Source organism: Sebastes fasciatus, chromosome 12 (genome assembly GCF_043250625.1).
Source record: "Sebastes fasciatus isolate fSebFas1 chromosome 12, fSebFas1.pri, whole genome shotgun sequence".
Classification (NCBI taxonomy): Eukaryota; Metazoa; Chordata; class Actinopteri; order Perciformes; family Sebastidae; genus Sebastes; species Sebastes fasciatus.
This window is the reverse complement of record NC_133806.1, coordinates 12,454,783-12,516,255: the sequence shown is the minus strand read 5'-3', so window position 1 is coordinate 12,516,255 and position 61,473 is coordinate 12,454,783. Positions and strand designations below refer to the sequence as shown.

The 61,473-nt window shown below is 39.7% G+C and overlaps 6 protein-coding genes across 8 annotated transcripts in view; 5 read left to right on the top strand and 1 right to left on the bottom strand.

The window, feature by feature from the left end:
- Nucleotides 1-3,378: 3,378 nt before the first annotated feature.
- apoc1 (apolipoprotein C-I) lies at nucleotides 3,379-4,610 on the top strand. Its single transcript, XM_074654944.1, has 4 exons — nucleotides 3,379-3,470; nucleotides 3,854-3,923; nucleotides 4,022-4,163; nucleotides 4,266-4,610. The coding sequence occupies exons 2-4, from the start codon at nucleotides 3,869-3,871 to the stop codon at nucleotides 4,324-4,326; spliced, it is 258 nt and encodes an 85-aa protein (XP_074511045.1). The 5' UTR covers nucleotides 3,379-3,470; nucleotides 3,854-3,868; the 3' UTR covers nucleotides 4,327-4,610.
- Nucleotides 4,611-7,947: 3,337 nt separating this feature from the next.
- apoc4 (apolipoprotein C-IV) lies at nucleotides 7,948-8,919 on the top strand. The gene is made up of 4 exons (XM_074654943.1): nucleotides 7,948-8,054; nucleotides 8,238-8,283; nucleotides 8,393-8,477; nucleotides 8,630-8,919. Exons 2-4 carry the CDS (start codon nucleotides 8,238-8,240, stop codon nucleotides 8,838-8,840), a joined length of 342 nt encoding a protein of 113 aa, XP_074511044.1. The 5' UTR covers nucleotides 7,948-8,054; the 3' UTR covers nucleotides 8,841-8,919.
- Nucleotides 8,920-10,206: 1,287 nt separating this feature from the next.
- apoa2 (apolipoprotein A-II) lies at nucleotides 10,207-12,002 on the top strand. The gene is made up of 4 exons (XM_074654942.1): nucleotides 10,207-10,348; nucleotides 10,558-10,602; nucleotides 11,097-11,319; nucleotides 11,559-12,002. The coding sequence occupies exons 2-4, from the start codon at nucleotides 10,560-10,562 to the stop codon at nucleotides 11,713-11,715; spliced, it is 423 nt and encodes a 140-aa protein (XP_074511043.1). The 5' UTR covers nucleotides 10,207-10,348; nucleotides 10,558-10,559; the 3' UTR covers nucleotides 11,716-12,002.
- Nucleotides 12,003-16,119: 4,117 nt separating this feature from the next.
- Nucleotides 16,120-17,387, top strand: apoc2 (apolipoprotein C-II). Its single transcript, XM_074654941.1, has 4 exons — nucleotides 16,120-16,213; nucleotides 16,450-16,512; nucleotides 16,619-16,778; nucleotides 16,863-17,387. The coding sequence occupies exons 2-4, from the start codon at nucleotides 16,464-16,466 to the stop codon at nucleotides 16,948-16,950; spliced, it is 297 nt and encodes a 98-aa protein (XP_074511042.1). The 5' UTR covers nucleotides 16,120-16,213; nucleotides 16,450-16,463; the 3' UTR covers nucleotides 16,951-17,387.
- A 150-nt stretch (nucleotides 17,388-17,537) lies between these two features.
- Nucleotides 17,538-26,926, top strand: LOC141779885 (trypsinogen-like protein 3). The gene is made up of 6 exons (XM_074654932.1): nucleotides 17,538-17,707; nucleotides 21,198-21,325; nucleotides 21,416-21,557; nucleotides 22,624-22,880; nucleotides 25,436-25,572; nucleotides 25,729-26,926. Exons 2-6 carry the CDS (start codon nucleotides 21,286-21,288, stop codon nucleotides 25,909-25,911), a joined length of 759 nt encoding a protein of 252 aa, XP_074511033.1. The 5' UTR covers nucleotides 17,538-17,707; nucleotides 21,198-21,285; the 3' UTR covers nucleotides 25,912-26,926.
- An 18,061-nt stretch (nucleotides 26,927-44,987) lies between these two features.
- The window catches only part of bcam (basal cell adhesion molecule (Lutheran blood group)), a 58,569-nt gene continuing 42,083 nt past the window's right edge, over nucleotides 44,988-61,473 (bottom strand). The window contains exons 8-17 of one of the 3 annotated variants that reach the window (XM_074654906.1): nucleotides 60,400-60,541; nucleotides 59,804-59,919; nucleotides 57,180-57,321; nucleotides 55,699-55,823; nucleotides 54,820-54,961; nucleotides 53,368-53,391; nucleotides 52,734-52,766; nucleotides 50,841-50,982; nucleotides 49,598-49,697; nucleotides 44,988-47,071 (exon numbers count right to left, since the gene is read on the bottom strand). In XM_074654906.1, the coding sequence (XP_074511007.1) occupies nucleotides 47,069-47,071; nucleotides 49,598-49,697; nucleotides 50,841-50,982; nucleotides 52,734-52,766; nucleotides 53,368-53,391; nucleotides 54,820-54,961; nucleotides 55,699-55,823; nucleotides 57,180-57,321; nucleotides 59,804-59,919; nucleotides 60,400-60,541 (969 nt within the window). In that variant the 3' untranslated portion in view covers nucleotides 44,988-47,068. The remainder of the gene's footprint in view (nucleotides 47,072-49,597; nucleotides 49,698-50,840; nucleotides 50,983-52,733; nucleotides 52,767-53,367; nucleotides 53,392-54,819; nucleotides 54,962-55,698; nucleotides 55,824-57,179; nucleotides 57,322-59,803; nucleotides 59,920-60,399; nucleotides 60,542-61,473) is intronic. The other 2 variants (XM_074654904.1, XM_074654905.1) reach the window with 2 other exon arrangements.

Below are 61,473 nucleotides of genomic sequence, written 5' to 3'. Positions count from 1 at the left end.
CTCATTTAACTCAATTGTAGGCTATTCATCATAGCGATAGCACCTCATAGGCAAAGTCATCAGCAACAAATGGACATTTGGCCCCTTTGCGACAGACTGCTCGGTGTGAAAACAGATATGTTAAGCAGGGATGAAGCCTTCAAACCATCAGACACAGACTTCCTGGCTCTAACTCAGGTCACAGTTGTAATGAGGGGTTACTGCAGTTCAAACGACTGTACTGTTACAAGATGGACCACATAAGGCTTTGTCTGACTCGTTTCCCTTTTCAGAAAGGGAAGGTCTGGATAAAAGATACGTCAAATGAAGCAATGGAGTTCTTAGTAGAGAAGTAAATGTAAAAATGCACCAAAACAGAACAGGACGTCGCAGAAAAGCAGTGTGCTTGAGGGTGAAAGCTGAAATCAGTGACTTCTGCCCAGTAAACTTAATACCATGTAGGAAATGTAGGTCTTTGGATATCAGGGATAATACTCAATCAGCAGAGTTGGCCAGAACGAATAAGGAATTCATACACATTATGAAACTGTAACTGAGGGACAGTGGTGGAAAGTAACAACTTATGTTTCGAGGTACTTGTACTTTACTTGAGAATTTACATTTTGTGCTAATTTATACATTAATCCCACTACATATCAGAGGGAAATATTTAACTTTTTACTCCACTCTACATTTATTTGACAGCCGCAGTCCTTTTCAAACGATACATACTGAAAATATGATCATCTTAATGCAGATAGATTCAACTACCCAGCTGTAAATAAAGCAGTTTAAATCAGCTCCACTTCGACCAAATACAATATTACCCTTACATATTAATGCAGCCACAATAATGATTGAATAATTCAATGGTGAAGCTTGCCATTCTGCATAATGACTATTTTTACTTTTAATATTTGAAATACATTTAGTTGCTAATACTTTTACTTTTGAATGCAGGACTTTTATTTGTATTGGAGTACTTTTATAGTGTGGCTTTCCTACTTTAAAGGTGCTAACTTCGAGATCGGGAGCATTTCTATACACAAATTCGGGGAAATACCGGAAGTACACAAGGTTCCATTACTGCGGTGGCGTCTCCCTACAATACGCGCACGTTTGAATGCAATCTGTCCCAAAAGAAGTGCACGATTTTCTACTTTTACCTTTACTTTCTATGCAACGTTACTTTTGACAATGATGTCTAGGAGTTCGGGAAGAACCTGAGCAGTTCTCAGCTGCCTAACGTTACCCTAACATCATGAAACAAGTAACCTCAGATAACACTGCTTAGCTCGCGTAGCTAACATTAGTGGGCTGAGACAATGTCTAGGGGATGCGGTGGTCCCACAGAGTAAATTAACTCAATCAACTAACTGTGGCTATTGTGAAATATAACGTTAGTTGCTCTAACTAAGGCAACCTAATGACCACAAAGTACATATCATCCTGTCGCCATCACAAACAGAACATGTACAAAGTGTCTGCTAACGGTATTAACTGGTGACTTTCAGCCAAATGCATTGTGTTTGCTCGTAGTGACGGCAGCTGTGTCCTCGTAAAAGCCTTCAATTTTACTCTTTACATGAGTTACTACAAGCAACCATGGACGCATTCGGCTGAAAGTCCCCGGTTAAAGCGGTTAGCAGACAGTATTGTAGTACTGTTATAGTAGGGGGAGATAGCAGGTCAATAGTAGATGTCACATAGATGTACATCATCTGAAAGCTGAGAACCTGAAGATTCATTTGAGATGCAACTCAGCACTGTGTGTCAAGTTGTTCTAGTCATAAATCAGAAATAAACAGGAATTAATTACCTAATTAAAATAAATTGTGAAAGTGTATAAGGGTTGATACCATTTGTTAAACAGATTTGGTGCTAAATTTAACCATTTTATATGAGAATTGATAAAAATGATAAATAATCCCTCCAAAATACCACATTAAGACACCAAGACCTTGAGGAACGCCATAGAAAAAGCCATGCTGTATGCTTGGTATTAAAAACGTTTAACATTTTTAGCATTTCTGCAGGAATTGCACTTTTCAGCAATTAGATGGCAAGCACTTCTGTTCTGGAAACTACTCAGAAACCCCCTTATTGTCAATATAACTAGGAAGGCCATCCATCCTCTGAATGCCCGAGGTCTCTAGTTTGTAGTTGTATGTTTCATGAGGCTGTGATTATCCTAGAGGTCACCACAGGTCATTCTATACAGTGAGGTCAAGTTTCAGAAAATGGTCTCAATACAATAAAATGGCTACTATGGAGACTAACATCGTCACACATGAATACAATTGGGCTCACTGGATCCACAAGAGTCTCAGCTTTACAGTGATACCCAATTTATGCAATTTCAGGACTGTTAAGGGACCCCAGTATGCAGAAATATTCAAACACACCATTTTAGAATAGGAGAAAATAACACTTTTATACTGCATGCAAAAATCTGCATGGTTTTTGTCCCAAACTGCATTTGATTATCATAAAGCATGTCTGTAAAGGGGAGACTCGTGGGTACCCATAGAACCCATTTTCATTCGCATATCTTGAGGTCAGAGGTCAAGGAACCCCTTTGAAAATGGCCATGCCAGATTTTCCTTGCCAAAATTTAGCCCAACTTTGGAGCGTTATTTACCCTTCTTCCCGACGAGCTAGCACTAATGGATTCCTTAGATTTTCTAGTTTCATATGATATCTGTACTAGCCCTAGCTCTAAAACTGAACCTGCTAGAGCCTCTGAAAGACAGTAAAGTCGGTCGGGATCGTGGGTCTCAGAGGGTTAAATAATATCAGTATCAATACATAACAAATAGGGATATGGAAGTGGAAAAAAACAAACAAATCTAATTTTATGGAAAATCAACATGATGTGAAGAATGTGCATCATTCTCAAAAATCTGAATTTTCATTCTGACAGTCAGCCCTATACAGTTAAATCTGATCCTGAAGCAGTCCGGTTGCTTGATATCAAACATCTTGATTAGCTATTACCAATAAACATAAGGCCATCTGGACACCGAGTACTTGGCCAACACTTCAGGTCCAAAGGAGCTTCCAAATAGCTCAGGTCTATTGGGAATAACACTATCAATGCTGAACTATGTTCCTACTGCATCACATCTCACCTTATCTGACACTCGCTGAGGGATAAACTCTGACCACTACATCATTTTGTTTTACTCTAAATGTGCAACAGGGACATGTTGTAAATGGTGATTAGATACTGCACACAGTGGTGGATAATTCACCTCATCAGTGTGCTACATATATTACAGCCTTTATTATAATCAGTATAATTTAATGCATTACATCGGTGCTGGTCAATAAAGGGGGCAGAGACACCACAAGGTCTCCACGTGTACATGTTGACTGAAGTCTGGTGTCACGCGTCACCCTCCTAGAACTGAGCTGGCTTATAAAGAGGAACACACATAGACTCTCTAACACACTCAATTTCTTTTTTCATCCTCTGAGACGGACAACAGGTATGTTTGACATTTCATTTGCATCACTACTGGAACTTTAAAAAATATAATTTGTTACTTTAAAAGGACACTTTATCCAAAAGTTTAGCTCTAAACTGAGAGGGCTTATTTTCTTAATATTAATGTCATGGTGACAGCTGTGAGTAAATATGGTAAAAACACAATTGAGAAACCACAAAGATAGTTGGATATTAAGCTTTTAGTTGTTAATCATTAAATTGTAAGGAACGGAGTGGGCACAAAGGGAGCTGTCTAGTCGCTGTGGTGCTACTTTTAAAGACTTTACACTGTTATTGTTTCTCTCTTTTAATCCTTGTGCCATGAAAAAGTGTTTGAGCGCAACACAAATAAACTTGTAACTTGTCTCTGTCCTCCCTCCTCAGAGAGTCACAGCCAAGATGAGGCTGTACCTTGCAGTTGCCATGCTGATGCTGGCTTTTGTCGCATACACAGGTAAGTCTCGTGTTAGTTAAAACAACAGCTACGTTTTTGTTCTTCTTCTTCCATGTTGTGTAACTTTCTCTGTCTCTATCCATCGCTCTCTCCTACAGAGGCTCAGGATGCGGAGCCGACCGTGGAGGAGAGGTTCAGTCAGTTTGGCCAACAGATGACTGAGATGGGCCAGACAGTGGCTGAAAAGGCCAGGGCTGCCATGGACACCGTGCAAAACAGCGAATTTGCAAAAAAAACAAAGTAAGAGCGCACACACACGGGAAACCAGTTGACCTACATACAGATATTCACATGCACACTTTTACTCTGTGTAACATACTGTGTCTGTCCTCTCCTCCTCAGTGACTGGTTCACAGAGCAGTTTAACAGAATGAAGGCCAAGATGGAGGAAATCAGCCAATAGACAGGTCCCCGTCTCCTGCCTACAACCCGCCCTCTGACCGCTGACCTCTTCACAACACACATTGCTCTGCTGCCTCTCTGTAAAGAGATGTTTTTTATAATTTGAATGTAATCTTTTTGAAGAAGCAATATGCAAAAGTGCAATAAAGACATACAAAAATGAGAATGTTTTTTTTAATATATATACATCCCGTGTTAGCATCAGTATTTCTCAATGGAAAGAGAATAAGAAGTTCTGAGTGTGCTGAATTAATTCAATAAATGAACAGTTCTGGTCTATGACGATATGGCCTCCTTGTGTTATATAAATCACTGAAATTAATTTTATTCCTAATTGTTTTTAAATCTTTACAGAGTTACAATTCATAAGTGAAAAAAACGAAATTGATGGGTTAAGATTATTATCAAATTACCTCACTTACTTTGTGTCAGTTTTCTTATCAGATATATACATTTAAAAAAAATAAAATATCCTTAGACAAGGGACACTAGAAAAAAAGTGGGATGAACACACCCAATTGACAGATTTATTTATTATTGATTTATCATTATTTTTTACATTAAATACCTATTTACCTGAGTTAATAAATCCCTATTTACAAGATACATATCTTAGGGGGAAAAAATCGAATCTAAGGCCGACATGAAAAATGTCAGAGTTGGACTATTAACAGATTAAAAGAGTCCTTTGCTCGACTTGGACATAAACACACTTTCCAGGCTTGCGTTTTATCATTTAAACACGTCCTCTCATGCAATCAGAGGACAATCAGGGTTATATTAAACCCAGGTGCATCTGTGTTTCATCACACTATAAACCTGATCATGATAATCAATTCCCAGTTTAAATGAGATTTTTTTGAGATAAGTACTTAACAGCAGACCTGTAAGAGATATTACTGTCCTGTTGAAAAACTAAGCAATGCTGTGAATAGATGTGGAAAATGCAGGGGCCGTTGCATATAAGCTAAAGTTCTGTTGGTGCCGTATTTCTTCGTAACATCTAGAGACACATTAAATTAAAAAAACACTATCATTCCTGAAAAACAAGTTTGCCTTGATGAGTTTATCTAACAACCAACCACTGACTGATCACAATATGATTTAATGGATTTAAAGTACCACATGATTAATTTATACGAGGGTCAACATGATATGAATGGGCACTAAATATGATCACTTAACCAGAGAACAGCCCGCAGCATCTGGTAGATAATAGTTTATTTGTGTCAATAGCTGGTACCAAAGGGCAACTGCCAACATGGCTGCTTTTCTGGCGTTTCACAATTCCCGGGCTAAAGTCACTGTTTATGCTGGGTTAATAATCCACCGGCTGTCCCAGTTCAGTGAAATCTGTTCTCGCAAAGAGAACAGAGTGACAGAGGTCAGCAGCTGGTGAGCAAAGGTCACAGATTATGATCATGTTGCATCAGCTGTGTGGGCTGAAATTAACTTTAAATCAATTTCACTTCCGTTAGTTTAAGATGTCAAGTAAACAGCTATTTCTTGGTTAGTCGTTGAGTGCATCAATTTCTGTCATTTCACTAATTAGAGAATCAAGTCAATTATATTTATATAGCTAAATATCACAAATCACAAATTTGCCTTAAGGGGCTTTACAATCTGTATAGAATCCGACACCCTCTGTCCTCAGACCCTCGCTTCGGATAAGGAAAAACTCCCCTTATACTGTACATGTTTAGAAAAGTTTGTGCTTCAACTGCTGGATTTTGTGGAAAATGTACTTCCTGATGTAGCTAAATGATCAAATTGTTAAGTTTTGTATCATCTGCGACCACTCCTGGCTAAAAGCCAACACAAAGCTGCTAAATGACAACCAAGAAGGGGCACTATCAATATAACTTTAAGATTTATACAGTATATGCAAACATACTTTATACACTATACTGTTGACCTTTAGCACAATTGTATTCATACATAACACCTAAACACTCAAATATGGCTTTAAAATAAGTTTTAAATGGTGCATATTTTGATTTGTATTTATTAACCCTCTTCTTTGACCTAAGGAATCCATTGGGAACAACCATGTCATGCTAGCTTGTCAGGAAGGAGGCTGAATAACGCTCCAGAGTTAGGCTAAAATGTTGGCTTGGAAAAACTGGCATGGCCAATTTCACAGGTGTGCCTTGACCTCAAGATATCTGACAGTTACCCAAAAGTCTCCCCTTTACAGGCATGCCCACTTTATGATAATCACATGCAGTTTGGGGCAAAAACCATGCCGTTTTTTGAATACAGTATAAATGTGTTATTTTAGCCTATTCTAAAAAGTATGTGTTTGAATATTTCTGCATACTGGGATCCCTAAACTTTCTTGAAATTACGTAAATGGGGTATCACTGTAAAGATGAGACTCTTGTGGATCCAATGAGCCCAACTGTATTCATGTGTGCCATGTTGGCCATCACGTACTTCTACCATAATGTTCTAAGCCCTTATGTAATTTCTCAATTTATTTAAATTAATTAATTAAAAATTAATGAATCCATGTTTATTTCTGATTTATTACTAGAATAACTTGACACACGGTGCTGAGCAGCATCTCAAATTGATCTTTAAGTTCCCAGCTTTCAGATGATGTACACCACTTCTATGTGACATCTACTGCTGACCTGCTATCTCCCCCTAAAGACCCCCTGTATCCCCTAAAAAAAAGACAAAAATGTGTCTATTGTGGGTCTCAGAGTGTTAAATGTATATATTTTATAATAAATATAACTTTTCTAATGCATTTATGCAGTCATGTCAGGGACACACACACACACACACACACACACATCTTTAACACACTCCTATAGCACAGTACAGATGTTTAACACACAATTTAAAAACAAGGACAAATCTTGATCCCATTTGTTTAGACAGCTGTGAGATGTAATTGCGACGTAGTTATGAACTCTATAATCTCAACCTAAGTGTGGATTTGTTCCTATTCAGAACATGCAGCAAGCACAGAGCGTAAGTACTGACATGATTAAATTGATTTAGTGGTGGACTCTGCCCACAGAAATGCTTCGCTTGACTGAACCCGTTTATCTATTTGACTCCCCCACCCCCCTCCAGTCTTCACTAAAACCCGTAGCTCTCCTACCAGAACAGAGACTTTGACTGGCCTGTATACATATCAGCCCCCGCATGAGGTATCTGATCCAAAGGGCGCTCGAACAGTTAGTGAACTCAGCTAATGTTGATCTTGAAAAGATATCAAGAGTTCAGGATCTGCAGATCTAATATTAACATTGTGATACAGATAACATTTAACACGAAGAAGAAAAACGAATCACATAACTATGACCAGTAGCTTCAGTAGATTTTTTTTGAAAATTTCAGTGACTCAAAAAAATCTGTGTTCTGTGTCTTTGAAATCTTATAAAAGTTTACAGAAACCCTAAATCTAATCTCTCTAAATGTATTTTCTATGTATGCACACATCTATGTCTAAGTGTTTTGTGAGAATGTCACAACAGTATAAAGAGAGTAAGAGAGAAAGTAGATCCCTACTTTGTTTGTAACACTTGTTACAAACTCTTACTCTTGGTTGTTTTGCCGTCTCTTGGATATTTGTCAATAAAATGATGAAAAAACAACACGTTGGATCATTCGATCTGGACCAATGTTCACGATGTTGAGGTCACCTAACACAAATAAAATGGCTTGATAACACTTGTTTGACTCAACTTCTGTTGACTAGAGCCAGAGGAAAAGGTAAAAACACCCTCTGCATATGTCTGTGGTGTTGTTAATGAACACATTCTATTTTGAAATCAAAGATTTTATTTGATATTGTGATGATTTTATTACTGAAAAGGGACATAAAATATTTTTAACATAATGTGCTATTTTAGCGATATAAAAATAATATCATGCCGGTTGTGTTTCTCATGGCAGATGCATATGAATGCAGCTGTTTTCGGTGTCATCTTGCTAATGCAAGGTATATGGCTTTAAAACATAACTATTCTAAATCTTTGGCCTCACTTCCCTTTATTTCTGAGCTTGTCGCATCTTTGCTCTTCCTGACTGACAAACATCCTCCTCCGCAGCATGCGGCCCACTTTTGGCCCAGACCCTTGCCCCACTACAACCCGACTCTCCAGGAATGCTCCAGAGGCTGGCGGAGAAAACCAGGTATCATTATCAGCATTATCAGCATTAATGCACGTTGGACATCTCTGTAAATGATTGCCAGTTATCAGAGTTGTTCAAATATTTTCTTTGTGCGCACATCGATGTGTGTGTATGTTATATATGACTCATTTGTGTATTTGTACATCTTGTAGGGAAGTCAAAGCTAAAGTCCAAGATTTGGGGGAACCAGTGCTGGGCTATATTGGCGCTTACTATGAAGACCACATCCAGCCAGTGACTGAGATCTATTTTGAATGGGCCGCTAACGTCAAAAGCTTTGTGTGGGAGAAGATCCAGACAACCATTGACAACTACATGCCGCTGAGAGCAACCAACCCAACTGATCAACCCCCCCAAAACTAAAGAAAAGATGACAATAACTGAAATGATCATGTCTTGAGGTTTCACCGGGTTTTGTGTCAAATAAAGAATATGTGATAAACCTCTGTAGTATATGTGTATTTGGCCCAGCTTGACCTGCAAGAAAGGCAAAGAGAGAAAGTTAAACATCATGAGAGGGAATATTTAAAGGCAGCGATACATACTATTATGTAATTAGAAGGTAGATTCACCAACATAATATACATGGTATGATTCGCATCGTCTGTAGTTTCTTGTATAAATATGCACTTTTGTTGTAGGTGACAATTTCTGAGTGAGACTTACATTCAGTATTATAGTATTTTTATCGGCTGCTGTCATTAAGTGTTACTATTTGCAAAAAACTAGAAGTTTGGACAGAAAAAAATTGCACTGGAAAAAAAAGCCACTTTAATAATAAGTACAAAAACAATGAATTCAAGTTTTTTTTTGCTTGTAATAAGTAAAATAAAATCTGCCAAAGGAACAAAAAAATGGAAAATTTGCCTGGTAATATTTCTTGAAATAAGATGTCATATTTAGGCTTTTTCAAGATAAAAAGAGATCTTGAAATCAGCTGAGAAAAACTCATTTTGAGCTATATTTCACTAGTATTAGGAAAGGTCGTGTGTCATAACAAGCCTGTAATGCTCAAAAGTAGTATTTTTTCACTTAAGATATTTACTGTCTAAAAACAAGTTCCTGTATCTCACTGAAATGTTACTTGTTAGGTGATTTTCTCTTATATAAGTGTTATGAGATATTCTGACTAGTAATTGGACAAATATACTTTTTGCATTTTTGCAGTGAGAAGAAAAAGGAAAACCTCTAAATCATTATAAAAAAACGTCTTTTATAACCCTGCATGGAGTTTGTCTCAGTGTATGAGGGTGAAAGGTGAAATCCCAGCATGCATTGCTCTGAGTGTAGTACAATGTGTCTAGACACATCCTGGTTGATTGACCTGCTGACCATTTGACTCTGATCTATCTCTGAGCAGACATCATAAAGTTATAAAGTTATTCTGACTTGCTGTCAAAGAAAATGTTAATCTACTCAAAAATATCCATTATTGAAGCAGCAGGCAAAAACACATGAGCTGCTTCACAAGTTTTTTTTTTGCCATGTGAGACGGTTTGACATACGTGCACTATGGCATTTTGCACACACACCACTTTTGCAGCATTATCAGGAGGGCTCCAAGTGCGTCGCCATATGAATACAGATAAACTTGCATTTGAGGAACATTGCATAAGCCATATTTCAACACACGATATTTAAAGTGAATATCATGTACACTGGACTTTGTTTAGGGCGAGTATGTGTGTGTGTGTGTGTGAGTGTGCATGAGCACGCACGTGTGTGTGTAGGTGTGTGTATGCTCATCAGATGACGTTTGTTTGCAGTCCCCCCCTATATCATCCTGTCCAGATGTGAGCACCGAGTTACAGACAACTCGCTATCAGAGAACACTGTCACTTCTTGGATCTGTACATCCAACACAACAGCAGGTAATGGCTCTTCTTACTGCAGCAGCGCTCGGATAGATTTCACTAAAACATCTATTTTCTAAAACATTTTGGTATTTGATTTTTTTGCATTCAGTGTTTGCAGTTTCATCAACTTGTTTATCGTGTCCTGAGGTTGAAATGTCAAATGTGGAAAAGAATATTGATTCACCAAATGGAGAGTTCAATTTTCTTCTTTTCTTTTGTTTCAGACATGAATGCAAAATACGTCTTGGCACTGATCCTGTCTCTGCAGGGTAAGGCAACATACCAATGCAATCTCAGCAATTGCAGTTTACGGGTTGGATTTTTAACTAAAAGTTAATTTGTGACTATGTGAAAAATAGAAAATATACAAAACACAGAGAGCCATTTGAAGCAACTTTCTTAAAATGTAAATGCTTTTCATTTTTATAATACATGTTTTTATGTCATTCACATGTGTTGCAGTAATGTTGCATGGCTGGCTCCTACTCTGATTTATTTGTGGTTGGCATGCAAGATAACGGCTGATTTTTAAATAACACGTTGCATACAGGTCAAAGAAATCTGAGTTTGGATACAATTACCATGAGAAATCAGGATATGCAAAGCAGCTTTTTGTTGGTTCTTTGATTATTCTTCCAAAGCAATAATTCACATTGACAAAATTACAATTTAACATCTCTTGATGCTCTTTTGATCTGTCTTTTTAATTATTAATTAACACTAGTTCCATCATAACAATCCTACGATTCTGATTTCATTCCAGTCTCCATGAGCCTGTGCGAGGTACCCGAACCATCGGCTGAACTGGTCGCCAAGTATGATGAGATGAAATCTGTGTTCTACAAGAGGCTCCTGAATGCTTTCGCCAAGGTGCAGGCCGCCGTTGCTCCTATGATGGAGGATCCCGCTAGGGGAGCGGAGGCCAAAACCTATGTTGAAGGTGTGATGGCCAAACCAGAGTTCCAAGCCATGGTCAAGGTTGTCGGGTGAGTGTTCACCGGGAACTATCCTTCCTGTCGAGACCCTGTTTTATTAACCCTGAAACTGACAGAAAACTTTTCTCAACTGCTAATGTTAAAAAATGTGTCCACATCAACTGCAAATTTGCTATGAAATCACAATTTCTAATGAGAATACAACATACACATAGGTTTCTCCAGGCAGTGGATGAATCTTTTTATTATGGAGATTTCTTTAAATAATCTGTCTTCTCTGATTTGTGCAGCGGCATTGGCGAGGAGGCAGTTCCCTTGGTGGACAAGGCCCGTACAGCAGTGCTGGGTTTGTACGAACAATACGCTCGCGCCCACATCGGCACATTTCTGGACGATCGCATCAACAACATCAAGTTCGCCCTGGACAGAATCCTGCCAGTTGAATAAAGAAGATCAACTGGAGCGAAGGCACATGTCAGTAGCCTGTAATAGATGATAGATCATAGAAACTACACCAGTTTAGGCTGAGAAGAGCGATGCACAATGCAAATACAATCCTTTGCCTCTTTTCAAATCAATATCTTTGCCAAATCATGCAGAATTAAAAGCAGGGCGAACACCACCTATGCAAATTATGCATGTACAGTATTTTGTGTTTGATACACTAACCAAAGTCTCTGTGTGATTGTGTATGTATATGTCTGAGTGTGTTCATTAAAATGAATTGGAAACTACTATGTGCTTCTTCATCAAGAGATTCAAGGTTTACTTTGACATGTTGCTATCATAAAGCTTCATTTTGTGACCTAAGTTATCCTGTCATATTATTTTATAAGCAGAACAAAAGTTCTTCCAGACTCGTCTAATCCCTCATAGCTCAATCATAGCTGTACATTTTAATCAAGTTAAAAAAGGCAAAGAAAAACATCTTAATTTGTTGCCACATACATGAAGATATTTCAATCACACTTTATTAAGCTGTTTGGTTTATAAGACCAGCTGCCACTTTGATACAATTCAATTATAATTTTAAATGGATGGTTTACACTAGTAAACACACAGACGCTACTGATAAGACATTAAGTTGTCTCATGTTTTAAACAAAAGTTTGTCATCTTTCTTCTAACCAGAGCTGTTGGAGCTCAGGCTCAGTTTGGGCCCAGAAACCAAACCACATGGATTATTCCTCCAAGAGTAATATTTACTTGAAATGAAGGTGTTGAATACAACTTTTCAGCTTTGTTACGGTGATCTCAATGAATCACAACTTTCTTTTATTTAGTTAATATATGTTACCAGTTGGCCAAGCCTGCAGTCATCTTGAATGATGGCATGTTATGTGAGAGCAGCAGGGTGTGCTAATCCTTCATTTCTGCCTCATTTCAGACATTGTGGTAATTATAACTTCTTTAGCATTTCGATTAAATATACAAACCTCCCTACTGTGTAATTATAGAGTTCAAGACATGACAACAGAACTGATAGATATATCTGTGTCATTGTCTCTGTAAGCATCGACAGTTCCATGATGCAGCTTAACGTCGTCTCTAGCAGAGCCGAGTCATCACAGCACTGAATCAGCTGGATTCAATCAAAACCACAAGCTGTCTGACAGTTTGAATCCCACCGCTGCCCACAGCTGTCCTCAAATTTACCCGAGCCCTCGGGTCACAAGCAACATGACATGTGAGGCTGAATCACGTTTACTTAGGACTCGATCATCATTTAGCCATTACGGAGAAAATGACTTCTAAAACCCAAAAGCATGAGATCAAAACTGAGAATTCACTGTCACTGTTTGTAATCAGAACACAGGTAGTTCAAGTTCTTGTGCTGAAGTTTGATGAAGATAAAAGATAAAAAATGTGATGTTAATTTATAGAAAAAGAAGATCCAGTAAACTATCGTGAACGCCTGTGTTCTGAATGTTATGATGTTCTCTGTGATTTTTACAAAGAATGTGTCACAAATACAACTTAAAAAACTAACACGTGAGATGCATTCAATTGAGAGAATATATATAAATATTTGCCCTGTTTTTCTGAATTAACAAGATACCTCAAAATCCTGCGAGAAGCTCTCCCCTATGTCATTTGAGTCATTTTAAATTAAGAAACATAAATAATTAATAATAACAAACGTAGCAAGATAGCAAGCAGATCTCGAGCGCACAGCTGATAGGTACGTGGTTTGTCTACATGACGTAACAGAAGTTCATATTTAACGGATTCCGTGTGGACAGAGAGCTCAGATGTTATACTGCTACAACAAATGATTTAGTTGGTTTCTTATTCTGTCAATAAGAAGACACAATAAGGTTGATATTATTCATCATTACATTAATTATTAGTTCTGTGTTATTATAAAAAATAAAGATAATATTTAAATCCCTGCATGCACTTTTAGCTACAGCCACAAGGGGGTTCAGTGAGGCCCTTGAACCAACACAAACTACGCCTGTGGCTGGGTCGAACCTGTGTAATGACAGCAGAATCAGACCACTGCCGCTGGGTCTTACGCTGGCTGAATTTGAGTTGCTACAGTCACTAAACGAAGGTCGGTCTCTGCGAAATTTGACAGCTATACAGTTGGAAAATAGCAATATGGGCCACTGAATTTGATTTACTGTTTATCACACCACAAATGAGACAAGAATTAGATTTCTAGCACAACCCGCAGTCCATCCGCCTCACTCCCCGCCGCTACGAGACTACTTCCCCGGGAGGAGAGCAGTCGGCAGCTCCGGAGACGAACCTCCAGTTAACTGGAGGGACCACGGGGTGTGCTAGCTAGCTAATTCTTGTGCTGTTGCATCGGTCTGAATCTGTGAGATAACCACGCCCCATTCATTTGAATATAACAGATGGAAATAAAAAGAGGGCTGAAAGGTTTTGAAAAAATATCAAATTGTGATCATTTTGACTGATATTGCAATTGAGATATGATTTGCAATATTAGAGAGAACCATCATTTTTTACTATTTTTACGATTACTTACCTCATTTTCATTGAAAAACATTAAAACTAGAATGGCACTCGGAGAGCGCAGACCTCCGCCAAGGTGCGTGACTTTAAAAACAGATCACAGCTCACAGCTGGCGGTACCGTGAAGTGGTCGGCTTATTACGGTGTGTTTCCGTGTAACGTATCGGCGGATGCCTCTCTCATTCAGCAGCCTTGTTATGTCTGTATAACGTTACACTACGTTGTCTGTCATCCCGTCATCTATCGCTTTTTTCTTTCTCACCACGGACGGCTTGGCCCAAGGCCCTTGGCCTTGGCGGAGGTAATGATTATGGTGTGATTTTTGCGGGGATCTGTACCAAACAAAGATGTTTTCTTATGATGTGTAGGCCAGACAACTCTGCAGCACGACAATATTAAATGTAGAATGGTATTTTGACACACATTTCTCCTTTAACAAATAATGCCCCTCCCACAAAATGACAGTGGGCCATATTGCGATTTAGATAAAAATGTATATTAATTGTGCAGCCCTACTAAGAATAAAAGTTCCCTGAAATAAGTAAAAGTCAAAAATTAAAAATGTATCTTTTAAATAAAAACCTATTTATTTATTTATTTAACTATGTTGAGTCATCTATAAATATATTTACATTTAATTATACATGTATTGCCTCTTATTTATTTCAAGATCTATTTCATAGCCACATTTATTTATTTCATAGACATATTAATTTATTTATGCATTTATTTAAAATTGACTTTAATGACATTGCATGGGTGAGAACTTCTAGCAGGATTTTGAGGTATCTCGTTAATTCAGAAAAACAGAGCAGATTCTTTTTTTACCATGAAAACCTTTTCTCAGAATTATGAGATAACAATGTTGTTAATTCAGAAAAACAGGGAAAATATGTTTTTCTCAAGTGAATGAATCACACCTCTGTACAAATGTTCTGCCGCAGTAAACAAAAAAGCATTTGCACTTATTAACCAGAGCCCAAATATTTACCAACCTCAAGGCTAAAAGCACAAAACAACCCGAAATAAAAACAAACAAATTGATTTAAAAACGGATCCATTCAAAATGGCAAAAAATCTTTTTAAAAATGTATTCTTTTGGTTATGGTATGAAATGCCATGGTATTATTACTATTTAAAAAGAAAAAAAGGCTGTATGAGCACACCACAAACAACAGAAAATACACAATTGGTCTGCACTTTGTACTCCCAAGTTTCAAATCACATAAACAGACATTTTCATGCCACTTTGCCAACAAATCCTGTGCTAAAACAGTTGTTTCTCCATTTCTGATTAACCCACTGATGAGTGGATGAGTTGTTCAGGGATCTTTTACACGGACAAGGAAAATAAAACATAAAAATAAATAAACTTTTAACTCAAATAAATATCATCTAGCTGGCCTAAATATTTCATAACCTGAAATGGTCAGATGACGTGTTCAACACACTCTAGACTGACGGCCATGTTAATAGGACTTAGGACTATTGCAATGTGACATGAACGCATCACCAACATTATGCAAGTAATTAGGAGGCCTCCTCATGGACGTTGTGGACAGGGCAAGGTGTAGGAGCGGGCTGCATTAATGAACTACTAACCTAATCAATGGAACATCATTTATCTGGGTGTATTCAAAGTCAGCGTCACACACACACACACACGTACGCAGAGTTAGTAGGAACTGTACCAACAAGATGCCCCCCTCTGTGCTAATAAAAATCCAATCAGTGGCTTCTGATGATGCTTTATATTCACATCCTTGTGTTTACATAGATGTCCGTTTTATCAAGGCGCAATGTCACACATGCTCCCATAAACACACACCGAGCAACAGTGCAGGTTTATCTACCACAGAGTGCACTTTGGCTCTGGGAGCGACAAGTCAACACATTCACGCTCCTATATAAACAGGTTGGGCCAGTGGTGCCTCTTACTCTGTTTTCTGGAGAGGAATACAGTGAGTACTGACACTTTTACTTCAAAAAATGAATATTCTTAGACAAAGCTGTATGTTCATCAGAATTGCAAACAAGAAAAAACTTTTGTTTTAATGCTACAAGAGCAAAAAAAGACTTCAGTTAATATCAACACAAATATATCAGCTACACACTAGTGGAGAAATGTATGACAATGTCTCACCCTAGTGGATAAAGAGAGGTAAGCTTTAAATGTCTCTATTCTCTTCCCTCCCAGATACGAGTGACACCATGAACAAGCTGCTGGTCATCACTGTGCTGGTTGCAGTCCTCGCTCTCAGTAAGTGCACTCTCAGACCGTGAAACTGAATTCAGAATCGGATAAATAAGTGATGGATGATGTGTCTTGTTGGCGCCCTTTGACACCTCTGACGTGTTTTGTGCAGGCGCTGAAAGCTTCCGTATGCCGAGGCAGGTTGACGATGAGGAGCAGGGCACTATAACCAAGTTCACAGGCACCATCAGGTCCTACTACGACAATGCAGTCAACACTGCCAGTGGATACCTGGAGGACATCAAGGGCCTGAAGCTGGAGGAGAAGGCAAAGTAAGAGATTTTAAATGCGGTGTCATTGATGCAGTATAAAAAAGGAGTGGATTCATATTTAAAGTCTTCTCTTTCTGCCCGCAGGAATCTTTACGACGACACTACCACAGTCTTGAGCACCTACGCTGGCATTGCAAACGACCAGTTGTACCACTACTTTTACCAGAAGTAAACACAAAACTGATTCCAAAGACCTCAGCTATGTTTTCTGACAGCGTGAGAACTATCAAGCTTCACACGCCCAAACTTCATTTGACATTCTCAACTTGCATCTTCAAAAATGGTGCACCCCCTGCTCTTTGTGGCACTCTCTTGAGCCGGTAAAAGATGATAATCACCCAACAAGGACTGTAATCCTTTGAAAAAACATCTAACAGCTTGCACAGAGGAACAGGACAGAACAAGTTGGCGGGCAGTGGCGAAAGAGCACACAGCATCTTGTCATGTACCAACAGATTTCTCCCTCAGAGTCAAGAAACAACTATCCATGAAAATGATGAAAATAATGTAATGATCTATCGCCACCTACTGGTGTTTTCAGTCATCCCACATCTGAATAAATCTAAATATTTGTGTCATATCTCGAAATAAAATATTTATACAGAAAAACTAGTGTCTGTGGTGGATAAATGTGAATTTAGTTTGCTGTTTGATATAGTAAATTGTGCATGTTTCTCCTGTCTCGTTGTGTAAGACCTGCGCTTCCTTTTATCTCACTGATGCAAAGGATCACGTGTTTATGTCCGTATGAATCTGCAACGAGGCACCGCGCTTTTATCAGCGGAGGCAGCACCAGAACAGAGGCTTCTGTCGCAATTAATAATGGATGAAAAGAAACAACATGTAATATGTGAGCGCAGAGGAAACCGACAGAGATGAATAAACAACAAAGACTGAGGTTTCTTTTGAGGATTCTGACAAGCGGTGATGTAAGGATGTTGTGATTTTTAATTAGTGCATAAATCTACAACATGTGGCCTCTTCTGAAGCTACAACCAAAACAAACACGAGAGATACATTTGCTTTCAAGCTTCATCTTGTTTAGTTGATCCAAAAGATATATACGGTAGCAGACGGACGCAGGACAAACTACACATTTCTGCGTATTTTAAGGACTACTAACACTTCTGAAAAAACACTACTGCTACTATACAAGCAATATAATTATACACACCAATGACTTAGATATAGTGCCACATGCAGATCCTTGTGTTTGCAGCCAATGCTGATATTTGTATCCAGATCTGGATCGATTTGAGAAGCACTCTGCGTTTGATATCAAAATTTGTGTCAAATGTTTCCTCTCATCTGCCGACTGTGATCAGATTTGGCTTTGACACTAATATGATTTCATCTGCAGCTGCTGCACAACAGAGAAAAACTAATTCTCTTTGGCGAACAAAACCTAAAACTTGTCCCTGACTTTTTACAAAATATGGTTTGATTATTTGGATTCCAATCTCAGCTTTGATTTGGGTGCATTTACATCTTTAATTAGAGCTCGTCATTTTAATGCATTCAAGAGCTGTCACACCTAAAAGGCATGCTACTTTAAAATGAGTGTATTAGGGCCGTCAAAGTTAGCACAATATTAAAACGGAATGCAAATCTGTTTTAACGCGACTAATTTCTTTAACCCATTAATACAACTTGTGATTTTTAGGCTGTAGCGGGCTCAGTTTTAAAGCTAGAGTGAATAAACTGGTGTCATATGGAACGAGAAAACCATGTCATATTAGCTTGTCACTAAGGACAAACTCCAAACTTATGCTAAATTTTGGCGAGGAAAAACTAACATGGCCATTTTCAAAGGGGTCCCTTGACTTCCGACCTCATGATATGTGAATGAAAATGGGTTCTATGGGTACCCACAAGTCTCCCCTTTACAGACATGCTTTATGATACTTTATCTGCTTTATATAATTTATGATAACCACATGCAGTTTGGGGAAAGTCATAGTTAAGTCAGCACACTGACACACTGACAGCTGTTGTTGCCTGTTGGGCTTGAGTTTGCCATGTTATGATTTGGGCATTTTTTTTATGCTAAATGCAGTACCTGTGAGGGTTTCTGGACAATATTTGTCATTGTTTTGTGTTGTTAATTGATTTCCAATAATAAATATATACATACATTTGCATAAAGCAAGCATATTTGCCCACTCCCATGTTGATAAGAGTATTAAATGCTTGACAAATCTCCCTTTACTGTCAACAGACATAAAAAAAATCCATATCCGCTATATTTTTGGGAATAAAATGTTCTATAAATAAGACTATGAATGATATGACCTCTGTAAAAACCTTCAAAATATAGTTAGGAATGAAAGTTTGGTGAATGTAAGTGCTACTGAAGTATCAGAAAATTTTTTTTTTTAGAAAACTGCCTTTAAAGATATGGATTGTACAATTCAATACATTTTGCAAGACACCATATGTGAATAGGGTAAAAATAATAATAACATATCACCTTGAAACTTTTCCAGTTGATTACTTACATTAAGACAATAATTTTTTCATTTTACAAGTGTTTTGAAATTTCATGTTTATAATATGCAAATGAGGCATTAACTTGTGTTAACTTTTTTGTGAATTTAGGAGAAATCTACAGACGCAAATAGACAAAGTGAAGTAAAATAAACACCTAAATGTGTATTGTGGATGTTTTCCTCCCAGGATTTGTGTGTCTCACTTTCAGCAATATCATGGAAAGAATGATCTTTGAACAGAACAGAATGAATTGATTACTCAGTGTAACATGCTTAAAGACTGCTCTTGTTCATACGACGCATAACTGTTAACTTGACAATAGCAAGACTGGAATAAAGATTACGGCTTCACACCTTCGACTCACTCTCTGATAAGAAGGCAAAACGCACACTACAACGGCTACTTTTATGATTGTAGCAATATTTATTGTTGGGTCACCTGTGCTCAGTACATTACTCTGCACATCAATGTCATGACTTAACCAATTTATTAGGAGTTGAATTACAAGCTGTGTATGACTGGGTCAATAAAAACAACATGAATAAATCAATGATCATTAGAAACAGAGAGATTATCAAATAGTCCCCAGCTCTGCTGTTCTCTCTCCTGCTGAAACCAGATTAGATGTGCAGTCTGCTTGTTTTCATGATGAAAGCAATATTTTCTGGTAAATCTTTTTCAGTCTGGTCAATCCCACTTGATATGTGGATAAATGACTTGTGATGATTAGTTATCCCCCAGACCCAAGACTTAGCTTTTAAAACATACAGCTATTTACAGAACTTCTGTGGAGTAGAATAAGTTACCCAACAGTATTAGAGAATCTAAAAACTGCCTTCACGTTTACCTAAAGCATCATATGACTGAACACAATACGTGTTTTTCCTCTTGTAGTCTTATTTTGTCATGAATATTATGGACATCTGTTGCGTATTGTTGTAATTATCAGCTTTGTTTTCATTATCCATTTATAGTTTTGGACCTTGCTTTCGTGGTTGTAATGTTTTATTTGAACATCTGGACCTCATGAAGATTAGTAACTGCTATGGCTGAAGCTAATGGGTGACCAATTACATAAATAAAATAAATAAACCGGCTGTGCTCTTTGTATAAAAAACAAACAACGGAGGAAAGAAATTATTGCAAAACATTAATAATTCATGAGGTTTTGGGAGGCGTTTGGGGTCAAATTAATCATTTAGTCAAAAGTGTTCACTGTCCACAAAACATACGATCATTCAAAAATGTGAGTACCACAATTTTTACTTAGATCAATAATAAAAAACTGAACTCATGAAATGTTTATCAGCTTTGAGAGTGCATAAAAAAGTCATTATTTATCAATGGACAAAAATGATTTCCAAACATCTTTTTAGACTCAAAAGGGAAGGGAACACTATTAGCAGATATCTTGGTTTCCCAGAAGGGCAGCGGAGGTTGTGCAATCTGTGATATTTTAAGACAAGCCTTTTAAAATTGCATCACGGTGAAATATTAACTTTATAAACAGCAGTGGGCATAACATCTCCACTCGTATCTCCTTTATTATTACTTCTCGTGGTGCTACAACAGCTTTGATCATTTATCTATGACACCGTTTTTCATTTTAGAGTGCACTTAATACAGACGAGCCATAAAAAATGGCTTTAATATATCCCGCTAAGCCAAAAGAATCTTTGCACAGCAGATTTTTGCTATGAAAAAGACATAAACTTCACAGAAACTGTAACTGGAATCTATTATGTCTGAACAATATCTCACATACGTATACCGTAAATGAGGGTTCCTACACAAGGTGTGTCCCTCTAACTGAACGTATTGTCAAGCGTAGGTGTTGATAATGTCTCTGATAAGGTTATCACAAAGGTTGGACTGGAAATGATGCTGGACAGTAATAAAGTAGTCTGTTCCTCCCACTGTCCACTAAAGAGTTTGCAGGTATAAAGACTCCAGACTCATCAAACATCACACTATCAGAGCTACAGAAGTACGCTGCAAAAACAACAGAGATACAACTATGAATCTTCTCCTTCTGGTGGTTGCTTTGGGGCTCGCAGGTACATATTTACCATATCATGTCTAAAATAAAATAAATCAATATTAGAATAGCCGTTTGGTTTCTCTTTGATGTTGTTGGTGTGTTACAGGAGCGTTTCCCCTGGAGGACTACAAGGTGTGCCAGCCTCACTCCAGACCCTGGCAGGTCTATCTGCATGGTGGAGGAGTGTCCTGCAGTGGAGCTCTCATTGACGAGTCGTGGATAGTAACGTCTTTTGACTGTGCACCCAAGTAGGTACTGGTGATTGTTAAAGGAACAGTGTGTAGCATTTAGGGGGATCTATTGGCAGAAATGTAATATAAGGTTAATAAGTATGTTTTCTTTAGTATATAATCACCTGAAAATAAGAATCAGCTTAGTTAGCTTAGAATGAGCTGTTTATATCGACATAGTCGATATAAGAGGGTCCTCTTCACGGAGCAGACCGCCATGTTTCTACAGTAGCCCAGAACGGACAAACCAAACACTGGCTCCAGATTGGGCCATTCACGTTTTCACATCTGCCACTGTAGTTCTCCTACACGCTTGGCAAGTTTCAGTTGGTTGGAATCTGCAACCTCACCGCTAGATGCCGTCCAATCCTACACACTGTACCTTTAAAGTCAGAATTTTCTGTGTCTTGTTGGTGAGACGTTTTTATGACTGTCACGCTTGTAAGAGACAAAAGAAAACACTTAATATAAAAAGTTGCTTTTGTTTTGGTTAAGCCGTATTTTCATCCTAATAGCTGCACTGCAATTTAATGTGTGTCCAATTTCCCCAAAGTATCAGCAGTAAAATCTAATTTGAGTTTGATAAAACCTGGCTGAGGTGCTTGATATATTCTGCTTTATTAGAATTCAACCATAAAATCAAGCACTTTATTTTTTACCTGTAATTCAAATGCTGTCGCCTTCTCAGCATGACCTTCGGTCTTCAGCTTTTCCAGCGTCTGACACAATTTACCTGAAGAAATAAGAAGCAGAAAGTCATGAATGGGTCGGACATTTTTGTCAGCTGTTTTTATAATTTCGTAGCACCGCACATGCAGTGCTATTACATCTTAATACATAATGTCTAGAGACATCACTATAATCTGTCTTGACAAGTCACTGAGCAAGGCATGTCTTGGGCAGTCAGTGTTAGAAAGACTTAATATTGTTGAATTCCACTGGTGTTCCTCCTTAATTAAACCACATTCATTAACCTGCTGCTCATGTCTGATTACTGTTCCTCAGTCATGGGTCTGTTTCTGCCTGAGGCCTGAAAGGTCGGCCTGAGCTTAATAAATTAGCCTCTCTTCCTCTGTCCCTGCAGAGCCTACAGCACCGTTGCATCTCTTGGGGAACATGACGTGACTGTGGATGAGGGAACCGAGCAGCACATCTACGTTGCTGATGTAATCGTTCACAGTCCCTACTACCGCTCACCGTTCCACAGCCTCACCATGGTCCGTCTGGCTGAACCCGCCCGCTTCACCCAGCACGTCCAACCCGTCCCTCTGCCCAGCCGCTGCCCACAGCCTGGAGAGACCTGCCATGTCAGTGGCTGGGGATCCACCATCCCAAATCGATGTAAGTGGATTTAAAGGAGCTACTGTGGCTTTTACACCTCATTAACTTGTTGCCTCATTACAATTTAGTATAACTGCAGCGAAGCCAGTGTTCCCTAATCCAGTCCACAAGTTTTCCCTGTCCTACAAGATTTTTACTCCAGTTTTGCTATAAATATCTGATGTAACTAAAGGCCTCCTGTAGAGCTGTTCTTGTAATAGTTGTTTTACATTCGGAGTTTCTCATCAAAATGCATTATGTGCATCTTTGAAGCCGGAAAAACATGTCAAATGCATTCGTACAATCTTTTTTGGAATGTTTTGAAACCTGCTTTGACTCTAAGATACAATGGAGATGAAAATTTAAACAGATCTCAGTGACTGTTTTTTTCAGTAGAAAATATACCCATGAGAATTGTTGACAGGTAATTCTGTGGATTATCTATTCAGCTCCATTATATCTGGAAAGAGATGTTGAATTTGAATGCGTTTTCTTAAATGCTGTGTGCAACAAATTAAATTCAAGTCATCTACAAACCCTGGACATAAAAAACCCTAACTATCTGGATGGATAGATACCACTAGAGCACTGGTTCCCAATCTGGGGTTTCCAACCCCCACTAGGGGTCGCCAAAGCTTCACGGAGGGTGTGTTAGAAAACTTTAAAAAAAAAATATACAGATGGCCTACATCTCAGCATTTCATTCATTTATTTGAAGAAAACTAAATTAATTTTTTTTTTTTTAAAGTTTGGATTATTTTTTTCAGATATAAACAGGATAATGGCACGGTGAAGACCGGAACACAAGTTCATTCACAGAGCATTCCCTCTCTGCTAAACAACCTCGCCCTGCATTAGAAAAGTACGCAGTTAAAACAACTTAAGAGCAACTTAACAGAACAGTGGCTCAGCGTCAGGGAGAAGAAAACACTGGATTTTTAAAAAAAGAAGCCTATTAAGTATGTCTGATTGGGGAACCACTGCACCAGAGAGTATTTAGAAAATAGGGATTTTAGTAGTAATTTGGGTGAACTGACCCTTTACATAGCCTGGGAGGGGAAAAATGTTAATCTCTGTGACTCATGAAGTACTACAACACAATAATACCCCAAATATGCTGTCTGTGTTGTTATCCATCCATTATCTGTAACCGCTTATCCTATTCAGGGTCGCAGGGGGGCTGGAGCCGATCCCAGCTGACATTGGGCGAAGGCGGGGTACACACTGGACAGGTTGCCAGACTAACACAGGGCTTGTCTGTGTTGTTGACAAAATCTTTTTAGTACTGTAGTTGAATTTATGATTTTCTAAACAATGAAAACCCTGTCCATGGTGGTTTATATTGTATAACTACAGTAACTTGGGGTGCCCTGGTAGTTCACCTGGTAGAGTGGACGGCAGGCGCCCCATGTAGTAAGACTGAAACCGGGTATCATGCCAAAGCGTGTTATAAACCCGCCTGTCAACCAGAGGATAGTGTGTCAGTGTCACATTTTGCCTCGCAGAGACGTGAATATTACACGTCATTAATGTATCTTACAAAACAAAACACCGATATCGAACACCGATCACCTGGTTGAAGCATTATTATGTCATTTATATACCTTTTCATGCAACCGGGCTGAAGGCCTTAGCAGCGGCCCTGGTTCGAATACGACTGGTGGCCCTTTGCTGCATATCGTCCCCTCTCTCTCTCTCCCTTGCCTTGCTATCTTCAGCTGTACCATCTAATAAAAAAGGCAACCCCCCACAGTGTTGCCTTGTTGAAATACTTGCTGTTATTTGCCGCAATTAGTTCTTATATAGTGCTCTTTAAAATAAATGCATATGAATGACACCAGGGCACCACTTACTTTACAGCAGGAAGCATTTAGCAGAAATGTAGACTCAATAAAGAGACAGAAATACAAAATATACAACTATTACTTTTACATTTTCATCATGTTGGATTCTGATAAGCAGGTGCATTTACTTGCTAAAGAGCTCATCAATATTCTGGTCATTGCAACGCTAACAAGGCATGAACATTCTGTTTTAATAACGGCAAAAAAAAAAATGGCTTTCTTTAATCATAGCCGTTTCTAATTGCCTTTCAAAATGCCCAGTCAGTGATCAGGACTAATTAAAAGAGGTAGACCTTGAAAATAGTATTTACTCAAGGTTTAAACCTTAATGCTCCGGTGTAAGAAGTGGTAATGCATAAAAATGGGAAGTAATCCATGGAGCTGAAGAGGAGGAGGAAGAAAGGGTTTGTGGCAGATTGATTGAGTGATGCCACAGAATATATCACGATGATTAAATTGGACTTATGTTACAGATTCAGATGAGATATCTATGATAGTTTGAATTAGGGCTGCGAGATTTTGAGAAAATATGTAATTGTGATTATTTTGACTGACATTGCAATTGCAATATGATTTGCAATATTAGAGTGAATGATAATTCTCATTTTCATTGAAATGATTATGGTGTAATTTTTTTCAAATTGGTGTAAATTGCAATTTCGATTAATTGTGCAACCCTAGTTTGAATGAATCAGAGTAATAATAACCCACCTTCTTGTTGTTTGGAAACAGATGAGCCTTCTCCACGCCTGAAGTGTATAACTGTGCCTGTTGTGGATGACCAGACTTGCGTGAACACGTTCCCCGAGTTCCTGTTCTGGAGCCCATTCATGGTCTGTGCTGGACAAGCAAACACAGATAACTGCCTGGTGAGCAACCCAAAACAAATACTGGTGGATCACACTGCCTTATTTCTCTGCTTCCCACAGCATTTTCATTTCATTTTACTTCACCTACTAACTTGCATACATTTCCCAAGAACACCCACTACAGAGTCTCCTATTCTCTCCCCTCTCTCTCTCCAGCGTGGTCGTGGCAGCGTGATGGTGTGCGATGGCAAGCTGCAGGGCGTGCAGTGGTTCAATCACGGCTGCAGAAACCCAGCTGACCCCACCGTCTACACCAAGCTGTGCATGTACAACAACTGGATCAGCGATGTGATGGACAGCTACGTGCCAATTGAAACCACTCCAATGATGACGACATGAGGCAGCAGAGAGAGACATGTATTCACAGATTAAATGTAAACACTATATAAAACATTATCATAAAAAACTAGGCTGCAACACAAGGTTTAGGGGTTGCCCTTTCAGCCAATTAGGCAAGACGTAGCACTATTGCATTCGGTAAAAGTGATACTCTAGGTAACATAAATACCTATAAGTATTCATGAACATTATGCAGCAGTCTCAAATCATGCAAATCCTACGCTTAGCTGCAATAAGCAAAAAAATCTGTATGCAAATTCAAAACTGTAGATATAAACAACAACAACAACAAAAAATAAAATGTCAAGTGTTCCGACACTTTATGTTTTATTCATGAATTTTAGTGCGCCCTCTGTGATTCCTCCTCTTTCCTCATTTGTTTCAGCAAAAAAAGTTTCCACAGCTGGCTAATAGCTGCTGCTAATTAGCTCAGTTTTTTTTATATCATAATTCCACACATGCTGCTGTGTGTGTGACAGGGACAGTGAATTAGACATGACAGCGGATGTCTGTGTTGTTCCACATGTTGAACACTAAAACCACTGCATGTTGTGACTGATGGGTACATCTTGACTAAAGAACTAGCAGCTTTTTTAAAAATTTGTGAGACGAGTTGATGTTCTGACAACAAACAATAAATGAGGACAGTGTCAAAAATGGTACTTAAAGCTGCTCTAATCTATATTTTTATGTTAACAATAGATCAAGAACTAATATGTAATAGCTAGACAGCTATGAGCATTTTTTAGCTCATTGTTTTGGTTTTATAGCTCGCAACTTTAATGGTTTGATTCACTCTCCCAGCACCAAATAGCAGACAGACAAAGTTAGCGACTAGCTCAAGGGTGTCCAATTTTTTTTCCCTTGGAGGGCACAATGAAATGAATAATGTTGCTCCCTTTCCTGAATATGTAAATAGGCAACTGTTTGCTAACAGGTTTGCCATATTACAGCTTGTTCTTCTGCTCCCAAGTGGCCAAAAAGATTAAATAATGGAGGTCTAATCATTTTAAACTTAAGAATTTATCATTTTTCAGTGACTTGGTCAACATAGATAATAATGTCAGTATCAGCAAACTGACCTTTAAGTTTTACAAGTGTGTAGATGCCATTTGTTTTTTTGCAAATAATAGAAATTATATTTTAGAATGAAACTCTTCTTATTAAATTTAATAACAATCAAATCAAGTCAAATAAAGCGAACCTGTTAATGAGGTGTACCTGGGAATTCTGCATCATGCAAAAGCTCCCATTTGACAATGAGTGAGCAGCATTAATGTGAAGCACCACTAGATGGGGGTAAAGCCCAATGATAAAGAAACACATGATGCCAAAGTCCCAAAGAGAGAGAGAGAGAGAGAGATTTTGCTCATGACAGCGTGGACAGGTGACATAAATCTTACATTCTTTGCGAGGTTTTGTGTGAACTCTGATCTGAGCTCTGAGCTCCGCCACGACACCATTATGTTCGCAAAAATATGTCGTAGCAATAAACACGTGGATCTAATGCAACTTTACCGACACACTACCGAGTACAAAGGAACTGGAGAACACATGGGGGAGTTAGAGGCACACACACACACACTGCATGCATACACAAAAACAAATACACAAGTGCACACACACACTTACATGCAAAGTGACTGACAGCTGTGTCCATAATCACCCAGGCAGCTGAACATAGGGGCCACTCCGCCATCTGTTCCCAGCATTTCTCTCCTGTTCCCCCTTTTCTCCCACCTCTGCGGGAGACAGAGGACACACTGAGGGGCTGACTTTAGTAACAGGGATGTCACTTTAGAGAGCAATGTGATCTTAATTGCCCTTGTTTGTTTTTCTTTCAATTTTGATAGCCATCGTTTATAATTCTGATGGATTTGACTCAAACCAATTAAATGTAATAGCTACTGTGTGAGTAATTTCTAGCTTTTGTAATCGATACAATAGACATTTCACTCATTCCCTCAGGCAGGACACCCAATACAGCAGAATTCCTGTGGGATTTCCCCCAAATCCCTTCTTGGTCTCTTTGTATACTGAAGACCAAATGATCTGCAGTTTGTTATGGCGTGTAGTATGTGGTCTACGTCCCTCCAGAGAAGGCGTGGTTTCCTGATTTACCAGGCTGCTTTGGAGAATCTAAAGCATCTCTCTAATAATTTCCACCTGAACTCTCCGGTAATTGAAAAGGGTTATCTCATGTGCTTCTGCAAACACCACAGCCCATTTCCTTCCTGTAATTTCTAGCTGGAATTCAACCTTTCATTTCCTCTGCAAATAAAGTGAGTCAAAGCCATTCAATAAGGTTAAACAGTGATATGCAGTAAAGTAGAGCCTGAGATATAACAGATAACAGGACTAAGAGTCTGCTAGCGGCTCTGTGAAGCTGTATTTAGGCACTGTAGTGCTTTGTGCTAAATGCTAAAGTCAGCATGCTTACATGCTCACAATGACAACGCTAACACGCTGATGTTTAGCAGGTAGAATGGTAACCAAGTTCCCATCTCCTGAGGGGAACATGATTGCTTACACCAAATTTTGCTGTTGAGACATTTCACTCAAAATCACCAACACGTTCTGACACTTTGTTAGGATCCCTCGGCGTCACATTACGGTCGCAGTAAACACGTGGTTAACGTTGTGAATTCAAACAAAAACGCTTGATGAGGCAACAAAACTACTCATTACACGCCGTTGTTGAATACTCGATTCTAATTGGTTAATCACAGCGTTCTGCAGTATGTTATTTCTTTATAGCAGACCATTGCTATGTATAGCAGACCGTTGATGGGCGCAGTTCTGATGTCGGACTCTGGCGAACCGTTTTTGTGTAAAATTATTGATTTCTTAAGTTAGTAGCGGTGTAATAAGCGGGATAATGTACATCTAGCGGGTCATTGTTGTGAAAGAAACCCCCTGAGGGCGATTGTTTCTTTCACAACAATGACCGGCTCGCTGTACATTATCCCTTACTTAGTTAGGTTTAGGAAAAGACCTCATGGTTCAGCTCAAAACTATTACGTTTGCAAAGTAAAAATCAAACTTAACGTTGTGAACAGGGAACATGAACGAACAGCTGATTGTAACGTGAAAGTGAGACTTAACACACGGGACACGAACAGCGATCTCCTGGATGAAAGCCTTGTGTTTGTTGGACCCATCCACCTCCCCTCCCGACTGCCCGGTGTGTGTCTTTTCGCTCTTTAAACTACATCACCACAGCACTTTCTCTGAGCGTTTACTGTTGCCGCGGATGGGTTTACACTATAGTTAATGGAACGCCTGGTGCGTCTCATACTGGTGCTAAAGGATGCCTCGTGTGTCGGTATCCAGCGCTGACGGCCGTGACAAAGCGTCTGTATTTGATGCCCTGGGAATGAGAACAGGGCTGAAGAGGAACATGATTGTTTGCACTAAATTTTGCGGTAATCCATCCAATAGCTGTTGAGACATTTCAATAAAAAAAAAATCACACATGTAAACTTCATGATGGTGCTACAGGAAAAGTCAAGGAGATCATTGAAGTCTTTGAATGTCTCATGAATGTCTGTCCAAATTTCAAGGCAATCCATCCAATAGCTGTTGTTGAGATATTTCAGTCTGGACAAACTGACTAACCGTCAGAGAGACATCCCTAGAGCCATGCCGCAAGCATGGCTAAAGCCCACACTTTATTACAGAATTATAAATGCTTTTAAAAGGTAGCCACACTCAGTTCAACAAATTACTAAGGATTGATTAACTGTCTACTACATCCTAGCTCAACATTTCTCTGCCTAATGGCCCAAAAGGATGTCTCAATCTCTTCGGGGCCTGTGAGAAAAAGGAAAATCTTTACTTTATAACAATAAGTCTTGACAAGCAGCATAGTTGTGTGTTTTTCTCTCTAGAAAGACAGATGCATTCAAAATTGCACATTGAGCCTTGGCCTGTGGGGGTCAGATGCATCTTCCTAAACTCCCACTCAGAATTTAATGGACCAGCATTATCAGAAGTTGTAAAGATAAGATGACCTCGGTGGTCGGAGGGATTTTTATGCCCTGGAATAAATTCTAGCCACAAGTCCCTCTGAGCTCTCTTCTCTTCTGCATTTCTGTTTCTACCCTTCAGACAAACATGCACATACTGTATACAGATTGACTGTGAAGCACTATCTCTCTCTCTTAGCCCAGTTAGTCATAATATGCTTACGTTTATTAATGGTTAACCATCACTCTTTTCTACCTCCCTCCCTGCTTCCAACTTACTGTAAATTATTTTGTAATTTCTAAATGTCCTCCCTTCAACCTTCTTTCTCTCTATTGGCTTTCATAACTCAGGCATGCATGCGCAGCCCATATCGAAAACAAATACCATCCTCACTTGCCCAAACACCGTGGCATAACCTGATTAATGAGGGAATTAAAATGAACGATGATCCATAGGGGGAAATCTTTTTCCTGCGGTGTGACAGTGCTTATCAGTGGTTGGTACAATATCTGTAGAGTAAACGTGAGGCATCTCCCCTCCCTTCTCCCTTCTCCCATCTCCCTCCATCGCTCTGTTTCTCTGGCAAACTGTCGCCATCACTCATCACCGGCTTACATTCCCAGCATTCCCCTGTGGCACCTGGCTCATGAGAGAGGAAAAGTGACGAACACAAACGCACCTTCGCAAAACTGAGAGATAGTGCACACCGCGCACACACACTCATCCCTCCATCGCACACTTCTTTTTCTTCCAAACAACTGACAGGTCTTTTCACAAAGATGTAAATGAAGACGGGGAGGTGACTTACATTAGCGCAGGTCTGTGCATGTGTGTGTGGGTATATACTGTATGTGTTTCTGTTCACTGGGCTAATGGCTCATTGAGAAGAGAACAGGCCAAGTCAATCACGCCGGATCTCTCCCCGTCGTCCCATTGAGACCTGCGGCTCATCAGGGGAGATAATTAGACTGAAGAGCTTTAATGATACTAGCCTAATAGCTACAAGAGCACACTGTGAGGCAGCAGTGTGTACATGTGCATGTGGGAGGCAGTGAGTGTAAAGGTGTGGGATGTGTTTCTGGGAGGCAGTAAGTGAGTGAATAAGTGATTAAAATGATGTTTTGTTAACACATGTGTTTATGTGTGTGTGTGTGTGTGTGTGTGTGTGTGTGTGTGTGTGTGTGTGTGTGTGTGGATGATGATAATGAATACTGGTAATGGTAATGGTAAATGGACTAGCAATTATATAATGCCTTTCTAGTCTTCCGACCACTCGATGCGCTTTTACACCACATTTACCCCATTCACACACATTCATACACTGATTGCCGTCATACAAGGTGCCATCTGCTCATCAGGATGTAAACTAACACTCATGGTACAGCCTTCGGGAGCAATTTGAGGTTCAGTATCTTGCCCAAAGACACTTCAACAGGCAGACTGGAGCTGGGGATCGAACCGCCGATCTTCAGATTAGTTAGTGGACGGCCTATATTATGGCTATCACCCCCCCACACACACCAATGCGGAGTCTTAAGCCTGGTGTAGTGGTTAAGCCGTAGTGAAGCCGGTGCGAGGTGTGTGTGCCAGAAAATTACGTCATTGCGCTTGTGGCGCCGCTTGGATGTGCACCTCTGAATTTTTAGAACTACGCGCCCACTGTGCACACTGCGCCCTTCATTTCAGGGAAGACTGAAATCTGGCAAAGCAGGTTCGCCTGTACAGACATCTCTACAACTGTTCATTGAGACACAATGACGAAAGCTTGCTTTTTGATGCAGACTGTGAAAGAATATGAGAGAAGAAGTGTCATGCAAAGAGTGGTAACCTGAGGGGAAGCACAGAGAGACTAAGTATAATTTTAAGTTGGAGGTAAGCGACCATAGTAATTACAGTACACAATTGCAATGTTTGGCAGTACGATGGTGTTTACTACTGTTGCCTACTTTCCTTTCCGGTAACACTCATTGACTTCTTGCTTATCCACAGTATATTTTGTTTGTATGCCCCCTGAGTATACAGTATTGCAACAAACAATGCGTTGGGCATAAACGCCTCTGTGCATGTTCGTAGCATGCGCCATCTACAGAGGCCCGCACCACGGTGTCTCGTGAGTATAAACAAGCTTTAAGCCCCGTTTCCACCGCAGGGACTTTTGAGGAACCTTTTGAGGAACTCATTGCATTAAGACTGCAGGGACCAGGGTCTAAACAAATTTCTGGGACATTTTATGGGGCCTTTTTACCCCCCAAAAGGCCCTGGTCAGGGGGTAGTACTTTCTGAAAGTACAGGAACGTTTGGGTGGGGTTTGCAGGGATGACAAACGCTGATTTGTAATAAACACACACACAGCGCCACTACTTCAATGGCTTCAACTCGTGTACTGCTTCATTTATAAACAACGAAGACCTCTATTATCGATTTAAGAACATTTTAGGATGAGGAGAGAACACTTTTCTTTGTTTGAGACAACACAGGCAACAATGGGCGGAAGAAAAGTTTAGTTCCTTGAAAAGTGGGCCCAGGACAAAAATTACCAGGAACTTCTCGGTGGAAATGTGCCTTTAGAGGTTGTGTGCGTCAGGGTTGATACGTACAACCTGCTCAACTGTAGTACTAACTATGGGGGAGGGAGTGGGCGAAAAGCGGTATAACACTGAGTGAGGGATTGTGTGTGTGTGAGAGACACACAAACACACACACACATAAATACAGATAGAGGTGGGGGAGGCATTATGCATTCATATTGGAAATTGCTGTGAATTTAAATGAGCATGTGCACTTTGGTGGACACAAGCTGTTTAGTAAATGCAGTTGCAAAGTGCATTGCAATGCCATGAGTGCTGGGGGGGTGGACACATTAGTGGGAACATTTGATGCTATACAGTATAGCTTCACTTCCAATACATCAATCTAAAGCTGCAAAAAAAGAATGCTATAGAACTACATTGACCCTATCTGACACATTGAACATAAACTTTAACATTAAGAATAATATTTATTATATTCGGTACGAATGTACTGTTTTTTTTTCCATTCACACTTGAATTGCTTAAATTTCCTATAAAGTAAAGCCAGAAAAACAGAATAGAAAAGAAAAGCAATATAAGGCGGGATGTATTTTTTTTCGAAATAAATCAAATTCATCCTGCAAGGAAACCTGATTCTTCCAAGATGGAGGTTACCTGACAAATCATTTAGCCAATGCTGTGCTGAAGGTGTTTCAGATTTGCCAATGCCGCAGCATAGTTTCTTTGCTGTTATTAGGCAGAAGGCTTGCAATAAACTGTCTTTAAAGGCAGGGTGGGCGATCTTGAGTAACTAGCAAGAGTACATTAGACTTTTAAAAATGATCCAGCCAAAAAAACGGGCCCATTTTCCCCAATGAATGTAGCTAGCAGCACTAGAGTGCACAGGCAGAGTGCACGTAGGTAGACAGACAGGTAGCCTGTCCAATCATTTCATTCGGCCCCCAATGTAATTATTGGACGGGTTTATTACAGTCCTGCGACAGCCACAGATTTCTTGTTTTTGTCAGTGCATTTGATTTATTGATTGCTGTTAGGATTTAATGAGAATTTTAAATAATATAACAAAAAATGTTTCTAAAATATTTAAACAACCCTGCCTTTAAGGCAAAAGCAATGTTTTCAGTATCTCCAAAATGCCCTAAAATGATCAGCATGGGATCAGGTTGCACTATTGTACCACCACTATGGAAATGAAATTCAAAAAATGTCTTTTGCAGCTTCGAGTTTACTTTTTCTGCACCTTGATTTGTGCGATCCAAATGGGAATCAAGCCTTGGAAGTGAAGGTGCTTTTGTGCCACAAAAACTCCTTCACAGAGAGGATTGAGAGAACACTCAAAATGTCTCACTCACACACACACACTGAAAATGTCTCACAGACACACACACACACACGCATTTTCAGTAATGGTTTTCACAAAAAAGGGGCCACAGCTACAAAGAAGTAAACCCCACAGGGAATCCATTTGCCTTCCCTTGCAATCATCATACACTTCTCTTAAAAACACTGTGGACCGGCGCCGTTGCCATGGATACACGCCGCTTCATCCCTCCCTCTAACTCTGTCTTTTTTCCAATCTTTCTCTGGAAGACCTGTAATCCCTATAGGTTGGTTAACACCTATGCTACATACCATAACGTGTTGTTTCCTGCAGGTCTTAAAGTGTTTGTATGTGAGGAATGCAGTAAGAAAGAAAGCATCACCTGAGGGCACACTTTACTTCAGGGAGAAATAACACCCAATGATGCTACACAGATAGATACACAGTGCGTAATGCTGTTAACAGCTGCTCACTGCAGTGAACAGGCGATATGGAATGTATACTGTACGTTTCCTCAATACACACACACACACACACACATAACCCCAAGCAGAGAGAGATGTCCCATCGCTAACACCAGGTAAGCCTGACAAACTCCCCTGAGCTAAGCCGGGACTCATTGATAGGTCTGTCACACAGGGGAGAGCGAGAAGTCAACTCGTATATCACTGCAGACCTGGAAACTTCCTGCCTGAAGAAAATGTCATCCACAGAATACTGAAAATGCCACCGACAGCGTTGCTTTTCTGAGAGTTAACAAAAGGTATGTCGGCTGAATGGCTGGCTGATCATAGTTCATCTCAGTGGTCCTATTATAGCCGAGTTTTTCCTGCTTCACGAACATAAAACATAAATAATAAATCATTTGGCGACATTCTCTCTGTACACTGAGCAACAAGATTTCAACAGAAACCCTATGACACGCATCCACCTTCAAAAGTAAAAGATTGTTTTGGTTTTACTGTCAGAATGGAGTTTTTATTCCTGAGAATTGTCATTAAATTTGAAGAATAGACACAACTTGTCAGTGCAAGTAATAGAGTGGAGAGCCTGGGGAGTAAAACATTTACAATAACACACTATTATAGTGAAGGAGCAGTAAACAGGATGATGTAGATTTGGCTGCTTCTTGTTGTTCAAAATACACTGAAAAAAAAAATGCTTGTTACAATGTTACCTTAAGTCAAAATGAAATGGGGCATTTTTGGCATATGAACGACTAAAACCTTCATTCTAATGGATCATGGTAGTGTCTACAAGGGAACCGGCAAACTGGGGAAACTTTTAATTAGGGCTGTCAATCGATTAAAATATTTAATCGCGATTAATCGCATGATTGTCCTTGATTAATTGCGATTAATCGCAAATTAATCAAATTTTTTATCTGTTCAAAATGTACCCTAAAAGGGAGATTTGACAAGTATTTAATACTCTTATCAACATGGGAGTGGGCAAATATGCTTGTTTTATGCAAATATATGTATATATTTATTATTTGAAATCAATTAACAACACAAAACAATGACAAATATTGTCCAGAAACCCTCACAGGTACTGCATTCAGCATAAAAAAATATGCTCAAATCATAACATGGCAAACTCAAGCCCAACAGGCAACAACAGCTGTCAGTGTGTCAGTGTGCCGACTTGACTATGATTTGCCCAAAACGACATGTGATTATCATAAAGTGGGCATGTCTGTAAAGGGGAGAATCGTGGGTACCCAGAGAACCCATTTTCAGGTCAAGGGACCCCTTTGAAAATGGCCATGCCAGTTTTTCCTCACCAAAATTTAGTGCAAGTTTAGAGCGTTATTTAGCCTCCTTCGCAACAAGCTAGTGTAACAAGGTTGTGTTGGAAATTAACTATTTTGTTCACCAGCTACTGTGGCTGTTAGTTTACAAAATCTACCAGCCACTCCATAGATTACCATTGTTTTTTTGGCTGGTGAGGGAAGCAAATTTTTACCAGCATTTGGTTGGTAGCTGGTGCTAATTTCCAACCCTGCTTGTTAAAGAAATTAGTGCCGTTAAAACATATTTGTGTGAATGCATTATTATTGCGTTCACTTTGACAGCCCTGGTTTTAATTAGTTATTTGATGCTATAAAAAGGGGGGGGACGTCATGATTGACAGCTGTGAGTGTCTCTCGCTAACAACCTGTGGCCATACTCAGCTTGTGATTGGTTCATGCGGGTGACTTCGATACCGCGGCTTCAACCCCTCGATCACTACTGCGCAGACTCTGGCTCCAAATGACGTCAAAATCTCAAGGTGGCAGCTCCCGTATGCGGGATATTTTGGCTTCACTTCTGAACAGTGGGAGGAAGAGATGCGTCATCCATCTTTATATACACTCTATTATTGGGACTTATTAGTGAGAGTCGGCACTTAAACTTATCAAAAAATGTCCCGTCTGCCTCATGAACTCGATGCTTGATAATTTGTGTCTTAAACATTTACACTGGGTAAGATGGCTTTTTCTGTTCATTTTTTTTAGTAACAACTTTGTCTGTGCAGCCAACGCCTTCTTCTTCTATGTATTTTGAACAAACTGCTGCTGCCTCACTTATTAATGCATAATTTCCTGTGCAGCAAAGGATTTCAACTTGAAAAGAGACCCGTTCCCCTGAGGGCTAAAACTGGCAAATGTGAAATCTTTTATGAGCCGGGCATAGATTGAATCAATGCTGCGCTACATCTTTTGCCAATAGAGCAAACGTAGCAAAACTAACACTGATTCATAAGAGTGGATTGTTATTTTGAGATATATATATTCTTACAAGACACAGAAAGCACCTTCAAGCAGAATCACAGTTGGACAAATGTCCCCTGATATGACCCCTGACCTCGTTCTTACTGTAGCGTAGCACCTAACCTTTGAAACATAAAACCTGACCCTGGGGTGGCAAAGGTCATGTTCACAAACGCATGTCTTGGCGGCAATTTTCCAAACTATTCTGCGCAGCCAAGCACAAACACAGACATTACACACACACACACACATACTATGGAAAGGTAGGGATGGCGAACACATACAATTAGTCAGGAATGTTAGCCCCACTTGCCCCACCCGTGCTGCCCCTTAGCCTGCAGCATGTGGCTCAGGACAGAAGGACGCCCTCAGACAGCTTTTCATACAGTACAGGTCGTGACCAGAGGACCATAAATATGTCTTGCGATTCACTGAGAGTATTTAAGTTAAACCTGCAGTAGGCAGAATGTTTTTGGCATCACTGGGCAAATTCAATAACAATCTTTCAGCATATTGTAATTCAAGTGTTTTGAGAGATAACTAGACTTCTGTACCTCCTCATGGCTCTGTTTTCAGGCTTTAGAAAATCTAGCCCGTGACGAGAGACTTCAATCCCAATGTTTTCAGAAACATCTTGTAGTGTACGGTTTAGCTGTAAAATGAAAAAATGTGCTCCGGCTGGTGGGCGGTGCTTGGTATTTCCTCAACTGAGCTCAACATGACTGCTGGGTCACAAACTTTCTCATTTTACAGCTAAACAGTACACTACAAGATGTTTCTGAAAACACTTGAGGAAAGAAATATTTAAAGGAAGGAAAATTACAGTAACAGAATATTGATTCATATTTGATCAGCGCTGCATAGTTTGACCGTTTGATCGGAGTTCGTGAGTGATTGACAGCTGCTCAGAGACGGCAGCTCGGCTCTGATTGGCTGTTTTCCTCCTGTCCGTGAAATCTTGCAGATGCCATTAGGAGCACCGGAGGACACAGAGGCACATGATTTATTCAGATTACCTGTCTCATGCACTACTGTCAGGATATAGGGACCATTTTATAAAAAATAACTTTTTCATATTTGCTCCAATTCTACGCACTGCAGCTTTAAGGCTGCTTTGCACAGTTGTACAGAGGTCAAAGTTGTGGAGAATGAGTGTAGGAAGGAAATATATATACTGCACATTTATATAGTGTGAGTATAGACATAACAGGGTGGTAAGAGACAGACAGGGCCAGGCGGTGCAAGGAAGAGGGAGGAGAGTCTGGCGGCTTTAGAAGTAAATAATTTACAGTCACACACACACTTACAGTAGGTACTTACTCTCTCGATCTTACATACACATACCTGTTTTCTGCCGTGTGTGTGTGTGAGGTTATGCAGAGCTATGTCCTCTGATCCAGCATCAAATGAAGTGGACAGGTCTGATAAGCTGATAAGGACGCATGCTGAGAGAAACACCAGGGCCCATCCCTCACACACACACACACACAAAGAGGCGATGCAGGAGAAGGAAAAACCTTGACACAGGTAGACACACTGGCACAGCAGCTGTCAGCGACTAAACGCTAGTGTAGTGTTTTCCATTACTGCACAGAACGGCTTGATAAGACCCTTTTGGCTCTGTAATAAGCAGGACTCTCTCATCACTAGATAGCTGGTAGTTTTTTTTTCTCCATTAAGGTAAAGGAAGCGGGGAAGGTCGTAAGAGCGAATGAACGGTATGAAATAGAAACTGAGGTCAAAAGGGGAGATTGAAAATGGAAAAGAGGGTATAAATGAGGGGGAAAAGAAGACCTATCAAACACTCTCGCCCTTATTCAACACAACAAGCGAAACACACAAAATCCAGTTTATTCCGACAGCGGGAGAGACTCGGGAGAAACGTGAGCAAAAGAAAAAAAAAAAGGACGTCAGGGTGGGATATAATAGCTATGCTCCATTAGTAAGCTAGTGGAGCATATGATAGTAATTATCAGGTGTACTCTTGGGATGCCTTAAGTTGCTCTCACTGTCACTGCTATTACTGTTACAACACACGAGGGAAACAAGCGCGTGTGTGTGGGTGTGCATATGTGATGGAAATCAAAGGGAAGAGATAGAGGAGAGTGGAGGAGCATTGTAAGCTGGCTGAATGATGTAAATGCAACCACTATTTTTCTTGGCTCTGTGTATGCTTGGCCTCAGGCAGGTGTGTATGTGTGTTTTAAGGTGTACTGAGAGTTGGGCAACAAGGTCAAGTGCAAAGAATGTGCAACTCTTTCATTACGCTACGCAACTCAACATGCTTCTAGGTATGTACGAGCCTTGGTATAACACACAAGTACACATTCCAGAGAGGAGTTATGTGTGTGTGCGTAACTTTAACTTCTGTGTGTGTGGATGTGGGGATGCCGCGTTTCTGAGTGTGAATCGTGTGCGTTTTATTCTCCAGACAGCTGCAGTGCTGTAATGTTAGCCAATGGGAGGAGCCTGTAGCATGTACAGAAGTTCTCCAAGGAGCAGCTCTCAACAGCTGCTCTTCAGCTCCTCCGGGCCCTTCTCCCTCTTTCCTCTTCTTTTAACACTGACTTTCTTCTCTGATCCTCTCTCTCTCTCTCTTTCTCTCTATCTCTCTACTGGGCCTTGGGGGATTTTTTTTGCCTATGGCAGTGAATCCAGTGTTTTATGGTGTGTGACTACGTGTGAATGCAAATGCATCTACAACATACAGTATTTTATCACGATCCCGACCAGTATGCCGAAGAACGAGCTCTTGTTGCAGTACATTAGAAGATATTACAGTTAAGTTGATATGATTGGTGGTCTGCTTATCATGCTGTTTTGTTCTTTGACAGGCTGGTTCAATGAGTCTACTCTAGTTTGGAGTTTTTTAACTGGGGTTGTATGAAGTACTTATTCATAGTCAGTGTATTACCTACAGTGAATGGCGATCAGCACACCCCCTTTGGAGAGAGAGACAGAGTACCAGCGAGGAAGCAGTGGGTAACTTCCGGGTCTGAAAAGTGAAGCCAATGGAGAAGTGACTTAAACTTGCATTCTTTCTGATAGCCAGCAGGGGGCGACTCCTCTGGATGCAAAAAGAAGTCTGACTGTATTAGAAGTCTATGAGAAAATGACCCTACTTCTCACTTTATTAATTATTGCAGTAAACATTGTAAACATGAGTTTATGGTCTCAATCGCTAGTTTCAAGTCTTCTTCAATACAGCATGATGTTGCATTGTATTCTGGTGCAGTATGGTGCTGCTATTGTGTCTGGAGAAACTGAAATTGTTTCCTCTGCTATGACGGATTTCCTTCAGTGTGAACGTTGGTGGCAGCAGTTGATGGACTAGACTACTGACAAAACCTAATTATCTCCAATGTTTTAGAATGAGAAAAGAATAAAAATGTCATTAGGAATTAATAACATTTTGAAATTTCCAAACAATGTCCACAAAGGCAAAGGACAACAGACAACATTTTACAGCATTTTGGAATGAACAGTTAGAAATAGTCCTGACCTTGTGTTTTCAATGGTTTAACTGAATCTTGGAGTTGACTTCAGTCTGACATGAACAATCTAAATGACCTTTGACCCTTGTGAATTAACTCACACACCACATGATGCCACTAACTTAGATTAACTCAGAGATAGTGAAGCACATAAACACAGCAGCTCTCAATCTCATATCACATTCTTGCTTCCACACATCAATGCAACGTATTTATAGTTGTTTTTAAACTCTTTAGTTTATAAACCCAGCTGGAACTTCCATCCCCCTCTGCTGTATTCGCCTCTCATTCCCTCAGACGTGACACAAAGTAGCCCAACCAATTAAAATTAAAGCACACCCAGCTGTGCCTTAATAACCAAACATCCCACAGGTGGCCTGGCACTCCTGACGGACGCACGCTCACACACTCGCTGAAGCTCGGGCGGCGGGGGATCGGCCGCCCCTCGGTTTAATAGCACACTCACAGATACAATCAATGAAACAAATCTTCCGTGCTGCTGCGAGGTAGATATCAGAAATACAGCAAATAAATGCAGGCTCACACAGGCAGGTGTAACACACATACACACTTACAGAGTAGACAAGTACTGTCTCTCTGTTCTGTCTCTCATAATCACACCCAAACAGTAAACACATTCAAGCCACACAGGATATTAAACCTTGGTACTGCGGGAGATAAACACTTTTATCACACAAGCGCTTTTTTCATTCTTATCTCTGTCCACTACACCTTCACTCTCTACCTCCCTTCCTCCTGCTTCCTCTTCTTCCTCCCTCCTGTTTCATTTCTTAAGAGCCCATATTTGTTTAAAGCTCAGAGTCGATGCAGATTTATGGCCTTTTAACAAGGCATCTTCTGTTTCGTCATCACTTTCGTTTCCTCTCATCCTGAGAGTAACCCCTCTTATACCACACCATCTCATAGTTCATCTACACCATTACCTCCTTCACTTTGCTCTCCTCCCCATCCTGCCTTTACATCCATTTTCACTCCCATCTAGACTTTACCTCTTTTCTCCTGCCTTTTTAGGTCTCTCTATCAATTATCTTCTTCTTTCCCTTCCTCCCTTGACACAAATGTTCCTTTATTTATCTCTTCATCCATGCTGAACTTCTGCTTGCCTCATTGCTCTCTGGGTCACGTGTGCCAACTGCATGTGTGTGCTGATTAGAATGATGGAGCACATATCATCAGCGAGGCTGCCACCAGAGCCTTGTTCAACCTGTATCCATCTCAACAGTGCTGCACACAGAGCAGTGTGTCTATTTCTGTGTGTGTGTGTGTGTGTGTATATTGGGCTGAATCCGAGCCAAGCACTACTGAGTATAGCCATCAGATCCGGGTCGAGCAGGCCGAGGGGACAGACAGTGGTTGTCATCCCTCAATAGGCTGACACTAAATGGCTAAATCAGTTTAAAGCTACTGTAACTAAACCCAGCAGGAAAAACTCAGAGTGGATAGAGAGGGAGGGAGGAGGAAGGAAGGGAAGGACACTGGGAGGACTGACAGTAATCCCCCTCATTGTTAGCAGGACTGAAAAGCACTGATCCTCCCAGGATCACACACACACTAAAACAGCAAGATACACAAACAGACACTTTTCTCAACATACTCTTGATCCACATCACACACTTGAAGCCTGTTTATACTGTACTTATGATTACATTTCTTATATATTACCAACATCACAGAGAGAGAGCACTTAAAGCAGGTTTTTTTTAAAGTTTTAAAAGAGGAAATAACACAATATTTCACCTTCAAATAAACAGTGGAAGATTGAGCAATAAAAAGCACCCTTTCTCAATTCAGTACACCCTGCTACCGCCTTCCTTGGTCTAGTACAGGGGTAAGCAACCTTTACTATCAAAAGAGCTATTTTGGGCAAAAAAAAGGAAAAGAAGTCTGTCTGGAGCTGCAAAACATTTGAGCATTGTGATGAAGGTAACACAGTTTATAGTCGAAGTATATAGTTCTAATGCAGTGAGGACCAAAGTGCAAATATACTACGGAGTATTAGGGCCATATTGAGGGGAAAAAAATCTGAGATTTACAGAATAAAGTCATAATATTACAAGAAAAAAGTCGTAATATAACGAGAATAAAGTCGTAATACTACGAGGATAAAGTCATAACTTTACGAGAAAAAAGTCATAATATTACGAGAAAAAAGTGATAACTTTACGAGAAAAAAGTCGTAATATTACGAGAATAAAGTCATAACTTTACGAAAAAAAGAAAATAACACGTAAAATTACTACTTTATAATATTATGACTTTATTCTCATAAACCTATGAATTTATTCTCTATGTTGCTAGGGGCAACAACTTTGGCCCGAGTTTACTTCTGGTCAGCTACTGCATTAACAAACATAGGAGCAGGAAATACAAAAGGGCCTATTTAGAAGATTTAAAACTTAAGTTGTAAAGTTTGAAAAGGTCTATAACATTACTGCGTCAGTGACTCAATAAATCATCTCTACTTCACTACATTTAGCTAGCATCAACCAAAAGAGACACATCATATTTGTTTGTGATGAGTTCTAAGCTTAAAGTGAGTAAGTAATAGTAGACTAATTGACTAATTGATTCCTTTTGCTGCTGAGTAATAAGTAAAGTAGGCTAAAATGCAATTATTTTTCCCTGAGTAATGTAGCCTAATTGATTAAATTGTTCAAGTAACTTATACAACACTGGTCATAGCACATTTTAATGGTTTTATCACCAAAGTAAACGCACCTCACTTTGTTTGCTGTTTTCTAGTTTGTGGCAGGTCGTCAGGTGGTCTAACGGGAAGTTGCCAAACTCTCGCAAGAGTTTCTACACGTTTTCACAACTTGTGGGTTACCTTCTAGGTTCTGTTCCTTATCCTTATGGTCACAGTGGCAAATTGTTACGTAATCACCTGACCAACATACTGTACCCAATACGATCAAACAGAAACAACATCATCCAACTATTTTCAGACTCAGACATTAAGAAATGGAGATCTAAATACATCACTTACCCTGTAAAACCAAGACAAAAGAAGTCCATTTATAAAATAATGTCTAATATTTATCCATCCAATGAATTGCTAAGACTGAGATTTAATGTTGATCACAATACCTGCATCTTTTGTGAGACTGAGATTGAAACTACTGATTATCGGTTTTTCCACAGTAGCCTATATATCCTGCGGCATTCTTGGCAAAATCCAACTACTTGCTCCTCTCACAAGAGAAAATATTGTGTTTGGTATTAACATGAAGGACATTAAGAGTGACTTGATATTGAACAAGCTGATACTGCTGGCAAATATTTTTCATCCATGCATCCAAATGGAGGAAAATGAAACCCCTATTTTCCGTTTTCAAAAGGGACCTTGTGGACAATCATCTCAGTGCTTTAAGACTAATGAAAGGACAACATGCAAAGTGTCTCCTCAGAGCTTATTAAGAACTGAACATACATGATGATGACCCCTATAGAGCTACTATGGAACAGTGCAGTCTTATTATTTATTTATGCATTTATTTTTTTGTTCTTTTAATTATTTTCTACCCTCTTTTATTTTTGTTATATAATTTTTTATAATTTAAGTTATCTTTCCTATCCAATTGTGCCCTATATGTTAGAAGTATTGAGTTTAGATTACAATGCCTTAATGTTTGTAAATGAATTATCTTCAATAACATTTAAAAAAAAAAAAAAAAAAAAACTTCTACGCATAGCCTTTTCCTGTTCCGTATCCTTATGGCCACATTGGCTGCTGTTCAGACAAAATTGTTGCCATAATCTCTCTTTTTTAAATAAGGTACCATTAATCAAAAGTGTTTTTGATACGTTGACACTGTTGCTTTTGATAACTGGGATCATAAACCTTTCAAAAGTGGCAAAATACAGATTGACTGTTTTTCTTTATGTGTGTCAACGATGCTGATACGTGTTTTTTATGTCATATGGTTTTTTATTCATCATATTGATGCTAGAAACATTCTACATTCCTTATAGGCTATATAAGAATTCAGTGTATAGATCTGAAATCTCATCTGGAGCAGCAAATGTTTGCAGGTTTCACTGCAGGTTTAATAGTACTGAAACCTCTGGAGATGCTGATATGTATCCTCACGTCCACCACATCAGCAGGGGATGACACTGACACTGTTATTTACAATTTCCATAAATTCTCTTTATCTGCCAATATGCTCTTACAGCTTGCTTCTGTCTTTGCTGCTTTGTATCCGGAGCACAGATCGATTTCTCCGGGTCACATTGATGGGAGACTTTTAATTTCCTAATGGAAGAGCAAGCGGAGCAGGGGGTGTGTGTCAGGACAATAGCGCTGATAGGCCCGTAACCAGAGAGCCTGTGTATAAGCATGGTGTTGGGCAAAATGATCACAAAGTGATGCAAGGTTAGAGCACGTTGTTATGTAAGCTTACTGTCAGAGGGAGGGAGAATAAAACAGATTTTTAGAGGAATCCTTTCATCCCGTCTCTTGATTAACGTTTGGTTTTGATATATGAATTTTCAAACAGTCAATTATGATTACTAGTATTGATAAGAGCCATCCCACTAACTGTTACTGATCAATGTACAAAGCCGCACTGCAATTTGCTGATGATTGATGGCTTCATTTCAAGTCATTTCTAAACATGAAAGCCAGTAGAGAGAACGCTGCATCATGAAGTCGATGCAAAAACATGAGCTTCCCCAATTTTTCTGTTCTGTCACAACAAATCATTGGATCAATCAATGTGGGGGGAAATTTACATAATGCCGGTTATATCAAAGAGATTAAACTTTGGTGCAAGCTAGGATTCAATTTAGATGTCATCTTCTGGGTAGTGTAAGAAAAAAACATACACGGATGAGTTACATCAAAAGCTATTTGATTTCAGATTTTGGTCTGGTGTTATCAACATTTTAGAGATGATGTTCATTAGTGTGTTAAGGGTTATCATATGGCCAGACACACTTTCTTGTTCCCATGCAACTTTGTGTTTCTAAAAAAGAATACACAGTGAAGTTCAAAACTCATTTAGTCCCATTTGTGATAAAAAAAACAATACAAACAACAGCTTTTTGCAAATTGCCTGTTGCAGAGATGGGAATAAAAACACAGAAGAATACAGTGTTGTGATTTGTTTTCTTGGGTTTTGTTTCATTATAAATTCTACACAGCTGGAACAAAATAAAAAGATACATCAACACACCACAGAGGTCACAACAGCGTACCACAAAATATACAGTATACAGTACAGAGAGAGAGAGAGAGAAGTAAAGCACTGAGAATATCTCCTTTTTAAAAAAAAACACATTTCTCTCTTCTCTCAGAGCGAGTGGAAAAGCATGGGAAAAATGAAAACTCAGTAGTTCCAAAATGAAGAATCCCCCTTTCTAAAAAAAACTCATTTTTATACCACAATATTTTTTATATAAAACATTAAAAAATAAAAAAGATATCTATCTTCGCCTGCCATCACAGGTTTGCTAACAGTCAATATGGCAAGATCAGTAGACAGACATTACAGAATAAAAAACGACAGTGGTTTGAGGTGGCATTCTTTTAAAGATCAAGGCCATTGGTTCCAGTGTACAACAAAGTAAAAAGGGCACGTCAACCCGCTATCAAACCTCTCTGGCCTGCCGACAGTGTAGGGGAGGAACAGAAATGCCAGTACCTAAACATAGAAACACTCCTGCTGTGACACTCAAAAACTCCTCCATTTGGTAAAAATAAAAGGTACATCACATACTCCAGCAACAACCCGCCATCCCTCCCACACCCTCCCCTCCCCTTCCCTTCCCCGTTCGTATCAAACTAGAGTGACCCTGCGCCAGTGATTTCTCCTAACAGGTGAATCTGTGACTACAGCGCCGCAGCCCCCTGACAGTCCCATTTTGTTGTCACGGGGGGAAAAACGACAACACGGCAGGCCACAGTTTGAGATTGTCGACCATTTCGCCAAATTCCACCAATTTTACAGTGAAAGCTGACGATAATTGAGCAGAAATGGTAGCAATTACGGTCCCGGGCCAGCGGCTTAGTCATCATAGACACTTTGAACTTCCAAATCATGCACAGTTCACCTCCTGCTTAATAGACAGGGTAATAGTAGTATTTGAATTTACAGAGAAAACAGGAGAGCTAAGTGAACAATTGATGTACTAACATAATATACAAGTATGCGGGCAATGGCAAGAACAAATTTGTACAACCTAATAGCTTGCTTGTTTGGTGGCTTTGTAACTGGATTTTTAAAAGGCGAGCAATTTAAGAGAAAGCATTGGCGTTATTAAATGCCTGGGCTGCTTCTACGGAAAGCTAATTAGGGATATTGGAGGGGAAAAAAACACACAAACATTCACAGGTGGCAAAAATGCAATTAAACAAACAGCACTAAAGCAAACACAGAGCTTCTTTGAGCGGAAATGTTACAGCCGTGTGTGGGCTGAGGGATTAAATGTTGTGAGAATAAATCATCACTTGTTATTGAGGTGAATAAAAACAGAACCCACGATAACTTTTCCCAATATACCCAGCAGAGAGAGAGCAGAATTTAAGTGCAGACTCCAGGGCAGAATAGGCGTTCAGTGTTACATTCGCATGCAGACACGCGCTCCAGAAACAATCACAGTGGCTTAATGGCATTTTGTGTTTCATTTGGGGTAGATAAGAAAGATTGTGCCACTGTGTTTGGACTGTGTCGGCCACGCCTTCGCTGTTCAGCTCTACTCTGCAGAGGAGTCGACCAGAGGTGTGATTGGTGAGGAAAAATCAAAAGAAACCATGATAATAATGTCATCCAGTGATGTCACATGTATGGTTTTAAACCTGTGGTAGCATATATGGATGGAGTCTCTAAAAAAAAAAAAAAAAAAAGAGGAGAAACTCCATCCAAAGAGGTCTACTCCAGGTTATAAAACAAGCATAACCAACGGTGTGCCTCCCAAGGTCCCCAAAACAAACCCGTGTCCATATTCCACATCTTGTTGTCCCCCACAGTCTTGTGTAGTGAATAAAAATGAGCCCTGTTCTCTTCATGACTGATCTCCTCCTTCCCTTCGTCCCTCCGTTGGTCACTTTCATTGTCTCGTTTCATCACTGTCGGACAGAGAGAGAGAAAAACACACAATATAAATATGATCAATGTGCCATCATTATAGATGGATATGTGCTGTATTTATGACTTTCACATATTTTTACTTGGATATAAATAAATAAATTTGACATTTATTGTTCAAACATGCCCCAAAGCAAACTGAATGAAGAATATGCCTTAACTTCATAAAAAAATATTTCCTCTTCATATTCATTCACAGCTTATTCAACAATTCATCAGGTGCTAATAAATCTCTATAAACATAATCTGCATTCACATGAAGAAGTTGTTTGTAGTCCGAGTAGTATTGACCAATCAGGTTTGAGCAGGCTTTGATTAATTGCAGGTAAACAGTCCGTGTGGAGAGCAAAAGAGGCAGAACTCATTGGTGGAAATGCAATTTCGGCTATGCCACTGGCTATCGTCTGACGATGATTTAGCTTTTTATTGGTTTGAAATTAGCTTGTAAACTGGCTACTTGTGAAACAATCCGGTCGTACACGTTGTCTCTCAACTCCAGTCTCGCATCTGAAGTTGCTAATCGGACTGTAAACAATGAGCAACGCTACGAAGAGGAAGTCTTGGTCCAGATATCCGCTAGCTACACAGGAACCCCATAAATATAGCCCCTTACTCCCAGAGGCTTATCGTCATCAGACCGATAACCGACGGGCTGCGAGATTGGGTGCTAATTAACCGTAGGTAACCTTTTAGAATAGCATTAAAACACTACAGTGCTGCAGGGATGACATATTTTTGTAGGCCAACCCGGCAAGTTAGCATCACCCTGGTTCCCTCGACAAAAACCCAATGGGATTTCTCCATTGGGTTTTGGATTATTGCAGAAAATATGATCTGTGGCAAACACACGTTTATGATACTTATACATTTTGTTCCGTAAAATAATCCCCCACAAATGAACACCACTTTTATGATTTTTGAAGTGAAACGCAATCGGCAGAAGTAAAAAGCTAACGTTAGGCTATAAACGAACTACACCGCGGTCGCATGACTTCACGGCATCACCACTAAATTAAAGGCAGACTAGTGTTCGGCGTGATGATGTTTAGTAGTCTCATTTAGTCACTTGTTAGCACCCGCCTTTTTTAAGACACGTAAAGGCTTAAAAATTCCCGAGTGGGATGTTTATTTACTGACGTATCTAATGTCGTAGAACAAAACATTAAAATCTCTTCAGCTTGTGTTAAACAAAAACCTTATTTCAGGCATCTAACTAAAAACCTATTAAAAAAAAACATTGACTTCCAGATTCGGGAACCGGAATACTAAATCTGAATTAGTAACTGACTCAATGCTTCTAAACATCTTGACACATTCTCTATGATACAATCTTTTAAATTTTATTTCATATCTAACATATAAAACTTCTGAAGGTATTTCAGGGACATTTTATGCCTTTATTAGAGCGAACAAGGGGAGATGTAAAAAATATAGAACATTTGATAACAGAGTATTATATTTCAGAACACTAGATCACTGTCATGTGTTCTGCAGCTGGCATTATAAGCTATTTGTGTACTTGGTATAGTGAGACATTCTCCAACATAAATCTGCGAGTGGTTGCAGCCTTTTAGAAGACAGCTTACGGGGCGATAATTTTTTAATGACATCTCAGGAAAGAAGCATCACTTGATAGCGGACGGAGAGACCGCCTTTTACATCTTCTCGTTATATCCATTTCAAAAGTAAAAGAAAATATCTGCAATCTCCCTGCAGTTCTGAAATGTCACACAGTTTTGCCGTCAGTGGGATCAAAAATCCCATAAAACAAGACTCGCTTAAACTGGCTTTTACGTTCCCGTCAAATGTGCCACTACCATAAATTTCATGATGAAATGTTTTGCATTCATGATGACATTTTCAGACGGCTCTCTACAGCTGTCACACTCCATCATTTGAGCTGCGGGGACAGCTTTCTCAAACCTGCTCTCTTTGAACTAAAACTGACTTTAGACTCTCAATCAGCGTGACTGATGCGTCTGAAGATATTTCTGCTGACTGTAAAGCTCATGTTTATGTCTAACGGATCGCATTTACTATGAGGGATCTTTGTAGACATGTTTATGTCTATATGACCACTGCAATATATCAAAAGATATATCTGACTATTATACTGTTACACTGCTGCTATTGCTTGCTTCTACACCTCCAAATAATCAGAATGTACTTTGTTTAACTACATTTACAAGCCAAGTTGAACTACTTTATTAAGGGCTTCTTTTTGTCTTCTGCTACATCTACGTCTACATCTCACAAGCCTGACCACAAACAGTGACTAAATAAAAAAAAAGTGACTAAATGGAAACTACTTTTATGTGAGAAGCCCATTCAGATCAGGAATGGCTTTGTTTTCATCCTTACTAGCTGAAGAGTCCTCGACTTGTCCCTGCATACCATTAGTCTGCAGCATCATGAGTCACATTCATGAATGCAGAAGCTCACTGTTGACCAAAACCCTGCAGGTCCACGACCCTTAACCCCCTGACGCCTGTGTCCACTGGCCTGACCTGTTCTGTAGACGGTCTCTTGTTGAGGAGACCGGCCTCTTCGTTGGCCTTGTCTGTCTTCATCTCCACCACGATGTCGTTGTTTACCTCTCCACTGGCCCTGCGGAGAGAAACAAAGAAAGAAAAGTGCAAGAAAAGTGAATTATTTATCTTGTCTGGAGTATTTGCCGTGTAGACTGTGCGATTGCTGTTTTGACTTCTACACAATGTTTTTGACATAAAGAAGAATACTGGATTGCTTTAGAGGCCATTTACTTTTAACGTTTTGTTTACAGTTCTCTCAATGTTTCTGCAAAGATTGGGGTATACTGTAACTCTATTTTTTTTTAAGATTTACAAATCTAAGATAAGATAAAACTGCTCTTCAAGCTAATTTAGATATCCTGACTAAAAGATAACGACCTTCAATGTCAATCTTTTTGAGAATTATTTCCATATTTTCAGATTGTAATCTGCATACTGATATGAAAACACTCAAATCAGGTAAAAAAAATATATAAAATGGAAACTAACAAAATCTGATTTTGAGTTTCTTATCATAAATGGATCACCTTCACACAAATGTTGAGTCTGAGGAAGTACAGGCTGTCTATTTATAACTTTAGAGTGAACAACACCAGGATTCCTAAAGTCACTGGAAGATATGAAGGGCTGGATAGAAACCAGAGGATCTGCAAACATTACAATGACAATCACTTGGGACACGGGTACCATATTTTGTTGTGAATGTAAGCGTAATGAATTATAGAGAAAGGTATTTGCCAAAGTATCATAAAGTAGTCACATAAATACTGTATATGAAATGAAATTTCTTTGTTCCATCGAAATATGGCCTCGTTGAAAGATGGAAATATCAAGACTATTAGCAGCTCTGTTGTATATTGTTTTATTGGTAGAAAGAGTCTCTTAATAGAAGAAAAAGAGTCTCTTAATTTGTCAAAAAGCACACACCTCTAACTTTTATTTATATTGGATTTATTCATCCATTTATTTATAGAATCATTCATGCTTTTATTTTATGTGTAACATTTTTCTCTTTTTCTTTATTTTATTTTGTAAAAAATTGTATGCAAGCTGGAACGGGCTTCTTTTATTATCACTGTTTTCTTTGCAGATCCTTACAACAAGCACCCTAGTGTAGTTGACCTTTAGTGGTTACTGAGTCACATGTGGTAATCACTGCCATCATTAATCCCTTCTGTCTCCCTATTCCCTCTTTCTCTCTTCGCTCTTGTCTACTCACACTTCCTTCTTGTCCTTCTTGCTGCAGGGCAGCTTGCTCTTCTTGTTCAGGAAGTAGATGAGAGCCACCAGCAGCAGGAGCAGCAGGACACACACCACCACGGCTATCACCACCCCGCTGGAGCCTCCCTGCTGCTTGTCAGCTACAGCGCCGCAATGCAATGGAGGGTACACATGGAGGGGGGGATGGAGGGACGGATGGTGGGGTGGTGGAGGGAGGACAGAGGTGGGAGGAAGGTGTGGGGTGTGGAAGTGTAGGATTGATCATAGTGGAGGAGGTGGGAGGAAGATGGGGGAGATTTTGATTTTGAAGGGGCAGTGGTAGGGAGAGGGGAATCATGAGGGATGTAGGGGGTTTGGTGGTATTTGATTCGTGGGGTGGAAGAAAGGGGGCAAGGGGAGGAAAGTAATTTCATTTGGGTTTTCACGGGAGGGAGAGAAGAGGTGACGGGATGGGGAGGGGAGGATGGAGAGAGGGAGAGGACGGGTGTCCAGATGAAGACAACGGATGGATGGACGGGTGGAGAGGAGAAGGAGTGGGGAGTGGGTTTAGTCTAACTTTTGAATGCAATGACTGAAAAGTGATGGGACCCAAAATAATGGGGCCTGTATACTCACAGATAAAAACTAGACAGCTGACCAGAGCCAGAAAACAACACTGAACATACTCACCCATCCACCTACACTTGTATTACTACACTTGTGAGGACATGACAATTATTTTATCAGATTCAATATCGTTCTACATAAACCAGAGCATTATAATACATTTAGCAAGTGTTTTGAAGAACAGTATTGACAACATTATATACAATGGCCATTGAGAATACTTGTTATCTGATTGGCTGGCTGGCGTCCCTTAAAGGAATAGTTCAATCATTTGGGGGATTTGCTTGTTTGCTTTCTTGCTGGAGCCACAAGACAATTGGCTTAGCTTAGCATGAAGACTGGAAACAGGGGGAAACAGATAGCCTGGCTCTGTCGAAAGGTAAAAAACGTCTAAAATCTAGTACTCACTAATTACATGTTATATCTCATTTGCTCAGTGCTTTTACAGGGGGTTATGTGATGGACTATTTCTTGATAGGGAGCGGTGACTTCCTGGAGTCTCCACTGGTTGCAACACTTCAGGACATGTCAAACTATTTCTTTAAAATTGTCCCTCAGGCATAGTTTCGGTAAAGAGTTAACCAACGTGTATTTAACTTGTGGTAACAGTACTGCTGCTTTTCTCTGTGGCTAAACAAAACTCAACATGAATTTAATTAAATTGCCAAGTAAGTTGAAAAAATGTTGAATATAACTTCTCTCTCTTTTTTGACAGTGATAAGTGGCTGTGGGAAAAACATGCTGTTATGTTCTGTGGTGTCCTGAAATAGAAAATAAACGACAAGGTGGAGGAAAGGTTCTTTGCCTCCACCTTGTTGTCTATTATTTTCTCATATCCGGACACCTGAAACATTTCCAACAAAACCAATGTAATAGTAAATTGATCATTTGGGAGGTTTTGGACAAAAGAAGACATCTGATGACGTCAACTTAGGGTTTAGATGATTGTCACAGGCATTTTCATTTGACATTTAAGAGACCAAATGAATCATTGGTTCAATGAGAAAATAATCAGCTGATTAATCAAAAAGGAAAATAATTGTTAAACTTCAAGTTGTCATAGACAAATTCATCACAATGTACTTTCCTTTTTTCCACCTACAAAGTCCTAATTTAAAGTCTGTCCTCTCAGCTACAGTAATACAAGTACGGATACACAAACACATTATCATTTGTAAACACAAATACATAATACTGTGTGTGCACACATACATAAATACACACGCAGTGACTTAAAGTTGTAGACGAACGCAACACACATGTCAATAGGGTTAGCCATACAGACCTGACTTAAGCACAGGGTTTCCAGAGAGCAGCACTTTGAGAGAAAGAGAGTTTCTCAGTCCCATAGCATAGCAAAGCAACAACCATAAACACACACCACGAAGAGCATACGCACACAAAAGCTAAGGTTACTAAATCCTACACACACACACACACACACACAGCACCCCGGCGAGTGGGAAACGGCGAAAAAGGAAAAGCGTGAAAAAAGAAGGCAGTCGGAAAAAGAAGAGGTGACCAAAAAGGAGACACAGAGAAGAAGCAAAGAGAGGAAAGGAAGGAATAGAATAGAATAGATTCCTTTATTGTCCCCAAGGGGCCACAAAAGTTGTAGTAGCATCCACAAAATATAGGACAGACATCATACAAAGGTGACAAGAGAAGAAGAATAACAATATACAATATCCACAGTGTTCGGTAGCAAGAGGGCAAATATACAAGATTACAGTACAGCAGAGGGAGTTGTGTGTGTGTGTGTGTGTGTGGGTGTATGTGTGTGTGTGTATGCGTGTGATGGAGGGGCCGGGGCAAGAAGAGATGGGCGGAGGGGGGATTTCTAAATTACAGGGTCAGTACAACAAAGAGTCCTGACAGAAGGAGGGAGGAGAGGAAGAGGAGAAGGGAGAAGGCTCTACCTCTGTCGGCCGAGTTGTCAATTGCTGCAAGAGAAGAAGAGGAGGAGGAGAAGAAGGAAGGGTTTAGTTTGCAAGTAAAAGAGCAAAAGGAACCTGGATTCGGTTTCACCAGCTATTCGTAAATCCATTACTAAGATTGTGCATGAAGTCAAGCATCTAAGTCTAAGCAAGTACTACAACTCATTGGTTGCTAGGAAACATCTGTAACACCATCCAGCGAAAAGCAATCAACTATGGAAACAGGAAGTCACTGTAGCATCACAAGCCATAGCATAACTTCTAAAAATCACAGTTTTAAGAGGCAAACGATATACTGAACTTAAAGCTGGGGACACACCAAGCTGACATCAAAGTAGCGGCGACGAAGACCGCCGGTTGAGTCGCCTCACGTCGCCTTTTGTCTTGGCCAAAAAGTTGCAGTCGAATGCACCACAAAGACTACAACCGATGGCCGACTACCACGTACATTCTGCGCCTGCGTGAGATGAAATGCCTCTCCACACTAGAAGGTCGCGGTAGTCTGTATTCGTCATTCAAAAAGGGAAACCGGAAGACCGAGGAGGGCGGATATACAGGCCGTTGTTATGATACGTATATGAAACAAAGCGGCGTTTGCCGACCATTTTCACACCACTCGCACTCACAACTTCGCTTCATTCCAGATGGCCATGTGGTGAAAATATCTGTGTATTGGAATGATCAGATGAGATGAAGATGAAAAATGAGAAGCGTCTTCTGTGTTTTTCCTCTTGACTTTACTCACTTCCGTTTCTCTTGCACTGATTCGTTTAAGCTGAACAGCCAATCAGAGTGAATTCTCTCACCACCAGGCGCCGCCGCCGATTCAACATGCTGAATCGGCCGAAAAACCTCTGACACGGGCAGACTAGAGCCGACGGTGCGGGACACACCGAAAAAACTAGGCCGACAGACGTCGGCTTGGTGTGTCAGGGCCTTTAAGGAGCTGAATTCCAAATTCAGAGCACATCTATGATTGCCTCTACACGGCTCTCAACATGGCGACAGCTGAGCCAGGTGGGTCGTGTCTAGAAGGTCACACGCAAATTGCGAAATTCTCGCGAGATGGTTAAGGTTAGGCATTGACCTTGAATAGTTAAGGTTAGGATAAGTCATCGGATAGTGAGTCTCGCAAGAGTTTTTGAATGTTGCAAGTTTTTGTGGGTTACCTTCAAGACATGACCATATGTATGAGTGCATATAACTATGATTATACAGTGCTATTAGAAGATTATAACGAACAATAAGTATGTTTATAATGTATTATAGACATGAGCGTCATAGAAAGTGTTACCAGAATTTTTAGTGTCACTACGAAAAACGCATCTTTGTATCACAACTGAACATCAAAAGCCTGCAGTGAAGTAAACATGAAGAGGAAGGAGTGAGGGAGATAACGTAGCATCGTCGCTGCCGTCCTCTCCTGACACTGACCTCTTTTGAGAGATACCAGGACTCTCTTGCTATCTGTTCCATGTTCGTTGGAGACCTCGCAGGTAGCCCCGTCATTCATGATCTCGGCGGTGGCTGGTAGGGTCACGGAGCTCACCCACTTGTTACCGTGCAATGCTACCGACTGGCAGGCGCGACGGATGGAGGGAAGAGAGATGGAGGAAAGACAACAAAGAGAAGACATGATATTATTTATTGGCATATTTTTGTGTTGTTAAATGTTGTCATTCAAGTCTGGTTCCTATCATAATGCACACTTTAGTGATGTTTAAGTCCACATTTCTTCCCATGATTCTCATTTATTCATCAAGATCGCTCTTAAAAATAGTCAGTTGTGCAAGCTTCAATATCTCTCCTCTTTGATCTTACATATATCACTATTTGCTTCTAGAAAGATCAAATCTTTCAGAAGGATCATGATCTCATTTTATCACTTTATTTGATGTAATATTTCATGAAGCTGTAAGTTTCTTTAAAGCTGCTTCATTTGGGATTTTCTTTTCAACTACATCACATCAATATTAGAATAAGATATTACTTTCCATAGTCCCGCGAGCTTTTTCTTTCCCTCCTTTTTCTATTTCTTTTGAAGTTTAACAACCAGACTACCAAGATCTTCAGATGTTATGAAAAGTCACGCCTCAAACTTTACACATTGACCCAAATGAAAATACTGATAGTGATACCTCTGTTTGTCTGAAATGCATCTTTAACTCTGCTTTTATTGTTTTACTTGTGCAATCCCTTCCAGGAAAGTAGCAATTACATCTACTTAAGGAGTGATTCCTGTAAATTACACACTACAGCAGGTAATGCTATTATCATCTCCGCTTGTCTTGACTGCGTTTTTTTAATTCATACCTCTTTTCCTGTGGGCTTCCAGGTGAACTGAGGGGAAGGAGAGCCGTAGGCTGCGCACCTCAGAGTCACCATGTCTCCTTCCTTCGACACTTCTGCAAGGGCGGGAGTCTCAATCATCGGCTTTCCTGGAAAGGGATTGAGGAAGCCAGTGAGCTGGAGGAACTTTTGGTATAAACAACACAGCAAAGGCTCAAACCCATTTACACACGCACACTGTAAATCATTGAAGGCTGGTTAAAATAATAATAACATAAGTTCCCCTGCTGTCTTAAAATTGTGAATTAATTGAACCAAAGTTGAATAATTAGTCATCAAAGTCATCTTGTGTTATAAAAATAGAAAACAGGCCGTGGGTAGGGACTGAATTCAATACTAACCTTTACTATGAAAGGAAACAACTCTTTAAACAACAAAAAGTGTCAGAAGTCAGATGACGACTGGCGGTATTATGGTTTCGCACTCTGCGGCTCACCGTACCGCAGTTTCGCAAGCGCATCGGAGAACTACATTGACCTTCAGGTAACGTTAATACGCAAAAGGCTCTTCTAGAGCCAGTGTTTGGTTTGTCTGTTCTGGGCTACTGTAGAAACATGGCGAAGCAACATGGCGGACTCTGTGAAGGGCTCATTCTAAGCTAATGAAAACACAACGGTTCTTAGTTTCAGGTGATTATACACTAATGAAAACATAGTTATGAATATTATATTCCATTTCTGCTAATTGATCCCCACGAAATGTGACACACTGTTCCTTTAACTCTCAAACAATGTATGCTGGGAAGTCTGCTAATATGCTGATCATGTTTTCTTCACGAACTTACTTTAACAAGTCGAGATAACTCTCAGCGGTACATTCATTCAACTCATCATTTCAAGTCAGAAGAACTAATGTTTATAAGTTCTAAAGTGGTCTGAAAATAAAAATGAGAAATTAAATTCATGGGAATTATTGATTAGTTGATTCCACTGAACTCCTGTATGCTGTTTTGCAGTGCACTAATGGTTTCACTAATGGAGTAGGAAGCCACACCTTCTCTCAGTTGCATCCATGACCTATATGACTTCCGTTCCTTCCTCTGACTGAAACAATACCCAGCACACCCTAACACCGACCATTGTTTTATCCTGTGTGTGTGGGTGTAGTTGTGGCATAGGGGTGGGTAATTTAGGAAATAAATGATTACTCTGCTTAAAATAGAGTATAAAGCCCCAGTTATTTTTGCAGCTCCTAAGCAGAAGCCTCATACTTCTAAAAGTTGCAGCCAGGGGACGAAGCTTTGAGAATTTGGAAGTGGAAACACACAGCTGTACATGTACAGTATGAGCGTGTGACTGTGTATGAAAATAAAACGATACAGATGCGGATGTGCTTGAAATCTTTACTTAAGTCTTGTCCAAACAGTTTTGTTGGTTTTGCTGAAGTAGGTCTGTGCATGTGTGTGTGTGTGTGTGTGTGTGTGTGTGTGTGTGTGTGTGTGTTACCTATGACAGTGAGGTTGACACTGGTCCGGGTTGTCAGTCCTGGCACAGATGGCATGGCTCCGACACACATGTACTCTCCAGCTTTGTCATAGGAGACGTCTTGTATTGACAGCATGCCGTCCTGTGAGAGAACCTCAGAGCCCTGGAGAAAACACACACACACACAGAAATAAAACCAACTGCAGTCACACCATCAGCCCTAAATTCTTTCTTTTTATTCTCTGCGCGTGAATATGAGAGTCGAGCATCACTGTGAATGTCTAGTTTGACGGCTAACTAGACATGGCTATGCTGGGAAAGCAGAAGAAGAACCTTCACACACGCTGTTCCAAAGAGCAGTGATAACAGATCAAAGTCCGTCCTGCATGATGAGCCTGTCTCTAGCAATTCCTCTCAACGTCTTCTCATAGGAATCCTTCTTACGGAGAACAAACACGTTCTCTACCAAGAAAACCAGCAGTTTCTATCACACCCAGGAGACACAACAAATGATACACAGGCTACAACAACAGGTTTGACACAGGAGGAACATTCTGCACATAACAAGTGGAGGAGAAGAGATGAATACTCAAACACCAAAAACACCACTGCTGCAACACCGATTAGTGGTTTTCCATTTGAACAAATCCTCTTTTCTACGCTATGTTTACCGTAGAAAATACCTTTAGAGCATGTATTTTGTTTGCCATCGAATAGAGACACCAGATGGAGTGCTTTTTGTTGCTATTAACTATTAGGTTCAGCCTGCCAGCCTTGTTTTATTATCTATTATCAGCTGTTGCCGTTCTAGCATGGTTACATTTTAACTCAGTAAAGTTATCTGGCTGCTACTGTAAAACTGAAATCATACATAACATATACTGAACTATATATACTTTAGTATATTAGTCATTTTTTAATGCTTTTTCCATGCTGACTGACTTATTTCTAAGAAACGTATGAGCACACTTCTGGTAAAAGCAAGATTTAAAGTGGTGCTTTTGTGTGATTCTTTGTGGAGAAACTCAGTTTTACAGATCTGTTGATTAAGTGAACTACTCGATAAGTCAACAAAATTGTTTGAGTGTTAGTGGACTAAGAATTTCTTTGGTCGAGGACAGCCCTAGTCATTAGTATATGATACAATACTATATTTAATAGTGTACAATATGTATTGGTGTTCACACCAAATGGAACTGGAAACAAACACCAGCATATGCTCTCCAGTTGTTGCAATTGGACACAACACAATGCAGCTTGTGTAGCAGGGCCACAACTGTCCTTACAGGGAGCACTGCGTCCGATCCAAAGGCTCCAGTGTTGTTTGCCAGCTGCACCCAAAGTAAGTTGCAGTGGTGTGTAGTAATATGTTACATTTACTCCGATACATGTACTCTTTTAAAATAAATTGTACTTCTAAGTAGTAGTAGTTGTTTTGCAGAATACTTTTTAATCTTACTCGAGTAAATTTGCAATGAAAATATATGTACTTCTACATTGGGCTGCAGACTTCTCGCTACTTTTATTGATATATTTAGTTATAAATCATTTTTATATTCAGCTGAGCTCAGAGATAAGATTACTAGCCAATCATAGCACCACAATTGGAACTGGGGTGTGGCACTAGTCCCTCCAATTGGCTACAGTTCAAGATCACGGCAGAAGATGAAACGCCTCCATCTCAGGCACATCCCTGGCCAAACATCCAGACACTGTTTGCCTTTCAAATGACAAGGAACAACAGTCATATTAAGCGCTGCCTACTTAGTCAGTCCAAACCGGTGGACATCTCGAACTTCAAGAATGCCACATCGAATCTGAGAAAACATGTGAGGACCTGTTTGAATGTTATACATTGACGTAATTCAGTGCATCTAATGAAGTTACTCACTACTTGAGTAGTTTTTCACAAAATACTTGTTTACTTTTACTCAAGTAGTTATTTTTATGAGTAATTTTACTTCTACTTGAGTCAATATAATTATAAATTAACAATACTTCTACTTGAATACTTTTTTTGTTTACACTACCCACCACTGAGTTACTTTGTCATATTATGAAATGTTGTCTCCTCCAATGAAGAACGGTAGTGTTGTTGAAAATGTACATCAAAGCTGAACCAGAATCACAACATATAAAAATATGCGAAGGACTAAAATCTTGTTTAACATCCAGCCAGAGCTGTTAAAGAGGACCTATTATGCTTATTTTCAGGTGCATACTTGTATTTTGGGCCCGCAGTTGTGATTGGTCAACCAAACCAAACTCTTCGGACTCCGCTCCAGCTCCACTCTTACTAGCTTTGTTTGAAGGCATGCTAAACTAACCGCTAGGCAGGTATTATGCAAATGTATTACTTGGTGACATCACCACATTACGGAAGAAAAGGCAGGACTAAAAGCAAGGCGTTTCTGTGGGGGGGAGTAACTCCTTTTTAGCGTGGACTTTGGGCTTTGTAACTTTGTAGATCTTTTATGTGCACAAAAAAAATATAACACTAAAGGAAAGGGAAAAGCATAATAGGTCCTCTTTGATATGTAAGAACGGACAGATCGGGAAAAGAGCAAAGCTCTGTATTCCTAGAAATACACCACTTTTCCGTGGGAGGATAAAGGAAGGTAGGTTGAGGAAGAAATAGAGCGCACCTTTTTCCACTGAACAGTGTGCGTAGCAGAGGCCTTGGTCTTACACTGCCACTCCACCTTGTCTCCAAGCATGACGACCTGAGGTTGGGCGGGGACCACGCTCACTGGGTCGATGTCTGGCGGAGAGAAAAAATGGAAAGAGAGGGAGGAAGGTACATGAAACACGAGGCCTTCTATACATTGTAAGGAGTTAAAGAAGTGCCACTTGAAATCAAATCGCTTAAACAACCATGTAATAAGGCTGTTAAAAAATTTTTGTAAGTACAAAGCTAATGCACTTACTCTGAAGTTAAGCCCATTTCGAATCCAAAGTTAAGCCTGTTCCATGCTATTTCTAGGCTCTATCTCCACTTAATGTGTGTGATAAGATCAAATTAGGGATTGTAGTTGGGATAAATTAAAGTAACAGATGAACTGTGAAAAATTGAATTGGATATCGGCCTCCTGAAAGGATTCCATTAAAGCTCTTTCCATTCTAACCCTTTTAATCTATGATTTACTGATGAAAAGAGGAGCTTACTGCTTAACAGGAGGTAAATTGTTCTTTATGTGCGTTTATTTAATTCTGCAGTTGTGTGTGTCTTTGGCTCACTCACAGTTGACGGTGAGGGTGATTGTTCCACTCAGGTCAGCATCCAGGTTATCAAAATCGGTGGCTTTGCACATGTACACGCCGCTGTCTGTGCGCTTGACAGATTTCAGCATCAGGAGACCACCCTTAGCACTGAGGGGACTACCCTGAAGGTGGAAGGACAGACAGAGATGTGAGTAAAGACTGAGTGAGAGAGTAACAAAAAGTATCAAGTTTTTATTAGGGCTGTCAATCAATTCAAATATTTAATCACGATTAATCGCAAATTAATCACATTTTGTATCTTTTCAAAATGTACCTTAAAAGGAGATTCTTCAAGTATTTAATACTCTTATCAACATCAATATTATGCAAATGTATGCATATTTATTATTGGAAATCAATTAACAACACAAAACAATGACAAATATTGTCCAGAAACCCTCCCAGGTACTGCATTTAGCATACAAAATATGCTCAAATCATAACATGGCTAGTCAAGCCCAACAGGCAACAACAGCTGTCAGTGTGCTGACTTGACTATGACTTGCCCCAAACTGCATGTGATTATCATAACGTGGGTATGTCTGTAAAGGAGAGACTCGTGGGTACCCATAGAACCCATTTTCATTCACATATCTGGAGGTCAGAGGTCAAGGGACCCCTTTGAAAATGGGTGTAAATACTGTGCACAGTGAAGCATTCACAGAGTATTGATGTTTTTGTTTGTGAAATTCAGATAACCACTATGATTCCTGTCTGAGATTGTGTATCGTTTTATATTTTCTGCATCATTGTGACTGCCAGAGGAAAGAGTTTGCTTAACAGCCAAATTACCTGCAGCTGAGATTATATCACGTCGATTGGACTGTTGTATATGATCCTTTTTCTTTTCTTAAGCAAAAAAATGATTTATTTACTGTGTACAGTTTTTCCTCACAAAAATTTCAGTGTAAGTTTGGAGCGTTATTTAACCTACTTTGCGACAAGCTAGTATGACCTGGTTGTTACCAATGAATCTTCACTCTAGCTTTAAAACTGAGCCTGCTACAAACTAAAAAGCGCAGGATGCATTAATGCATTAACAAAATTAGCGGTG

Coding starts and splice junctions, on each gene's coding strand:
- apoc2 (XM_074654941.1), top strand. CDS start 16,464: ATGAACAAGCTGCTGGTCATCACTGTGCTGGTTGCAGTCCTCGCTCTC. Junction 16,513..16,618: donor GGTTGCAGTCCTCGCTCTCA/GTAAGTGCACTC, acceptor TGTTTTGTGCAG/GCGCTGAAAGCTTCCGTATG. Junction 16,779..16,862: donor AAGCTGGAGGAGAAGGCAAA/GTAAGAGATTTT, acceptor TTCTGCCCGCAG/GAATCTTTACGACGACACTA.
- apoa2 (XM_074654942.1), top strand. CDS start 10,560: ATGAATGCAAAATACGTCTTGGCACTGATCCTGTCTCTGCAGG. Junction 10,603..11,096: donor ACTGATCCTGTCTCTGCAGG/GTAAGGCAACAT, acceptor ATTTCATTCCAG/TCTCCATGAGCCTGTGCGAG. Junction 11,320..11,558: donor GCCATGGTCAAGGTTGTCGG/GTGAGTGTTCAC, acceptor TGATTTGTGCAG/CGGCATTGGCGAGGAGGCAG.
- apoc4 (XM_074654943.1), top strand. CDS start 8,238: ATGCATATGAATGCAGCTGTTTTCGGTGTCATCTTGCTAATGCAAG. Junction 8,284..8,392: donor TGTCATCTTGCTAATGCAAG/GTATATGGCTTT, acceptor CCTCCTCCGCAG/CATGCGGCCCACTTTTGGCC. Junction 8,478..8,629: donor AGGCTGGCGGAGAAAACCAG/GTATCATTATCA, acceptor TACATCTTGTAG/GGAAGTCAAAGCTAAAGTCC.
- apoc1 (XM_074654944.1), top strand. CDS start 3,869: ATGAGGCTGTACCTTGCAGTTGCCATGCTGATGCTGGCTTTTGTCGCA. Junction 3,924..4,021: donor GGCTTTTGTCGCATACACAG/GTAAGTCTCGTG, acceptor TCTCTCCTACAG/AGGCTCAGGATGCGGAGCCG. Junction 4,164..4,265: donor GAATTTGCAAAAAAAACAAA/GTAAGAGCGCAC, acceptor TCTCCTCCTCAG/TGACTGGTTCACAGAGCAGT.
- LOC141779885 (XM_074654932.1), top strand. CDS start 21,286: ATGAATCTTCTCCTTCTGGTGGTTGCTTTGGGGCTCGCAG. Junction 21,558..22,623: donor TCTTTTGACTGTGCACCCAA/GTAGGTACTGGT, acceptor CTGTCCCTGCAG/AGCCTACAGCACCGTTGCAT. Junction 25,573..25,728: donor CAAACACAGATAACTGCCTG/GTGAGCAACCCA, acceptor CTCTCTCTCCAG/CGTGGTCGTGGCAGCGTGAT.